We start from the raw sequence: 72,089 nt of genomic DNA on the forward strand, positions 1-72,089 counted from the left end.
TTTACATTTGTTTGTACTTTAGTTAAATCATTCTACACTCTTTCTGTGGCATTGAATTTTTTGATTGATTTTTAGCTGGACCCAGAATCACATCCAGTCACTCAACCAGCAGAAGATTCTGTAATACCCTCACCAACAGACACACAGGTAATAAGATTTTTTATAACCATTTAGTTTCAGAGCCGCACAGTATACATTATATTATAGTAATTATTTCCCAGCAACAATGTTGATCAGAATGTGTTTGACAGAACGATGTGAAGATGGCATTATTACAGGCTTTGTCCCAACCCTGTTAGGGCATACTGGATTTTTTGCACATTTACGATACGTAGTTACATTTGTGAGTTATGACAAATTGTAATATAATTATATCTGTTTCTACATTTTAAACGACTTAACACAAACGATGGATACAAACACCCTCTAAACAAACCTGAAAGTTTGGTTGCCACTTTAACCTCATATAGGTAGTAATGGGTATTTATGATACCTTTTGGGGACATTGACCTGTATTTTAACTGTCTTTATGGGGACACCTTTGTTGCTAATATAATTTGTGTAGAATTCTCAATACCTTTTATATTTGTCATGTTTGACTGATTACAGGTTGCTTTCCAAAACATGACACAGATTCCAGCTCTGCAGAAGATGGGAATGTGTCCCACTCCAGTCCCAAGGTTAAGAAAGTATAGATGATGGCCACAGTTCATAAAAGTTTGGAGAATTCATTAATTTATATTGACTGAAAGAGTTGCCTTTTAAACCCGTTACGAAAATCAATGTTTGTTTGATACTTTAAACCCATTCATACTTGATAACTTGCATTTATTTTTGCATTTATTAATGCAATTAGATATTAAACTAGAGTAACTGCGTGCATGTAACAAAAATGCTTGCTTTTACTTTTTTTTTTTTTTTTTTTTTTTGTGGATGTTAGAAGGAAATACTTTTATTCTACAGACATTGGGAGATATTGTAGTTCTGTTTCAGTGACACAGACATTGTATTAGGAAATTAAATTTGCTGAATTCTGATTAATTTCAGTTTAAAAAACAAATGCTTGGATATGATTCTGAAGACTCACTAAGCAGCATGGAAATAACAGAGGATGAATATGTGCCAGGGTCTGATTGTGAAAGTGATACCAGCTCAGAGGGAGGCAGTATATTAAAGAAAAATTCTGCCCACCATGGCCAGTCCTGCTGTTAAAAATGAAACAAGAAAAACATACAAGGGACATAGAAACCGGAACTCTAAATCTGACACATCTGGGGAAAGCTCCATTACTTCACTTACAGTCATGCACAGTCAAAAGACTGACGATGGATCTAGAAGATACACCAAAAACATTACTGTCTCTTTTGTGAGAAACCACAATCCAAAATCGCCAGGCATCTGGAACTTGTTCATGGAGATCAATCTGAAGTCGCTAAGGCCATTTCATCTCCAAAGAACTCCAAGGAAAGAAAGCTCCAACTGACTATACTAAGGAAACAGGGGGACAGAGCACACAATGTAGATGTCATTAGAAAGGGAAAAGGTGTCATTGTTCCATGTAAACAAACAAGTTCTCCAAACTGTCAATCCAAATAAATTCTTACATTGTGCAAATTGCCAAGGACTTTTTCAAAAAAAGATTTCTTTGGAAACATATGAAAAGGTGCCCACTTCGAGGTGTTCTTCCAAAACCGGGTAGAACTCGAGCCCAATCGATTTGCGCCTTTGCGCAACCTGTGCAGGAAGGAGTTAGCAAGGACTGTGGAAACTTCTCAGTGACATGAAACAAGGTGAAGTGGTAGATGTCATAAAGAGTGACCATTGTATCCTCAAGTATGGCGAACAGAAATACAACCTCATGGGACACCGGCGTTCTGATCATGAACTGATCCGTCAGAAAATGCGTGAGTTAGGGAGACTGGTTTTAAAAGGAAGGCAGGTGTCCCCTCTCAAATCACTTGAGGAGTACATTGATCCAGCCAACTTCCAACACACAGTTAATGCAGTTAAAGCTGTTACAGGCTTTCAGTGTGAAACAAATAAGATAGCAGTGCCAACGCTAGCCAACAAACTTGGTCAGAGCCTCATGAAGGTTGCCGACATTGTAAGTTGTGATGCAAGGATCTCCGGTGACACAACAAAAGTTCAAAAAGCAGAGGACTTCAAACACATCTATCAGACACGCTGGAGGGAGATGATCTCATGTCATGCTCACAATACCCTGGAAGAAAAAAGGTACAACGCTCCACTGATCTTGCCATTTGCAGATGATGTCAAGAAACTCCATATATATTTAAAGGAGAAACAGCAAGAATACTACAGCACACTTTTTTAATGCACCGAACACCAAGACCTGGGCAAAACTGGCTAAAGTCACTCTTGCACAAATGATCATCTTCAACAGAAAAAGGCAAGGAGAAGCCTGTCTGATGCCAGTACAATCATTCGAGTCTCGAGACAAATCTACTTTAAATAGTGATATTGCTGACTCTCTCTCAGAAGTTGAACAAGCACTATGCAAGTACTTTAGTCGTGTAGAAATCCGTGGAAAACGCGGAAGGAAAATTGCAGTACTTTTGGCACCGGAAATGATCAAATCCATGGAGTTGCTGGTTAAAACACGTGAAGTTTGCGGTGTTCCGAAGGAGAACATCTACATGTTTGCAATCCCAGGCTGCGAGACATCATTTCGTGGATCAGACTGCCTGCGCTGCTTTGCCATGGAGTGTGGTGCTAAATGTCCAAAAGCCCTATCGTCCACCAAGTTGCGCAAACACATCTCTACAATGTCCAGAGTTCTTAACATGAACGACACAGAAATGGACCAACTTGCTGATTTCCTGGGACATGATATTCGTATCCACAGGAAATATTACAGATTACCCGAGGGAACACTCCAGCTGGCAAAAATCACCAAAGTATTGATGGCAATGGAGCAGGGAAGGCTTAACGAATTCAGAGGGAAAGGTCTTGACCAGATCAGCATCAATCCAACAGGTATGTAACCTGTTAATGAAAGTGAAAGTGAAAGTGAAGTGACATTCAGCCAAGTATGGTGACCCAGAATTTGAATTACTCAGAATTTGTGCTCTGCATTTAACCCATCCGAAGTGCACACACACAGAGCAGTGAATACACACACACACTGTGAACACACACCCGGAGCAGTGTTCATCATTTATGCTGCGGCGCCCGGGGAGTAGTTGGGGGTTCGATGCCTTGCTCAAGGACTCCTCAGTCGTGGTATTGAAGGTGGAGAGAGAACTGTTCATGCACTCCCCCACCTACAATTCCTGCCGGACAGAGACTAGAACTCACAACCCTTCGATTGGGAGTCCAACCCTCTAACCATTAGGCCACGACTTCCCCACGACTTAATCGACTTAATCAAGTTTAAACTAGCTGTCAAGCGTGTCCTAGTGACTTTGGAAGAATCTGTGCATATCTCTGAATACTAAGACTATATTTCAGAGTGCGTTGAGCCTGGTCCTGGGATAGAGAGTGAAACCGAACTGTCAGATCATTCTCATGATGTGACGTCAAGTGAGACAGGTAAAGATTTGTAAACACATTTTTTAAGATGTTTGTAATTTCCATTAGTTAAATAATTAAATCATGCCTTCAAGCAGGCACTTCAGGAGTGAATAGCAGCAGGCCAGTAAACACGAATGAAGGTAAGATGTATGAACAGGCAGTTAAATGTTTAATGCAATTAGAACAGCCTATCAGTAATTAGTTTGATTTAGAAATGTATATGATTGTGTTTCTAAAGGATCTCCGGAGAGGACACGGGAGGTCATGAAAGTAACATCAGGTAAGGAACCTGTCCTGCAATAGTTTTTATTTGCTTTATTTATAAAAGGTCAACAACATCATAAAGAATACAGTAGTATAAAAATAATCCAGTCTTGCACCTACAACACGTGCAGTGCAATTAATGTAATTTTCTTGTCATTAGTTCCTAGGAAGAGAAAGTGGAGTGAGGTGGAGATTGCGGCTGTAGAAGAGACAATGATGAAATTTATTCACTCGGGAGTTACTCCTGGAAAAGTCGACTGCGTTGCATGCATTACAGCAGCCCCCAAAGCCCTCGGTGAACGAGACTGGCAGGCGGTGAAGTATTATATAAAAAACAGAATCACAGCATACGAGAGAAAGACCTCAAAAAAGTAAGGTGGATTTTGAATGTTGATTCCGTTTTTGCGTTTTAGTTGATTTATATTGTTTTGTTTTGTTTTGGTCTCAATACCATTGTTGGAAACATTATATTGTAATTTAAGTTTTGAAAGAGTTAAGACGGCTCGATGTTGGTTGTAAATTTGGTGCTTGGACTTCTTTTTTTTAAGTCTGCTGGCAAAATGCTGTGTCAGGTGATAAGGAGTTGGTGTAAATGTTCAGTAGCCATACGACAGAGTGAGTGCCTATAGTTTTCAATGCCTTTATTCAGGCCCCTTTACTTTTCACATTTTAATTTTAAATTGATTAATTTATTTTCTGATGGCACATCATAAAAACTATATGTTGTAATATCTGGTGGCAAGCACGGAACCCATACTGTACTGATTAAATTTGGCTGTAGATTCAATTTGTATCAAGGTCGTTTTTATTTCTCTTGGATTTTTTTTTTTAATGACTTAAAGATTAAATTCTTAGAGCATTTCAAAACAAGACAAAAAAAACTCCATTCCACTGATAATGTTCATAATTTTAGACAATTTAAGAATTGTAGCTCTGATCTAACCTTTCCGAATGTGTTATTACTGGTTAACTACAGGATACTTAACTTTACCTCAAACATAATACATACTTTTAAAAGTAACCTTACCATGTATACGTTTAATGGGTTTTTTGTGTGTATCTTCTTGTTTGTGCTCTGTCAGTATAAGGGTCGGTGTTTGTAAAAGCACTCTGTGACAACTTGGTTTTAAAGGGCTTTATAATATATATTAGATTGACTTTGATAAGAGCAGCTAAATCACATTCAACGAATGTCTCTCATGGGTCATAATAATCAGTAAATGTAGCAACTGAATTGTGTAAGAATGAGTTAAATGCAGTATATGATTGTGGCAGTCTTAGTGGACTGAAATGACTTGCAGTTGAAGAAGTTAAAGTTCATTTTTGAAGTCAAGCTGAACTAACTTGTTAAACCACCCTATTTTTAACAAACCAATATAACTTCCAGAAATACCATTATGAATTGGCCAGCTGGCCATATTATGACCTTTCTTTGTCTGTAGATTACACTGGTTTGTCCCCAGATTGGACATTCCATGTGTACTTACTCATACACTAGTTGGTCAGGGTTTTGTCCCCAGATGGGACTTCCGTTAATGCCCATATAAGGAGTTGTCCCCGTGTCCCCACATGTGTTAACCTGACCTGTCCCCAGATTATCACCTACCCTTATTTTAATGAATTAATTACATTTTAAGTGAGATATTTATTAAACTTTTTTTTTTAGATTTTTTGATGCGTTTATCTAGTCTCTAGGATGTCAGGAAAGTGGTGTCCCCAAAATGTGGTAAATAACTGGTGCCCCCACGAGGCACCCCAAACAAGTATGTGTGTGTGTGTGTGTGTGCGTGTATCTGTTCACGGTGTGTGTGTGTTAAATGCAGAGTATGGGACACTATATACTGTTCCTCAGCGCTGCAGGTGTGTGTTTGTGTGTGTGTGTGTGAGAGAGAGAGAAAGAGTGTGTGTGTGTGTGTGTGTGTGTGCGTGTATCTGTTCACGGTGTGTGTGTGTGTGTGTTAAATGCAGAGTATGGGACACTATATACTGTTCCTCAGCGCTGCAGGTGTGTGTGTGTGTGTGTGTGTGTGTATGTGTTAAATGCACTAGACTTGGCCACACGTCACATCCTTTCCTTCTCTTTTCCTGAAAGTGAACAGTAATCTTTAATATGACTGTAACTGCTGTAGAGTATAATGATACTAACTGTAGTTTCTCCAGCTTGAATTGTGTGTTCATCAGTAGATCACTGAGGTGTTTCACTCCAGAGTCTCCTAGTAGTTTATTCCAGCTCAGGTTGAGTTCTCTCAGGTGTGATGGGTTTGATTTCAGAGCTGAAGTCAGGATGAGACACTGTTTCTCTGTAATACTGCATCCACTCAGACTGAAGACAGAAAGAGAAAACACAATGAATCAGACACGTTATGTTCATGAAGTCACAGCAGAACAACCTTCATCTATTAAATCACAGCATCTTAATCTACATTGAGAGAAAGAGAGAAGATAGAAGAAAACTATTTAATAAAGTCACAATGTCTTGATAAAACAAAAAACAGATGAAGAGAGTCTGAACATCTTTGGATAATTTTCCACAATGTGGTCTTCAAAACAGAAAAACAAATAAGTTGTTCATTTAATCAAATAATTGACACTTCTCATGATTTATGTACAATTTCTCCTGATTCTTGATAGAAATACAATGAAGTTTTAATTCCCCACAACTTTGTGTGAAAGGTGTTAAAATCTTTCCTATTTTTTATTTCTGTCATATAATACTTATTTCATCTTTTGTCTAAAACGGATCATATTGTCTAAAATAAAAGTCCTGACTGCTGTGTATTTGTGTTTAAACTGATTCTGGTTTGAACATCACTACAAGGTAAATGCATTCGCTCTGCTCTGTCCAGTGACTTGATCAGCTTTGCTCCACAGATTCAACTTTGCACATCTAAATAAAACTGTAGGTTTGTCTGTGTGTGTAGATGTGAAGTACAGTAATATTTCTCTGAAACAGGTCAGACTGAAGAAGCAATGCCTGCACAGAATAAAGCCCAGTCTGGACCGGTTCTGTTAAGTTGTGTTAGACATTCATTAATCTGGTGTTTGATGACAGAGAGATGATACAGTATTGTTCAAAATAATAGCAGTACAATGTGACTAACCAGAATAATCAAGGTTTTTAGTATATTTTTTATTTCTACGTGGCAAACAAGTTACCAGTAGGTTCAGTAGATTGTCAGAAAACAAACAAGACCCAGCATTCATGATATGCACGCTCTTAAGGCTGTGCAATTGGGCAATTAGTTGAAAGGGGTGTGTTCAAAAAAATAGCAGTGTCTACCTTTGACTGTACAAACTCAAAACAATTTGTACAAACATTTTTTTTTTTCTGGGATTTAGCAATCCTGTGAATCACTAAACTAATATTTAGTTGTATGACCACAGTTTTTTAAAACTGCTTGACATCTGTGTGGCATGGAGTCAACCAACTTGTGGCACCTCTCAGCTGTTATTCCACTCCATGATTCTTTAACAACATTCCACAATTCATTCACATTTCTTGGTTTTGCTTCAGAAACATCATTTTTGATATCACCCCACAAGTTCTCAATTGGATTAAGGTCTGGAGATTGGGCTGGCCACTCCATAACATTAATTTTGTTGGTTTGGAACCAAGACTTTGCCCGTTTACTAGTGTGTTTTGGGTCATTGTCTTGTTGAAACAACCATTTCAAGGGCATGTCCTCTTCAGCATAGGGCAACATGACCTCTTCAAGTATTTTAACATATGCAAACTGATCCATGATCCCTGGTATGCGATAAATAGGCCCAACACCATAGTAGGAGAAACATGCCCATATCATGATGCTTGCACCTCCATGCTTCACTGTCTTCACTGTGTACTGTGGCTTGAATTCAGAGTTTGGGGGTCGTCTCACAAACTGCCTGTGGCCCTTGGACCCAAAAAGAACAATTTTACTCTCATCAGTCCACAAAATGTTCCTCCATTTCTCTTTAGGCCAGTTGATGTGTTCTTTGGCAAATTGTAACCTCTTCTGCACATGCCTTTTTTTAACAGAGGGACTTTGCGGGGGATTCTTGAAAATAGATTAGCTTCACACAGACGACTTCTAACTGTCACAGTACTTACAGGTAACTCCAGACTGTCTTTGATCATCCTGGAGGTGATCATTGGCTGAGCCTTTGCCATTCTGGTTATTCTTCTATCCATTTTGATGGTTGTCTTCCGTTTTCTTCCACGTCTCTCTGGTTTTGCTCTCCATTTTAAGGCATTGGAGATCATTTTAGCTGAACAGCCTATCATTTTTTGCACCTCTTTATAGGTTTTCCCCTCTCTAATCAACTTTTTAATCAAAGTACGCTGTTCTTCTGAACAATGTCTTGAACGACCCATTTTCCTCAGCTTTCAAATGCATGTTCAACAAGTGTTGGCTTCATCCTTAAATAGGGGCCACCTGATTCACACCTGTTTCTTCACAAAATTGATGACCTCGGTGATTGAATGCCACACTGCTATTTTTTTGAACACACCCCTTTCAACTAATTCAACTAATTGCCCAATTGCACAGCCTTAAGAGCGTGCATATCATGAATGCTGGGTCTCATTTGTTTTCTGAGAATCTACTGAACCTACTGGTAACTTGTTTGCCACGTAGCAATAAAAAAATATACGAAAAACCTTGATTATTCTGGTTAGTCACATTGTACTGCTATTATTTTGAACAATACTATATTTCTGCCTTGTAAGGTGATCATAATCCACATCAGATCTCAAACAGAAGTTATTTCAAACACTCGCTGCTGTCTGAAAGTGAGATCTGAGCTATTATTATTAATATCTTTAACTTTATGAAATGATCCTCAGCACTGATGCTCTCCAGACGCAGAGAAACTCCAGCTTCATTCATAACCTCCTCTAACCTAAACTCAGAGACTCAGTTGACCAAAAAACCCTGGCCGTTGTCCCAGAGGAAGACCCAGAAGTGACAGTGGAAACCAGACTGACTAATTTTCAATTAGTCTTCTATCCTCAGTTTGTAGTCAGTAAACATGATCACATTCAGCAGTCACAGCAGAAGCTAGAGACTAAATTTAACTGAAGTCTATTCAAAAGTTGTATGAATCTATTCTAAGCTGTATTAAAGACAAACAATGTTAAACACATTAATAAAATACTGGCTATTTCTAATGTGTTCACATTATTTTCTCCACCCCTGTGCACTTAAAGGGATAGTTCACCCAAAAATGAAATTTACTCCATGATTTACTCACCTTCAAGACATCCTAGATGTATATGAATTTCTTCTTTCAGACAAATATAATGTAATGGCTATAAACACTATAGTATTTACGGTAGTCCTGTTTGGTAGGGTGAGTATGGTAGTCTCTAGCCTACATGTCCTTTATGAATGGGCTGGCATTAGCCTTTGAGTAATGGCAGGTGCATGCTGATTGCCAGATAGGTGGTGGTGGTTTCTTTCTTGGAGACTGCAATGATGGTTTGTGCCAGCTTTGGAAAACAGTTGTCGTAGCTGTTGTTAGGTATGTGACAATGTTGGATGTAATACTTTTTAACCGCGTGATATTGTGTATAATCATTGGCATTTAAATGTTTTGTGCAGATGACAATGATGGTTTGTGCCAGAGTTGGAAAACTTGTCTAGCTGGTACTAGGTATGTGATATTGTGATTGTATATGGTTGAAGTGTATGTGTGTTTTATATTGTGCTAAATTGGAACGTGTATTCATGTTATTTGTTTTATATTGTGCTGTAGTGGAATGTTTATTCATGTTATTTGATGTATGTTGTTTTTAAAAATGATTTTGAAATGTTTTAGCACAATAAGGAGGGTGTCTTTCTGGCTCTTTTTTAGGAGCTGGCCTGTGTCACTGTTTTGAATGACTGTTTTTGTCTGGTGTAAAGTATTGCACATTTGCACATGAGATATTGGGGGTTGTTGAACCCTGATGGTATTAACTTGCTACCAGCTAAGCCTATTTGTGTTTTAGAACTTTTGACGAGTTAATAAATATTGGTTACTTGAATGACTTGATTGGATGAATTTATTGCTTGACATTGATAGGCTTTACAATAATAAGAGTTACATTAAAACACGTCCTGGCTCTTCCAAGCTTTATAACATGAGGTCGGAGTCTCAAATGAGAATTAAAATAGAGGACTGTAACATTACTAGTCATGTAACATGTGAAATGATGTAAGATACTCACTTCAGTGTGTTGAGTGTACAGTGTTTATCCTGCAGTAGAGCAGAGATCTGACTCACTCCTGTGTCTCCTAGTTTACGTCTACTCAGATCCAGCTCTCTCAGGAGTAACGGGTTTTTACCCACAATTCCAGTCACATACTGACAGCCTTCATCTGCAGCAGGACCCAAAAACCTGCAGAAGAGAAGATGAAGCTGGAATCAATTCAGTGTCCATTACATCACAAAACATTTAAAGATTATCAAACACTGTTTGTAATGAAAAGCTGTAGTTCAAGTTTAAACAGTTGAACATTTAAATATATATTTTTTTTTTTAGAAAGACAAAAGTCAAAAGTAAATTTAAAAGAAACTCGGGCAAAAGCTCACTAGATCATGATTCTCAAGCATCTGAAGATATTTCTGGCTTTTAAGCAGGAGATGAGGAAAGTTAGCAAAAGGATAACTAGCTTGTGACAGGTTAGCATTCATAGTGATACATTTAATTGATCTTTTGATGCTGGCTCTTCCTATTATCAGGGCCGGCGCTAGCCATTTGGGTGCCCTAAGCACAAATGCTTGGTGGTGCCCCCCTCCCCAACCAACCAACCAACCACCACCAACCAAAGAAATAACTACCATTCAGAATTTCTTAGATAGGTTCTCTTTACTTCCAAAATAACTGCTGCAAATGAATAATTGGAACTGAACAATGTGAACACAGAAAGTTAAAAGTGCAAAAAAGTTTAGTACAAATAACAGTATAAGTGTATGAATTTTATGAAGTATGAATTTTAAAGTGCACATTTTAAACTGCAAATAACCATGCATAACTGCACAGTAGAAATTACTCAACAGAGGGACTACATCTCTATAAAGAGACCGTTCTGCTATTCTATAGAACTATATTAAAGATTTTCACTACCATCAGTTGTCAGAGGCTCTACAGAGGCACACGCCTACATTTCCTAGCTGCAAAATCAGCTTTCAGCAGTGTTGGGAACGTTACTTTAAAAAAGGAATTAGTTATAGTTACTCACTACTTGTTCCAAAAAGTAACTGAGTTTAACTGAGTAACTGTATTACTCTATAATAAAAGTAACTCGTTACCAGGGAAAGTAACTATTTGCGTTACTGCAAAAAAAAAAAAAAAAAAAGTTGCTACATGTCAGATAATTTGTACTTTTTTTTTTTTTTTTTTTTTTTTTTGCAGTTTTTACAAGTCAGTTGAAATGAGTAGAACAGACAGGTACATAACTTTCAATATTTATTGCACGTCAACAGACAGCAAGAGTTTTATCCTGCACTTCAAGTATTATCTTAAGAAAGGGTGTACATATTACATGCATGTTCTTGCCTTTGACCACAATGATTTTGAAGTAGTGCTTATATCTTCACCTTGAAAATGCCAACTTTTCATCGGATTGCTCCTGACTCACCATCTCGCCATCTCTGCTGCAATTCTCTGTGTAGCTGTTGTGTGTGTGTGTGTGTGTGTGTGTGTGTGTTTGGCGCCGCTGGCCGGCATGTGTGTAAAAACACTGGCTCTGATTGGCTCACTCGCTGTGTGAGCCAGGGGTGCGTTCGGATTACAAAGTTTATTAAATCAATGCATAGTAACGCACCGCATTTAACGTTCAAATAACGTTAACAGTGTTGTAACAACGGGAAAAGTAATTAGTTAGATTACTGCGTTACTGAAAAAAATAACGTTGTTACCTAAAGCCGTTCTCTTTTTTTCTCATATCACAATATAATATCGATATCTCCTGGACAGTGTAAAATATTGTGATATTAATTTTAGCTCATATCGCCCACCACTACTCTGGATAGTTTTATTTAACTGATGTCTGTCTATGCACAATTATCACGGATCCTCTCCTGACACACATCACATGTTTGTGGTCTGTGATTAATCTGCTGTAGTAGATCTACAGTGTTGTCAATCTGAGCTTGATGGAAATTAATGTACAGAGCATTCAGTAATATTTAAACAATCAGGATAATAAATCACACTGAATATGTTTTTCATGAGAAATGTCCACAATAACACAATCATAAATGTTAACTATCGAGGCACCAAACTACTAAACACCAGCACATCTACTGACCCAAAATGTCAGATTAAGCTGTAACTTTTAACACAACTAAACTGTGCTGACATTTATCATCAAAACAACAGCAGCTGCAGCATCTCATCTTTCATGTTTGATCATTTTCAACAACAAATTGTGTACCTACTGAATAAGTGTAATAATATAATTTATACTACAGGGCCACTGAATGCTTGAATCTAATTGGCTGACGAACATTATTTTTCTGGGAAACGCACGGTGAACGTAGTTCCAGGCAGCTCTCTTGACCTCATTACAGTTCATATCACTTCACATATAGTAAAGCTGTTATAACAGTAGTTACAGGACTGCGCTAACACCACCCCAGTCCAGTGGATAAGACACACGTCTGTGGTGTGGGAGACCCGGGTTCGAATCCACTGTGAGACACCAATGTGTCCCTGAGCAAGACACTTAACCCTTAGTTGCTCCAGAGGCGTGCGACCTCTGACATATATAGCAATTGTAAGTCGCTTTGGAGAAAAAGCGTCAGCTAAATGAATGAATGTAAATGTAAAAACAACATCATGACAGATGATTTTCTGGAAGTAAACACACATGACATTTCTCATTAGCGAGGTAATAACAGCTGTTTAGAGACACTGCTGCAGAACACTGTTGAGGGAAGCACAGAGGAAGCCTAATTCACACAAGCTCTCTCTCTCTCTCTCTCTCTCTCCCTCTCTTTTTAATAACTTCATTAATAACTGCATTAGAATGCTATCAAAGGCTCAAGCCTCCATTACCAGCTTTAAAATCATGTTTTAGATTCAGCAAAAGAGGCATTGGATGAGATGCGGAACAAATTATCCTACTCACAACAGTGATTCAAGTACAAAACCCAGATGAATCCCTTTAAATCTATCATCTGATTGATGTCTTTAGGTGTGGCAACCGCAGTATAAGCTAAATAATTGACTCAAGGCCATTAAATTATTAGAAAAATATAATATAAATAACTCAAATGTGTATCATTTATTCAGCATTATTTCATCAGGTCTCACCTCAGAGTCTTGAGTTGACAGTTTGGATCCTGTAGTAAATCACTGAACAGCTTCACTCCTGATTCTCCAGGATCATTTCCTGTGAGATCCAGCTCTATCAGGTGTGAAGGATTTGATCTCAGAGCTGAAGACAGAGCTTTATAACCTTCTTCACTGATACTGCAGTCTGAAAGTCTATTAGAAAAATATGTTATTCTTCATTATAACACAGATTGTCATAGGAGTACATGTTCTAGAATGAAGAAAAAAAAAAAAAGCACTACAGACATTTTTGCCTGAATTGACTCTTTTCACAGTAAAGCTGGGTAAAGTTATATATTGGTGAACGTAATCTGCAATTTTCTTGCATTTTAATTTCCCACAATTATAACCTTCAGTTGCAATCAAAATTACTCAGTCCCTCAGAGACTGCAGTACTTTACCAATATAAGCTTTTCTGAAGATCCAGGATTAAAAAAAAAAAATTGCTGATGCATATTAAAAAAAGAGCTATTGTCAATATAATGTAACATTTGAGTTATAAGATTTTTTAATAACAAAATTATGTAACTTTATTATAACCTTCAGTAATACTGCAATCTGAAAGTCTTCAGAAAGACTAAATAAAACACATTAAAACATTTATTACACCATTAGGATATTAACATTTCCCATCATCCCCAAAAATCAATCTGTTTGTCAATATTTTATAAATGCATCTACTCCAGCACAAAAATTTCACATTACTGACCCATTCCTTGTGACACAGCGTCAGTTTATATACCAGCTAGAGCTTTACATTGATTTATGTTTAAATTAACCAAATTCAGACCTGAGTATCTGTAGTGTCTGTGAATTTCTCAGCAGACTGGAGATTTCTGTCACTCCAGAGTCTCCTATTTGATTCCTGCTCAGATCCAGCTCTCTGAGGTTTGAATTAAACGCTGATGCAAGAGCAGCACAACCTTCATCTGTAATACTGATGCAGTTTAACCTGTAGAAGAGAGAACATTGATTGACTGAGATGAGACCCTCGAACAAGAACTGAACCCCAACTGTTCCTCAGCGCCGCAGGTGTGTGTGTGTGTGTGAGAGAGAGTGTGTGTGTGTGAGTGTGTGTGTTAAATGCAGATGTTCAGAGTATGGGACACTATATTTGGCCACACGTCACATCCTTTCCTTTTCTTTTCCTGAAAGTAAACCGTAATCTTTAATCTGACTGTAACTGCTGTAGAGTATAATGATACTAACTCTAGTTTCTCCAGCTTGAATTGTGTGTTCATCAGTAGATCACTGAGGTGTTTCACTCCAGAGTCTCCTAGTAGTTTATTCCTGCTCAGGTTCAGTTCTCTCAGGTGTGATGGGTTTGATTTCAGAGCTGAAGTCAGGATGAGACACTGTTTCTCTGTAATACAGCAATCACGCAGACTGAAGACAGAAAGAGAAAACACAATGAATCAGACACGTTATGTTCATGAAGTCACAGCAGAACAACCTTCATCTATTAAATAACAGTATCTTAATCTACATTGAGAGAAAGAGAGAAGATAGAAGAAAACTATTTAATAAAGTCACAATGTCTTGATAAAACAAAAAACAGAGGAAGAGTGTCTGAACATCTTTGGATAATTTTCCACAATTTGGTCTTCAAAACAGAAAAACAAACAAGTTGTTCATTTAATCAAATAATTGACACTTCTCATGATTTATGTACAATTTCTCCTGATTTTTGATAGAAATACAACAAAGTTTTAATTCCCCACAACTTTGTGTGAAAGGTGTTAAAATCTTTCATATCTTTTTATTTCTGTCATATAATTCTTATTTCATCTTTTGTCTAAAACTGATCATATTGTCTAAAATAAAAGTCCTGACTGCTGTGTATTTGTGTTTAAACTGATTCTGGTCTGCACATCACTACAACGTAAATGCATTCGCTCTGCTCTGTCCAGTGACTTGATCAGCTTTGCTACACAGATTCAACTTTGCACATCTAAATAAAACTGTAGGTTTGTCTGTGTGTGTAGATGTGAAGTACAGTAATATTTCTCTGAAACAGGTCAGACTGAAGAAGCAATGCCTGCACAGAATAAAGCCCAGTCTGGACCGGTTCTGTTCAGTTGTGTTACACATTCATTAATCTGGTGTTTGATGACAGAGAGATGATATGAAGCATCAATAAACACTATGAATATGTTCTGATACAGCAGCACAGAACTATTCTGTTGTGTCCCATTAATAAACACAATGAAAACAGTTCTGTCCCACTGGATAAAAGAGAAATGTGTGTGTATTTTTGGTATTATTAACTGAAATGATTGGATATTGGGTTGTGTATTTGACCTGCTGTATGAGCAACAAGAAACACTCATTACAACTTTCAAATGTTTAGATCACACAACAACTAACTTTACAAGTAAAATATACAGTACAGAATATAGACAGATTAACTATACAAAAAAATTATATATGAATATGTATTTATATACAAAAATATTTTTAATGATATCCGGGTCGCAGTCGATCGGGTCGTTTGATATAAATATGCACTGATGCTCTCCAGACTCAGAGAAACACCTCCTTCATTCATAACCTCCTCTAACCTAAACTCCTGTTGCCCCAGCAGTGACAGTGGAAACCAGACTGACCCTGCCTTTATGAAATTACATTGAAATATAGAAACATGCATACACATACACACATATACTTTTTTTTTTTAATTAGACTTCAATCCTCAGTTTGTAGTCAGTAAACATGATCACATTCAGCAGTCACAGCAGAAGTTAGAGACACTTTTAACTGAAGTCTATTCAAAAATTGTATGAATCTACTCTAAGAAGGTTGGAAGCTGTATTAAAGACAAACAATGTTAAACACATTAATAAAATACTGGCTATTTCTAATGTGTTCATAGTATTTTCTCCAACCCCTGTGCACTTAAAGGGATAGTTCACCCAAAAATGAAAATTACTCCATGATTTACTCACCTTCAAGACATCCTAGATGTATATGAATTTCTTCTTTCAGACAAATATAATCAGAGTTATATTAAACATGTCCTGGCTCTTTTAAGCTTTATAACGTGGGGTTGGACTCAAATGAGAATTAAAATAGACGACTGTAACATTACTAGTCATGTAACATGTGAAATGATGTAAGATACTCACATCAGTGTGTTGAGTGTACAGTGTTTATCCAGCAAGAGAGCAGAGATCTGATTCACTCCTGTGTCTCCTAGTTCATGTTCACTCAGATTCAGCTCTCTCAGGAGTAACGGGTTTTTACCCACAATTCCAGTCACATACTGACAGCCTTCATCTGCAGCAGGACCCAAAAACCTGCAGAAGAGAAGATGAAGCTGGAATCAATTCAGTGTGTATCGCATCACAAAACATTTAAAGATTATCAAACATTGTTTGTAATGAAAAGCTCTAGTTCAAGTTTAAACAGTTGAACATTTAAATATACAAATATTTCAAAAAAGTCAAAAGTAAATTATTTAAAAAGAAACTCGAGGGACAAAAGCTCACTAGATCATGATTCTCAAAAATCTGAAGATCTTTCTGGCTTTTAAGCAGGAGATGAGGAAAGTTAGCAAAGAGATAACTAGCTTGTGACAGCTAAGCATTCATAGTGATATATTTAGTTGATCTTTTGATGCCGGCTCTTCCTATTATTATGTAGCAGAATTCAACAAACACTGGATTACTGATCCACTAACAGAGAACATGATCAGGGTTCAGACCATCTCTGGATAGTTTTATTTAACTGATGTCTGTAATGATGCAACAGTAATTCTGCTCATTATGCAGGTTCAGACGTGTGTGTGTGTGTGTGTGTTATCACTGATCCTCTCCTGACAAACATCACATGTTTGTGGTCTGTGATCGATCTGCTGTAGTAGATCTACAGTGTTGTGAATCTGAGCTTGATGGAAATATATGTACAGTGCATTCAGTAGGGCTGTGTATTGCCAAGAATCTAGTTACGATACAGATCACGATACAGGTCGTGATATATTTACAGATGTATCTAAATGCCTACATGCCATAATGGATAGTCATCGCATGTATCAGAATAAGGCTATCTATTTGCTCGCACACGAACAGGTCCGTTTCATCTCAGAGACGCATTCGGTCTTTGCGCTTGGCAAATTCCGCCAAGTAAATAGCAAATCCGTCATGGCACGAACACAACTGGCTCTTAAAGGGAATGGAAGATGACACTCTGATTGGTTTATTGCATGTTACGCCCAAAAAACACCCATTACTCATTAAGAGAATAGAGACAACCAGTTTAGACCATGCGCCCGGGTGCGCAAACCGTTTTTCCGTCTGTAAAATAGCAAAAGTGGATTTGGACACTCCCTGAGTGCACCTGTGCTGTGCACTTTACACTTTGCGTTTAGATCGTCAAAATAGGGCTCATACTCTGCCTTGGGCCTTGGGATTATAAAGAATAAGATCCTGAATATATTACAGTTGGTTTAATACCTTTATCTCAAATGGTGTCAGAGTTTAATTAATTTAAGTGGGTACAGTATATAAAATATTTGAAAAATATGGATTCAGTACTGTATATAAAACAATAAAGGCATAATCTGAAAAACTAAGCCTTGTGCATTATACTGAATAATATTCTGTATATTTTACAGTTGGTTTAATCGAGTGCAGCATTAGTTCGGTCAGGCCACGGAGGCATAGGCTGTGACCAGTTGATGCGGTCAGCTGTCAAATCACTCCAAATCACTACCACTCTCCTATTAGACTCGGGACATATATATGTGGCACCACTGCTTGCTTATTATGCTCAATGGCTCATAAACCCTACCTCCCTCCCCATTATAAGCATGAGCATATTACTGTGCACCTTCTGGTTGTCGTCTTCTTTGTTTCAGATCACTAAGGCTTTCAAAATCTTAGCTGGCATGCACCTCACTGCTGAGAGACACTCATCCTCATAACCAGACTACAGGATATACGTCCCACTGCCACATCCACGTGATTATCACTGTTAGCTTTAAAGACATTACTACAAGTCTTAATTATCATGTTTTTCTAAACTCGTGGTTCTGGGGGGTTAATGTTAAAGCTCTTGTAGTTCAATTATTCTCGGAGCAAGAACCCCCATAAGGAACCATACCGCCAAAGATAAATTGTGTTCAATAAACTCAAGTAAACATGCCAAAGTGGTTCCTGTCTAAAAATACATTTATCAAATGCTGTTGTCATTTAATGGATTTATATTATTGCATACTTTAAACGTTGTAAAGTTATTAGAAAACACACAAAATGGTAATTAAAAAAAAACAGAACTAATAATGGGGATTTTTTTCTGAACATTTAATTGTTAGTTTCTGCATTATAATGTCACGTAGTTAAATGGTGAAATTAATTTAAATGTTTTTTTTTTTTAAGTTCCCTAGAAATTAAGTAAATGTTAACTATTGAGGCACCAAACTACTGAACACCAGTACATCCAGTGACTCAAAATGTCTGATTAACCTGTAACTTTTAACACAACTAAACTGTGCTGACATTTATCATCAAAACAACAGCAGCTGCAGCATTTCATCTTTCATGTTTGATCATTTTAAACAACAAATTGTGTACCTTGCTGAATTAGTGAAATAATATGTTATTCTATAATACACTATAATACACATACCATATTTTCCGGACTATAACACTTTTTTTCATAGTTTGGCTGGTCCTGCGACTTATAGTCAGGTGTGACTTATTTATCAAAATTAATTTGACATGAACCGAAAGAAATGAACCAAGAGAAATGAACAAATAGAAAACATTACCGTCTCCAGCCGCGAGAGGGCGCTCTATGCTGCTCAGTTCTCCTGTAGACTATACTGAGCAGCATAGAGCGCCCTCTCGCGGCTGGAGATGGTAATGTTTTCTCTTGTTTCTAAATAAATGCGACTTATAGTCCAGTGTGACTTTTATATGTTTTTTCCTCATCATGACGTATTTTTGGACTGATGCGACTTATACTCAGGTGCAACTTATAGTCCAAAAAATACGGTACACACACACACAGAGAAATTTTAAATATGTATTATTGATTGTGTATTATTTCATCATGTCTCACCTCAGTGTGTTGAGTTGACAGTTTGGATCCTGTAGTAAATCACTGAGCTGCTTCACTCCTGATTCTCCAGGATCATTTCCTGTGAGATCCAGCTCTATCAGGTGTGAAGGGTTTGATCTCAGAGCTGAGGACAGAGCTTTATAACCTTCTTCAGTGATACTGCAGTCTGAAAGTCTATGAGAAAATCACAGATTGTCACACAAGTACATGTTATAGAATGAAGAAAATAAAATGATGTACTACAGGGATTTTGGCCTCAATGGACTCTTTTCACGGTAAAGCTGGGTAAAGCTATATACTGGTAAACTCAAACTACATCAAATGCTATTTTTATTTTTTGCAGTTTTATTTTTCCACAATTATAACCTACAGTTGCAATCAAAATACTGCAGTACTTTAGAAATACAAGCTTTTCTGAAGATCCAGGATAAAATCTAAATTGCATCTATAACAGTTCAGTTTTAAAAGCCATATATTAAAAGTCATAATGTCAATATATAACCTTATATAATGTATTATTTTTGAGTTATAAGATTTGAATAACAGAGCTATGTCACAATTATTCAACCCTTATTATGTTGGCTTGGCAACTTTTTGTTTAGCTCTTGACTCACCGAAGTATACTATATATAGTGTCCCTTCTTTAATTTTTCAGTAGTGTGATAACTTAAAATATGTTGTCAGTACTATTAAAATAACATTAAATTGAATGGTATTTAGGAGATTATGGTTTTTGCATGACTTATTTCGCATTCAGCTAGACAACCCTGTCGTAGCTGTTATCATAGCCTAGGCTTTTTATTAAAAAAGAAAACAACAAGGGACCATGGAAAAAGACTGTTGCAGGTGTATTTTTTATGGTATTATTATTTTTTATTTTTTGCAGCGGGGCAACTCCAGAATGTTGGGCACACAAGTACTGTGGCTCTTTTGCCCCATGGCCAAGATGGCCAAGCCAACATCAAAGTTAGTTCACTAACTTTTAATTCTAGTTTAACATTGCTGTTTTACTTGGCAGTCTAAAGCCTCCAGGTTTTCATCCAAAATATCTTAAATTGTGTTCCAAAGACGAACAAAGCTTCTACGGGTTTGGAACGACATTCATTTTGGAGTGGAGTATCTCTTATTTGCATGGTGGGGAATAAAAACACAATTATGTCTTAAGAAACTATTAAAACAGAATTAGCTTGAGCTGTTACACAGAGTCAACCCATGCATGTGCTGAAGTCAACAGAGATCTCACAACGTTATGGAGAAGCTGTAGAGAATATACAACTGTATTACTTTAGAAGTCTTTAAAGGCTGTAAGAAGATTTCCAAGACATTAACCCTTTCGAGTAGATTAACGCATATATGCGTTTTGAGTCATTTTCTCCTGATAACCCCGAAAATAAATTAAATTACACTCTCAGTTTTAATCGTACAGATAAGAGCAATACATCAATCGAATCTGTAAAGGGTCTAGTTTTTTTTTGGATACAGACATAATAACAAAAAACCTTTGTGCACTTATAAAATAAAGATAACAAACAAGGTGCACTGTCTACAGTCTTTGTCTCCGCTGATCGTCATGTACAAACATTTCATTAAAATGAACTGTAACTCTGTGAATACTCAACGAAGAGACATGAGAGAGATATCTATAGAAAGCCTGACATGTCTACTTTTAAACTAAACAAGTGCTGCCGAAAACAAATATTCTGAGATAAAGTAATCCATATGAAAACAACGCGATGTCTGTTTTTCATATCTCCCTTCATTATATTTAATGTGACCACGCCCCCGTGCTGAACGTGCTATTCAGATTCAAACTGAAGCGCGCGGATTGAATACGCCCACACAGAAGAAAAAGCAGCGAGACTGTTCTTTAAGTTTTTATTTTATTTTACTGTTTGCTTCGCGATGAGAGGACTAAGACATAATTCACCCCAAAAAGATGTGATGTGGTTGAGGATTTGAGAAATGGATTTCCTCAGAAAAAAGAATGAAGCACTTTATTCAGCAGAGATCATAAACATGAGTAAGTCTCTTTTTATATATTTGTACTAGTTTTCACATAAAGTGTAAACATTTTACTAGTTAGACTTTTTCCAAATACTTTTTCCAAACTATAATTCCTGACTAAATGTATAATCAAGTGAAACATGAAGTTTCAATAACAGTATACAATACTATACCATTCAAAAGCTTGATGTAAATAATATAAATGTGACAAATAGAGATAACCCTAACAAATGTAAAAACAATGCAGTTCTTTCGATTTATTCCCCCTAAAAAAAACTGAAAAATATTATCAGCTCTTTTCAACATTAATAATAATAATAATAATGATGATGATAATAAATGGGGTTTATTTGGTAGAAAATAAGATTGTTAAAAGGATTTCTGAAGGATTGTGTGACTGAAGGATGCCAAAAAATTTGTTTGAAAGTCAGCTTTGATTGTCCCTAATAAACTGTTTAACTGCTCCCCCAAGTGGATATTAAATTATGTTGTGGTATAATTAAATATATTCTTAATAAACTACAAACATAAAATTATATACTTTTATTTTGTTCTCACATTCTTTCTTGCAAGTCCTCCCTCAGAGTGGCACAGTTGAATGAGAGGCTCATTATGCAGCTCATTATGTAGGCCTTTGTCTTCTCAGGTGTAAATCACAATGATATTCATGGTAGTTGACGCCTACTCGCATATGACTTTTACCAACAAAAAGTGTTTTAGAAAATTTAAATCAATATATTGTTTTCTGTGAGTGAGTAAACAAGATGATTTTCACATCATTCAGAAAGAAAAATTCTAGGCTACAAGCTCCAGTTCTCAACTTTTCCGGCAACCAATGTTATGTATGTGTTTTATGGCCTTATTCAAGTGATTTAACATTTTTAGTTTTTCACTAACCATGCATAACATTTTTTTTCTCAAAAATACAATCATGTAAATGAATGCATTTCACATATTATTATAGCCCAGTTTGTGCTGATTACAGTGATATTAGACTTTACCCATTTAGATATTTATAAGAAACTGAAAAAAGCACAAATGTCAGGGCATGACAAAACTTCTCAAGGCCCCAAAAATACCCTTAGACTCCAGAGGGTTAAAAACTCTAAGCCTTATTCCTTATCTTAAATTATGTCGTACCAGAAAACCTTTTTAGGGTGTTGAAGAAAAAACAATAAACCATATATGGTGACAACACCTCCCTTTATAAATCATGTGAATGTATTATGTCCTCACCGAAATCATGGAAAAAGAAAGCAGTACTGACTGAGAAGCCATTCTGTGGTCTCACTAAACAGATCAGCACTTTTTTTTTTTTTTTTAAACGCTCTCGGTACAGCGCATGGTTTGCCTAATCTTCCAGCATAGCCAGATCAGTCATGACACTATAGCCACATTTCAAATGACTTCCTGGCTGCATGCAAAAAATGGCTTCTTATTATTTTTGTCTTGTTTTTTGATAAAACAATCAAGATGAATTTACTATATAAGCAAAATATATATTTAGTCTTGTTTCCTGGGGGGATAAAAAAAGACTAAATATCTTATCTAACTTGAACTATTAATTTATACATTTAGTATTTGCAATTAAAGGACACGGGAAAGACGCAGCAGCACTTTCTTTTTGTAGTATTGCCATTCTAGCACTAGATTCTCTGCTTAAGCATGCTCAGAGTTGTGCTTATATTTACACACATTCCTATGTTAAAGTATAAGATCATCTGTGTGTATGTACTGTTGATAAATGAGGGCCCTGTAATGTAGAGTTTATGCTGGAATTAAAGCCTGCAAATTTCCAAAATTTAAATGAAAAAAACACTATTGTCACAAAACTTACCTCAGTATCTCTAATTTGCAGTTTATATTCTTCAGTCCAGTGCAGAGTAGCTTCACTCCATAATCCTGCAGATTATTATTGTTCATGTTCAGCTCTTTCAGATTGGTATCTGATCCAAGAACTGAAGCCAGAGCTGGACAGCTTTTGTCAGTTAAGCCACAATCATTTAGCCTAAAAGAGAAATAAATCAAATCACAAGGTTTCGATACATGAAATACATTTGTTAAATACAAAAAAAATCTATTTATACTTATTATTTTTAGATTAACAGTAAATATACTGCATATATATTAGAATTGTATTGATTCAAATTTCCTACATAAAACAAACTAGCATGCTTGAATACAACTTTTTTAATAACAGGTAGCAAATTAATAACAGGCTTATATCATTTATGGCAATGAGTTATATATTTAAAAGTGCTGCTCTATCTTGATGAGTTTCTTTGTTGTTTGTAGTTAGAATATTCTTATTTTCGTTACTTTTGTTTGAAAGTATAATTTTTCCATAAGCATAGCACATACCGAACTGTACCGTAACCGTGACCATAAAACTGTGATACAAACCGAACCATGAAAAAGTTGAACCGTTTCACCCCTAGTATCAATGTAGATTGATGCAATTTTAAGATGAGAACAAAACATGACAACATATATTAAATAACTTACAGAGCTCTTTTGCAGGTTTTGATGACTGCTGATAATCTAATGAGACACTCGTCTGATTTCTTGAATTTCTGAAGCTCAAACTCCTCCAACTCCTCGTCTGATGTCAACAACACAAAGACCAAAGCAGACCACTGGGCAGGTGAAAGATCAGCAGATGAGAGACTTCCTTTGCTAAGGTGGGTCTGAATGTCTTTCATCAGAGTTTGGTCGTTCAGTTCATTCAGACAGTAGAACAGATTGATGGATCTCTCTGGAGACAGATTAGACTCTAATTTCTGCTTGATGTACTGAACTATTTCCTTTTTGCTTTGCTCATTTCTATCTTGCTGGGTCAACAGACCCTGTAAGAGTCTCTGATTGGACTGGAGTGACAAACCAAGGAGGAAACGAAGAAAAAGATCCAGGTGTCCATTATCACTCTCTAGTGCCTTGTCCACTGCAGTCTTGAGCAAATCAATCATGGTTTCACTTTTGTTTTCCTGTTCTGTAGAGTCTTGATCAAACACACACTTCTTCTTTATGTCTAGAAACAGATGTGCATAAAGGGCTGCAATAAACTCTTGAATGCTCAAGTGAACGAAGCAGTACATGGTACCAAGAGTGATCCCTGTTTCCTCCTTAAAGATCTGGGTACACATGCCTGAGTACACTGATGCCTTATAGACGTCAATACCACAGGCTTCCAGATCTGTGTCATAGAAGATCACATTGTTTCTTTCCAGCTGATCAAATGCCAGTTTCCCCAGTGAAAAGAGGGCATCTTTATCCCAGGAAACATCTGGTGTATGTTCTCCATCATACTTTCGTCTGCTCTGCTGGATCTGAAATCTGAGGAAGTGTGTGTACATTTGTGTCAGAGTCTTAGGAGTGTCTTCAGTATTTGACTCCTGCAGTGTTTTGGAGACATCATCAGTCTGATTGTTTTTCACAACATTGTTTCTTTTCTCCTCTAAAATGTTCTGGAGAACAGTGGCTGAAATCCAGCAGAAGACTGGGATGTGGCACATGATAAAGAGACTCTTTGATTGTTTAACATGATCAATGATTTCTTTGGCCTGATTCTCATCCGTGATTCTTTTTCTGAAGTACTCCTCCTTTTGTGCATCATTGAATCCTCGTATCTCTGTCAGCCGGTCGATGCAGTCAGGAGGAATCTTACTGGCAGCTGCTGGTCTGCTGGTGATCCAGATGAGAGCAGAAGGAAGCAGATTTCCCTTGATGAGGTTCGTCAGGAGAACATCCAGAGAGGCTGGTGAGGAAACATCAGACCACGTCTCATTATCCTTAAAGTTTACAGGAAGTCGACATTCATCCAATCCATCAAGTATAAACAAGACTTTGAATTGATTTATTCTTGTAAGCTTCAGTCCTTTTGTTTCTGGGAAAAACTGAGTTATAAGGTCCATCAAACTTAGTTTTTCTTGCTTCTTTAAGTTCATCTCTCTAAATGGAAGAGGAAATATGAAGCTGATATCTTGATTTTCTTTTCCTTCGGCCCAATCCAGAACAAACTTCTGCACAGAGACTGATTTTCCGATGCCAGCAACTCCTTTTGTCAGTACAGTTCTGATCTGCTTGTCTTGTTCAGGTGCTTCAAACAAATGTTTGCACTCAACCTGTATCTCCTGTGATTCATGACGTCTGGAAGCAACTTCAATCTGTCTTACCTCATGTTCAGTATTGACCTGTTCACTACAACCCTGAGTGATATAGAGATCTGTGTAGATGTTCTTCAGAAGTGTAGAGTCTCCTTGCTTTGCAATTCCTTCAAACACACATTGATACTTCTTCTTTAGGCTACACTTTAGCTGATGAATGAAGATCAGCTCATCTAAACAGAAACAAAAACACAGATATTGTTTAATCTTATTTTCTCTCTACATTTATAAGTGACAATCTGACAGATGATTACGAGTCTCTTACCTTCTAGAGTATCAGCAGCTTCATCTTGCTTCATCTCTCTCAGGAAGTAGAGCGTGAGATCAAGAGCTGCTTCTTTCATACTGCATCTGTTCTCATTAAAGTCCTTCACAAAGTATTGCAAGTCCTCTTTTTGTAATATTTTCTTAAACTTTTCCAGTTCTTTCTTTAGAAATGTCATTATTTTGCTCTCAAGATCCTACAAAGAAAGACAAAAATGAACGAGAGAAACAAATCCTTAATTTTTATCAAAATTATTTATTCAGTAATTAAAAATATTCATAAAAAATCAAGTTGAGACAAACATTACTTTGTTGTAAATACAAAATAAAAAAATAGGCTTTCATTCTTATTTTATGGGTTCTTAAAAAGAAACTTTTGAAATAAAAGTTCTGTCACTCTTATTCAATAACATCTTTGTTTATTATAATTATTAAATATTCTTGAAAATGTGTTTTATTACCTGGAAGATCTGCAGGAGACTGTCTGTAAAATGCTTGTGGTTCCTGTGAGACTGTAAATCTGGATCCAATGTTTCACACTGAAGCCTGATAGTAAATAAAATAAATCAAAATACTGCTTTTTTAGGGGAAAACATATATATGTGACCAAAGTATATTTTAAAGACTTTAGCAAAGATAAAAACAATAAATAAGTCATAAATTTATGGACTTCAAATATTTTTATGATAATTATGATAATTATTCACTTTTTGAAATTTTTTAGGAAAAATATGACCAAAATATCTGGTAAACATTTTAGCAAAGAGATATACAATAAGTGATATATTTATGGACTATATGTTTTATGATAATTATTCACTGACACACTTTCTGACACAGTCTATGTTTAAAGAAAAATAAGAAACAGATCAAATACCGTTTGGTTCTTGATGTTGTTTCTTCACTGAAGTCCGGTGGATTATCCTTTGACCAGTCACTCTTCACAGACACAGAGCCGGACACATGTGAGTCTGATCTTACACTAATGACACAAAGAACAAAACACTTTACTACAGAAGCTCCTTCAGTCTCATTTAAAGAGCTTCACTGTTGAGGATGGTAATGAAGCACAGTATAGACATGCATTTGTCCATCTATGACTATGGATAGATGGAAAGACATATTCATGTTTGACTGCATGATCTATTTCCATGGTTAATTTATACCTCCTTGTGTCTGCTTGTGTGATTGTGTTACTGGAAAGAAGCTCCAGACTGAGCTCAATAAAGAGGAAATCAGTGAGTTATTGTTTAATTTCATTTATTTCTATCACAAACCTCCTATTGGAGAAATAAGCCAACACAATATTATAATGTCAAAGATAATAAATACCTTTCGATAGATGTCTTTTTCTCACTGAAGTTCGGCTTGTCATCATCCTTTGACCGGTCACTCTTCACAGACACATGTGAGCCTGATCTTACACTAATGACACAAAGAGAGAAGAGAAGCCTTTCTACAGGAATAAAAAGCATCATATGAACCTTTAAATTAAGAGTCATTTTTAATGTTTGAAAAATAATTTAAGACCTAAAAACCAAAATCACTAATGTGAAGTAATTTACAAAGTACATATCCAGTGCTGAAGAGTGATTGTAAAATTACAATTTTGATTTCCAGTCCTCAGATATTTATCATCTATTGGCTACTTTTTAAATATTTTTATGTATTTATTTATTTTTTAATTAAGAAGTTCTGAAGCTCTGCAAATCATTTGTAAATATAAAACACAGTTTGTTAAGGTTTAGTTTTCTCCAGCAATCCTCTGAAAGTGCAGCAGTGTTTAAAATGCTTCTCTGAAAACAGACTCAGTCTTACCTCTGTTTCTGTGAGAGACTCATCTTTCCTCTCTTCTCTGACAGACTGCAGCTAAACTGTCATTGATCAGCACTGGCTTGAGACAACAATCTGCTGTTCAGTGTGACCTGGAGATGAAGAGGTTAATGAGATCAAGAAATATGTTCAGTTAGCAGCAACAGCAACAAAAAACACTATATAAAATAAAGTGAGTTACAATCAAATGCACTGGTCTTATTCGGTTGTTAAGTGGTCAACTCACTTCACTTGAGAATACTACCTCAGCAGCCATTTATAAGCACTGTTTATTCATATTTAACATTTAAGATAACCCTTTTCAGACTCAAGGTGTACACTACAGTCTCCGTGCTCACATAGTCCCAAAACACAAATCATTTTATATTTATTTATTTATATTTTCATTGTCTGGTTATCTGTGATTTCGGTATGTTGTTAAAAGTTATGATTATCAATTTTTGGTAGTATTATAATCACATTGTGAGTGTATATTATTAGCACCTTTTGATTGGACGCGGAAGCGGTGACGTCACTCGGACTGAGAAATGTCTGGTTAAAAAATACTTTCGATTTCGCATCACAGAAACAACAGCATAACACAGAAGCAGAAACACGACAAACACTTTCAGAAACAGATGCGTGTTCAATTACCTCTCTTTAAAAACACACTCGAGGTCTTGTCCACTATAAAAGAGAATTTATAAGTATTTAAAACGCTCATTTTTTTCTGTGCTTTGGGCCTGTCGCTTTTCAGCTATTATTTCGCACATCTCTGAGACGGATTGGATTAAATATACAAAAACAATGTTCGCGATTGTTACAATTAGTAGAGTCTGTGCTAAAGTTATAGCCTACCTGTACAAATGTTGTTTAGGACATAAAGTGGATGAAATCCAGCGAGCTACGCTTTCTCTCTTGCTATCTGCGCAGTGTCCTCGCTGCTAGCCAGGGCTGGGAAATCTGGGAATGTGGAGGCGCTGGGAATCAGAGTCGAATCCAAAGGAATCGATTCCATCAAGGGGAATAATCGACTCCTGATTCAGTGCCTTTTTTCAGTTCAAATCAAATCAAAAGACTGCACACATTAAAATTCACGAAAATAAACGGAAAGAAAACGAGTCTGTACTGATCGATCATCTGAATTTTAGGATGCATCTTTCTGTTTGAGAAGCACCATTCACCTCCTCAGGCTCGACAAAAGACGTTATTACTCAGCAAATACAACAACGGTGTAAAAACGTTTTTTTTTTTGTTATTTTTTTTATGTATTTTTTTCACGTTGTGAAAATAACATGATAACGTTTTTTTTTTTTTTACTACTATTCTACAGTTAAGATAAAGCTGGCAAAGTCTTGTTTTGCAGTTGCTTTGACTTGAATTTGAAAATCAAATGTTTACTAAATTAATTTATAACACACACACACACACACACACACACACACACACACACAAACAGATTAATTACACAACTTCATTGGATGTGTCTTGAACACATGCTATAGAAAATTAAACCACTACATAATTTAGTTAGAAAAATATAAATCCTATACCTCAGCTTCAAAATTCCGTGTTTTTTTTTTTTTTTTTTTTTTGACGTTATAAATTCGTTTTTTCAAAACGTTGGGGTAGAGTGGGGGAAAACGTATATATATATATAAATACATAAATAAACATGAATTAATTAGCCATTCACGGGCATTTTAACATTTATATTTATACACCCCCTTGGTAAATATAAACAAATATGGCTGTAAAAAATAAATCTGCATTTGTAATCCTTTTTATTTAAAAATGTGCAAAAATCTAACCTTTCATTGAAGTAAACTTATTGAAAGTGGTGGGAAAATCACATTACAAAATAAATGTTTTTCTCCAAAACACGCTGGGAACAACTGTTTGCTCGGTCCTGGAAGGCCGGTGTCCTGCAGAGTTTTGCTTCAATCTCAATCTGACACACCTAAACAAACTAGTCAAGCTCTTACTAGTCACACTAGAAACGCCGTGGCAGTAAATAATGTTTTAAAATATTGGCACACCTCATTTTGAAAAATATCTGTATATTAGTAGTTTCTTCAGTGCTATGATTGCAGGTTACATTATCTTATTACCTCATTCATTCAGTTATTGAATCTGTGACCCAGCAGATTTAATGACTCTAGTACTGCTTAGCTCTTAGCTTAGAGCTTAAAACTTAGCTCAATGCAGTGTCTACAAGGTCACAGAATTCAGTGCAACACCAAAAAGAAACAAGGTTGTAAAGAAGTAAACTGTTTAAAGCAGGGGTTCTCAACTCTGGCCCGAGAGATACACTTTCCTGCAGAGGTCAGATCCAACCTTCATCAAACACACCTGACTCTATCTTTCTATTAGGACAGGGATGCCCAAACTCAGTCCTGGAGGGCCAGTGTCCTGCAGAGATCAGATCCAATTTGGCTCATCACACCTGAAGCAAAGTTTCTAGTGTGACTAGTAAAAGCTTGACTAGTTTGTTCAGGTGTGTCAGATTGAGATTGCAGCAAAACTCTGCAGGACACCAGACTTCCAGGACCGAGTTTTTGCACCCCTATATTAGGACATAAACACAATGATTACTTTGTTCAGGTTATTTTGAGAAGGGTTGAAATTAACTGGTGCAGGAAAGTAGAACACGCAGACCAGAGATGAGAACCCCTGTTCTAAACTCTGATCAAAACCAACAAACAATGCTGTGTCTAACCTACACTTCGTTTTATAGAGATCAATGCATTGACCAGCGCTGCCACCTGTCATGTGAAATCCCCTAAACCACTGGAAGAATACTTTGATAAAATACATCGGTTAATGGATATACAGCAAATGTAGGGGTGTTGTTCACTTAATCAGATGTATTATAGCAAACAAGTATTAACTAATCTCACACCTAACATACAATATTATGGTCAATTCACACTGGTTGGGTCAGTGTGTTCACCCTGTTGGAGTACAGCAGTGTGAACTGGCTTGTATGTGCTTTGGAGGGAAAAACTGTACAAATAAATGTTTGATGATTAAATGCAAATTAACATTCATATCCTGAATAAGGCACATTCCCTATTCTTGCAATATTTGTCTTCATGCTTCTGAGTAATATCTGCATGCACCTGATTCTGAAGAGAACAAATAATGTGCTATTAGACAGCAATCAATATGAGAAGTCTGGTTTGGAGCCTGGATCTGAAACTGACTTCTGTCCAGGTTGTCACAACATTTCTTATTTATCCGTCTTCACAAACTGCCCTGAAATACAATTCAAACATCAAACCATGATTGTTATAAATATAACATGAGTCTCTAACATTCACAGTGCTCAGTGTTTTTTATCATCTGTGTCTGGTTTTCTCATTATGTTGGAGCCCTTTGTAGGTTGCTGTATACCAAGTGTCCTCCACGCAGAGTTAAACGAGATGCAGCTGAGGCTCTCTGTCAGAGGAGAAACTGTGCACACCTGTGTTGGAGGAGCTATCGCTGGTCCTGAACATCACCTGCTTACTTACGATCACCACAATAATTAATATACAAAGTCGGGTTTATTAGAAATAAACAAATTATAACAGAGGTGAAATGCAGAATAGAGAGAATAATATACCAATTTTATTAACTTCATGGCTCATAGTTACATCATATGGTGGCATTACAGTATGTTCTGAAGTCAAAGCCTTCTTAAAAAAACTGATAAATATTACATACATAACACACACTGATGTGTCATTTGAGTTGATACACTGAAATAAATGAACTTTGAATGAAAAAGTTTATCATATTTTAAACATATATTGCCCAAAAAGTCTGTAAAATCTCTTACTTGGCTTGTTGAATTTTGGAAGACGATAGACCACAGCACAGAGTATTGAGGAGTTTAATGTGCAGTGTGCAGAGTCTGACAATTCAAGCTCATTTTAAAAATAGTTGAAAAACCAACTCTGCCACCAGAGACCCGTGGGGAATTTAAAAAAAACACAGACGGTAGCAACTCAGAAATTGAACTTAGATCACTAGTATGTATATTTTATATTTGTTATATATATATATATATATATATATATATATATATATATATATATATATATATATATATATATATATATAAAGACCCCTAACATTAGCTTGCTCTATTCTTTTACTATTATCTATTTTCTTTTTATTTATTATATTATTTAAAAGCCCTTGCTATGTGTTCTGAGCTGAGACTTGTTACAGCACTTATATATCATTTGTCTTTCGGTTGTTTTTGATTACTTCCATTGTCCTCATTTGTAAGTCACTTTGGATAAAAGCGTCTGCTAAATGAATACATGTAATGTGAATGTAATGTAATGTGTGTAACCAGGTCCTTTTTAAAATATAAAATGTCCTAATTCTTAGAATCAAATAAATCCTTTAAGGTAAAAGTTTTGCTGGTAGGTGACCACACATTGGTCAGAGCAAATTTAAACTCTGCGGGAACTTAAACTCACCTGATTCGCGACGCAGGAAACGAAGATTTGCAAGTACATTTCCTATAAAGAATAAGTTTATTACAAACTTATTGAAATTAAAAAAAAAAGTAAAAAAAAAAAAAGTGATAATATAAATACATTTTTTTTTTTTTGAAAAAGTTGTAGAAATATGATGCAAAAGTTGATGATGGCTACCCAACAATATTATAATAATTTTCACTTTTACATAAAAAATGTTATGTAAAAAAAAAAAAAAAATGAACATAATGTTTCATTGATCTACATCCAAGAAAAAAAAAGAAAAAAAAACATACATATCCAGTGTTTCTGTAGTGCTAACTATTTGATGTTTGATCAACTACACAAATATAATATTATATTATAAATACAATATTAACACTAATATACTATACTAAAAACGTATTAGATAATTAATAACTGTTTTAATCTAATTAACTGACCAATATTTTTCACTTAACAACACTCAGGGTATAAGCTGAACATTTGTGTTTCAGTCCCTATTTTGTACCCTGAGTTAGAAAGTATATTTATTGCTTTAATTTTTAACTTTTTTTATTTTACAACTCTTGAGGTATTTCATCTACAAACACTAAATCTGCTGAACTGCTGACAACTTTAGATGTTCTTTAGTCTCATTACTGAAGGATGCAGAATAAACTCAACCTGTTTGTTCTCCAGTGTGTTTGGTTCTGCAGGGTTCTGGATCTTCATGTTCTCTGTTCTTCAATAAACTCTGTCTCTGCAGATTTATCTTTTTCATGATTTAGAAACACCCAGCAGTTTGAAAACACCCACAAGGCCCTAAATGCCCACTTTTGCTCTGCAGAGACCAAAGGCCCTGTCCCAAATGGCACACTCTTGACTTGTGGACTTCCTCAGAGTCCACACTTTGGTGACCTCATGTAGCTATAGGGCCCTTGACGCGAGTCCACGAGGGCAAATTGAGAGGTATTTTTGGGACCGACTCGATCGTAATGCCGGAAATAACGGTCTGGTTGTTTTTTGACAGGAGCTATATACAGTAAATATAAATACTAGGTTTGCATATGACTCAGTAAAGTCCTGACATTCGGTTCTATTTATTTAATTAATCACAATGTGATCATATTATTCAACGCGCTATTATTATGTTTGAGATATCAATCACTGGTCGATGACCATAATGTTTGAATAAACTGTAGGTAACATCTGGTAAAATGCACACCTACTGTAGGTCATAACTCCAGTTGATATCTTTGTGGGAAATCCTGGGTCTGTGCATGATGCCAGGGTGCTGAGGAACAGCCCTGTGTATACTGCCAGCCTGTATTTCAGGATGATGAAGACACGCTGGTGCGGTATTTTCTTCAAGGCCTTAGAGATCAGCCCTGCCTTCATTCCTGAGGTTGTTGCATGCTGCACTGTGCTTCACAATCTCGCTCTTCTTAATGGAGACATTGTTGAGGCAGAGAATGAGGAAGACTATGATGACTGCCCCCTGAACCCCACAAGCCTCAGACAAGAGTGTGTCTGAGCGGTGTCTGCTCCAAACATTTGTGTGGCTGCTCTCCAAAGTTAACACTCTTCAGTGGAAATATCCCTCATTGGATCAGATTAAGATTAAGACCAGATATCTCAGAAAAAAAAAATCAGCCAATTGATTTTTATTTTTTTCAATTATGGTGATCGCTTGAGAGAAACTAATATTTCAATAAGAAGTACCCTGTGTGAGAGCAGATAAGGAGCGGAGAGACTGAAGTCTTGTCTAAAGTCATCAACTCCATGAATTGATGATTTCAGCGGAGCTACACTTTGTGCTCAGGGCTGGGACTGTCTCTAAATACTCCCTCCACATTCACATACTTCACACACACTTCAACGCTTCAAATCTGAATATTATACCATTTAAATTGTATTTTATTATTAAAAATACATTTCTCTCATTTTTTGTACTCAAGTCACAGTCTGATGAAAAACAACCTTTTCTTCAAATAGTGAATAAAGTGAGACAAACAGCGAGTAAAAGGTGCAGCATTTCTAAACACTGAAGCTGTCAGTCAGTTCAGCACAAACTCACTGTGTGTGAAAACGGTTTTAATCAATTCATCTGTCAAAACTGCACAATCCAGCTTTTATTGACACTGTGTTTCTGCTTTGTTTGTTGTAATGAGAGGATTTGTGATTGTTAGCAACAGATAGACACATAGCTTACTTACTATAGAATTAAATAGAATAACAATGAGTAGAAACTGTAAGAGATCATGGAAAGTTTTAAGTAACATGGACATTTCACACATTGTAGATTTGCTTTCTATCTTTTGACACATTTAAGTGCTGCACTTGACAATCACATTGAAACATCTGAATCATTATAAATGAGTTTAATAGAAATATTATTAAACTGAAGAGCCAGACAGACTCATCTATAATTCATCATCCTCTGAAGTATGAGGAAATCTTGAATCTTCATCAACACTGTAAGGAGAGAAAAAAATTTAGTTAAAAAGTGCATAGATATTTCTAAAACAGTATTTGTGTTTTAAATACATTTATAGCTTTAATACATTAATTCCATTCATATGTTTGTCTGTTTGTGTCTCTATTGAGTCAATATAAAGAGAAACACACACTAACGAGTGTACACCAAATATAATAAATGACAAGGAACAAACACAAATGGTATTTAGTCTTAAAACACAAATCTTTCAGTTAAATGTGTCACTAGTTAAAGCTGTTTGTCTCTAGTTTAAACATGTTTGTATTGGTCTCAGTAAATAAGTGTAATGATTGCACAGCTCGCTGGAATACTGGATTCTGATTGGTCAGTCCTGACATTCGGAGGTGTGTTATTCATTAGGTGACCGTCACAGAGGTCAGTTAATTCTCAGCACATAGAGACTCTTTCACCTAGATATCACACTATAGAGACTGTGTCTGTTCCCCGAACTATAAAATACAAAAAACGTCCAAACCAAGTTAAGGTTAACAATTTAATTGAGGTTCAACAAATAAAAAACAAATGCAATATGGATAAACAAATGATAAAGATTGGCTTATTGAATATCAGATCCATTTCTACGAAAACACTTTTTGTAAATAATACGATAACTGATCATAATATAGATGTGCACTGTTTGACAGAAACTTGGCTAAAACCTGATGATTACATTATTTTAAATGAGTCCACCCCCCAAGATTACTGTTATAAACATGAGCCGCGTTTAAAAGGCAAAGGGGGAGGAGTTGCTTCAATTTATAACAACGTTTTCAGGATTTCTCAGAGGGAAGGCTTCAAGTATAACTCGTTTGAAGTAATGGTGCTTCATATAACATTATCCAGAGAAACCAATGTTAATGATAAATCCCCTGTTATGTTTGTACTGGCTACTGTATACAGGCCACCAGGGCACCATACAGACTTTATTAAAGAGTTTGGTGATTTTACATCCGAGTTAGTTCTGGCTGCAGATAAAGTTTTAATAGTTGGTGATTTTAATATCCATGTCGATAATGAAAAAGATGCATTGGGATCAGCATTTATAGACATTCTGAACTCTATTGGTGTTAGACAACATGTTTCAGGACCTACTCATTGTCGAAATCATACTCTAGATTTAATACTGTCACATGGAATTGATGTTGATAGTGTTGAAATTATTCAGCCAAGTGATGATATCTCAGATCATTATTTAGTTCTGTGTAAACTTCATATAGCCAAAATTGTAAATTCTACTTCTTGTTACAAGTATCGAAGAACCATCACTTCCACCACAAAAGACTGCTTTTTAAGTTATCTTCCTGATGTATCCAAATTCCTTAGCATATCCAAAACCTCAGAACAACTTGATGATGTAACAGAAACTATGGACTCTCTCTTTTCTAGCACGTTAAATACAGTTGCTCCTTTACGCTTAAGGAAGGTTAAGGAAAACAGTTTGACACCATGGTATAATAAGCATACTCGCACCCTAAAGAGAGCAGCCCGAAAAATGGAGCGCAGCTGGAGGAAAACAAAACTAGAGGTATTTCGTATTGCTTGGCGGGAAAGTAGCATATCCTATAGAAAAGCATTAAAAACTGCTAGATCTGATTACTTGTCTTCTCTTTTAGAAGAAAACAAACATAACCCCAGGTATTTATTCAATACAGTGGCTAAATTAACGAAAAATAAAGCCTCAACAAGTGTTGACATTTCCCAACACCACAACAGTAATGACTTTATGAACTACTTTACTTCTAAAATCGATACTATTAGAGATAAAATTGCAACCATTCAGCCGTCAGCTACAGTATCACATCAGACAGTGCACTATAGACCCCCTGAGGAACAGTTCCACTCATTCTCTTCTATAGGAGAGGAAGAATTGTATAAACTTGTTAAATCATCTAAACCAACAACATGTATGTTAGACCCTATACCATCTAAGCTCCTAAAACAGGTGCTTCCAGAACTCATAGATCCTCTTCTGACTATTATTAATTCCTCATTGTCATTAGGATATGTCCCCAAAACCTTCAAACTGGCTGTTATTAAGCCTCTCATAAAAAAACCACAACTTGACCCCAGAGAACTTGTTAATTATAGACCAATCTCGAATCTCCCTTTTCTGTCCAAGATACTAGAAAAGGTGGTATCCTCACAATTATATTCCTTCTTCGAGAAAAATGGTATATGTGAGGATTTCCAGTCAGGATTTAGACCGTATCATAGTACTGAGACTGCTCTCCTTAGAGTTACAAATGATCTGCTCTTATCATCTGATCGTGGGTGTATCTCTCTATTAGTTTTATTGGATCTTAGTGCTGCGTTTGACACAATTGACCACAACATTCTTTTGCATAGACTTGAACACTTTGTTGGCATCAGTGGAAGTGCATTAGCATGGTTTAAATCGTACTTATATGACCGCCATCAGTTCGTAGCAGTGAATGAAGATGTATCATATCGATCACAGGTGCAGTATGGAGTACCTCAAGGCTCAGTACTAGGGCCGCTACTCTTCACGCTTTATATGTTACCTTTGGGAGATATCATCAGGAAACATGGTGTTAGCTTTCACTGTTATGCTGATGATACTCAGCTCTATATTTCCTCGCAGCCCGGTGAAACACACCAATTTGAAAAACTAATGGAATGCATAGTCGATATAAAAAATTGGATGACGAGTAATTTCTTACTGCTAAATTCAGAAAAAACAGAGGCGTTAATCATATGGCCTAAAAACTCTGCTTGTAATAATCTAGAACACTGTCTAAGACTTGATGGTTGCTCTGTCAATTCTTTGTCATCAGTTAGGAACCTTGGTGTGCTACTTGATCGCAATCTTTCCTTAGAAAGCCACGTTTCTAGCATTTGTAAAACTGCATTTTTCCATCTCAAAATATATCTAAATTACGGCCTATGCTCTCAATGTCAAATGCAGAAATGTTAATCCATGCATTTATGACTTCAAGGTTAGACTATTGTAATGCTTTATTGGGTGGTTGTTCTGCACGCTTGGTAAACAAACTACAGCTAGTCCAAAATGCAGCAGCAAGAGTTCTTACTAGAACCAGGAAGTATGACCATATTAGCCCGGTCCTGTCCACACTGCACTGGCTCCCTATCAAACATCGTATAGATTTTAAAATATTGCTTATTACTTATAAAGCCCTGAATGGTTTAGCACCTCAGTATTTGAATGAGCTCCTTTTACATTATACTCCTCTACGTCCGCTACGTTCTCAAAACTCAGGCAATTTGATAATACCTAGAATATCAAAATCAACTGCGGGCGGCAGGTCCTTTTCCTATTTGGCGCCTAAACTCTGGAATAACCTACCTAACATTGTTCGGGAGGCAGAAACACTCTTGCAGTTTAAATCTAGATTAAAGACCCATCTCTTTAACCTGGCATACACATAACATACTAATATGCTTTTAATATACAAATCCGTTAAAGGATTTTTAGGCTGCATTAATTAGGTAAACTGGAACCGGAAACACTTCACATAACACCGTACTTTCTACATCATTAGAAGAATGGCATCTACGCTAATATTTGTCTGTTTCTGTCTTATTCCGAGGTCACCGTAGCCACCAGATCCAGTCCGTATCCAGATCAGAGGGTCACTGCAGTCGCCTGGATCCAGTACGTATCCAGACCAGATGGTGGATCAGCACATAGAAAGGACCTCTACTGCCCTGAAAGACAGCGGAGACCAGGACAACTAGAGCCCCAGATACAGATCCCCTGCAAAGACCTTGTCTCAGAGGAGCACCAGGACAAGACCACAGAAAACAGATGATTCTTCTGCACAATCTGACTTTGCTGCAGCCTGGAATTGAACTACTGGTTTCGTCTGGTCAGAGGAGAACTGGCCCCCCAACTGAGCCTGGTTTCTCCCAAGGTTTTTTTCTCCATTCTGTCACCGATGGAGTTTCGGTTCCTTGCCGCTGTCGCCTCTGGCTTGCTTAGTTGGGGTGACTTCATCTACAGCGATATCGTTGACTTGATTGCAAATAAATGCACAGACACTATTTAACTGAACAGAGATGACATAGCTGAATTCAGTGATGAACTACCTTTAACTATCATTTTGCATTATTGAGACACTGTTTTCCTAATGAATGTTGTTCAGTGCTTTGACGCAATGTATTTTGTTTAAAGCACTATATAAATAAAGGTGATTGATTGATTGATTGATTGATTGATTGATTGATTGTGTCATTAGCAGCAGAATAACACACAGTCATACGGTATTTGAGTCGGGCGTTTCTTTGACTTCTCTCATATCACAGCACCGCGCTCTCACTCGTTTCATTCAAGCACAACTGCTATTAGCTTGTGCCTCAGTTACTGACTGGATTTACCCTCAAACCAAACCGCAGGAGATTCCTGTTAATAGTAGACTTGAGGAGACATTGTTCAAAGTGTGTCTTGTTGTTCAAGTTGTTGCTAACTGAGCAGAAGTGTTTAGCTGAATCTAAATTGTGTCTAATTCTTCACTTGTGTGTCAAGAAAGCATATAATAAGTGTGATAATGCAGATGCAGCCGGATGTTATCACAGAATAAGTCTCTTCAGGAGGACACAAGTCCTGATCACCCTGTCGGGTTTATTCTGTGATAACAAGCGGCTGGAGGGACATTATCTCTTACACAAAGTAAGTGTAAAGTAATGTGACGTGTTGCTTGTCAAAGTATAAACACACAAGAGACAGAGACATTGATCATGTGATGCTGGACGACTGTGAGCTGAAGCTGAATCTTCTCTGATTTTACCAGCGTTTTCCTACAATCTGAACAAATCTATTTCAAACTCTAATGATTCACTATTACTGATCTCATTAATAAAGCAGCTGTTGCTGTAGAAAGCTGTGACAGTCTGCTTTTCTTCTCTTTCCTCCTTTGTGTTCAACATTTTTATCAACTTTACATGTCATTCAGACACAAACCCTTTCAAATAAAGCTTCATTTGATAAACTCTTTTCACTAATATCTGAAAGTATATATTTGTTCACATATCAGAGGTAAATGAATCTCTTTAATATCACAAAGTGAAGTTTACTCACCTCAGTTCACAGTTTGAGTCTCGTAGCACATCAATGAGCTTCTGCTTTGAGTCTCCAATCATATTGTTACTCAGATTAATCTCTTTTAGAAACTGCAGAGCTTTTGTGTTTGTCAAAGACTGAGTTAAAGAAGAAACATCTGTAATGTCACAGTAACAAAGACTAGAAAGAGACAAACAGAGGAAGAGAGATCATCTTACAAACAAATCATTAAGATGAAGAATCTTTACAAATATAATGTGAACACATTCATCATGAGATATTGAGTATAAAGTGTTTTGTTGAACTCTTATGTGCTGTTCGTTTGGGGACGACACTCGGCTGTTTGGGCTCTCCAGAGAACACAGCCAACAAAATGACTTTTTGTTACAAAATGTGTCATTTATTAATGTTTTTACTAGTGGGCCGTTATCGCCGTTAACGTGCTGCGTTAACGCGAGACTCTTATCGGGCGATAAAAAAAATATCGCTGTTAATTTATTCTCAAAGTTGGGTTGGAAGCTGGGTCTATACTAAGCAAGCTATGATGACTTTCACCTTGATATTTTATATAACTGACTCGCTGAGGACAGTCTAAAAAGATGCCCAGGACAGTTGACGGGCCACTGCTGCGCATTGTCACGAAAGCTTATCTTTTTCACATGTTTTTAAGCCGTACCGTCTGTCGATTTAAACATTAAAGCATCCAAACACGAGCAGAGGTGTCAAGTAACGAAGTACAAATACTTCGTTACTGTACTTAAGTAGAAATTTGGGGTATCTATACTTTACTTGAGTTATTATTTTTCAGCCGACTTTTTACTTCTACTCCTTACATTTTCAGGCAAGTATCTGTACTTTCTACTCCTTACATTTTAAAAATAGCTTCGTTACTGCTATTTCATTTTGGCCTGTTTTCATTCCGGGTGTCATCATTCAAAAAAAAAAAAAAAAAAAAAACTATAGTTTCCAGATAAATCACACCATCTGGAAGCAGTGAATTTGATTGTGGTTGGATGAGAAGTATAAACATATACCATTCTGACACCCTATTGGTTTGTACGTGATCCATCGCACCTGCACATGACACAAATCACATCACACTCCAGCAAGGACATAGCCAGTTTTGGGCTCGTTTATCAAAAAATATATATTTCTTAAAAGTAGGGTTGGGTTTGGAACCGGTATCCGATCGCCTCAGAGTCAGTCCCCTTAAATTTCACATGAAACCAGCGTCAGACCGGTCTCCTCCCGTCTTTCAGCGCGCTCTTCAATCCACAGAGGCGCAGACCGCGAATGGAGCAGCGCATGCGCACTTAAATAAACAGAGGACACAAGGTATGTGTTTAATAAACAATCACTCGGTTTCTCATCTGTAAAGTTTTCGCTCATCACACCACAGCCATTTCCTCCAGCGAAAATCTAGCCCTTAACACATATGAACGAACACATACTTTAATTACACTTATTTAAATATACGTACTTTATACATACACTACTGTGCAAAAGTCTTAGACACTTTAGTATTTTCACTTAAAAGAATGGTGTTCGGCCACTAATTTATATATATTGCTGTAGTGTGTCAGTATAAAATATCAGTTTACATTTCCAAACATTCATTTTGCTGTTGTCAAGCTGCTTGTGCATTCAAAATCGCACTAGATTATTATTAAAATTAAGGGCAAACTGATATTTCCTACTGACACACTGCAGCAAAAGATATAAATAACTGGCTTAAAACCCTTTTTGGGGTGAAAATACTATTTTTCCATAAGACTTTTGCACAGTACTGTACTTTAAAAACGACATTTTTGCTACTTTATAAAGAATGAGCATACAGTAATTCACAGAACTGATAAAAGACAGTGACAGACAGCACTCATCTTAACTAAATATCAGAGTGATTGACAGAGATACAGTAGAAATATTATGTGTGGTTTTGTATTAAATAATGACCCAGATTGTGAAATACGTTTATTAGCCTTAGATTAAGGGAAGCACAACTTGGGAAATGAGAGCATCCAAGCTGAAAGCTATGGATTTATTTTAAATATTTGTAATGTTCTTTAAAGTTATCCATAGTTTTTTTTTGTGGTTCTTTTTTTTAAAGGGGGGGTGAAATGCTATTTCATGCGTACTGAGTTTTTTACACTGTTAAAGAGTTGGATTCCCATGCTAAACATGGACAAAGTTTCAAAAATTAAGTTGTACGTTTGAAGGAGTATTTTTGTTCACAAGTTTCGGAAAGTTTTTTTTCCGAGTATGGCTCTGTGTGACGTTAGATGGAGCGGAATTTCCTTATATGGGTCCTAAGGGGACCTCTGCCGGAAGAGCGCGCGCTCCCGTATAGCAGAGCGCACTAAGAGGCTGAGAACAGACACTGATCACTTATCAGAGTGAGAGCGTCGCGAAAAGTCACAAAAGAAGTGTGCTTTTGGTTGCCAGGGCAAGACAACCCTGCACAGATTACCAAAGAAAAAACAGCATTAAGGGACCAGTGGATGGAGTTTATTTTTACAGAGCATCAACGGAATTGTGCAAGTGTTTTTGTTTGTTCCCTGCATTTCGAAGATGCTTGTTTTACAAACAAGGCCCAGTTTGACGCCGGATTTGCGTATCGTTTATTTCTTAAGGATGATGCAATCCCAACGAAAAAGGGTCACGATCGTGTGTTGGAACCGCATGCGGTGAGTAAAACTGCTTCAAATATCTCTGCCTCCTTGTTAGTGCATCCGCCTCCCATGCCGGAGACCGGGTTTGAGCCCCGCTCGGAGCGAGTCGTTGCTGCTGCTGCTCTCGTTCAGTTTCAGCCTCGGGATCTGATTCTGGATCATAAATAAACGGCTGAATCTGACTGTAAGCCATAGATTGTTTTGGATGATGTTTTTTTCCTCAAGGTAATGTCACAGCTATCAATCAAAGAAGGTATCAGAATTATGACTTATTTTTCAGTTTTAGTTTTTGATTAATCACTTGGAATAATCATTAATTTTGACAGCACTATAATGTTTATTGTAAATAGACAGCCATACAAGTGTAATTGTTACTAAGCCTGCACCAATGTTCTTGTCCATTGCCCTCGCAGATTCCTGCAGCTAAGTTTGGATGTACATTTACATTCCATTAAGGGTTATTGATGACATACCTCTAAAGTTTGACTTTTTGCACCATAACAATACTTATTGGCAACTAGTCATCATATCTCTAGTCCTTTAATGTATTTGCATTGTACTAAAGTGCGTTCATTTTAAATGGGCATATATGCGGCTGATGAAGACCTGAAGGTCGAAACGTTGCTTGATTAAATTCCTCTGGAGCAGTAGTTTTCAGTGTTCAGACTTCACTTCTTTATTTGTCTATATCATTCAGTTGTCTTGCACCTGCGTCCTAATTGGATGTTTGGGATGTGCACACCATTTTTGTATTTTCATATATGCGGCTGAAACAGGAAGCCTAGTGCATCCCAAATTTTTCAACATGAACATTTTAATATAACATTATAGTCATTATGGCCTATGGCCTTTAGAAAAATGTTTTTTTGAGGAGGTGGGGTAGTGTACAATAGGCCCCTGTGGTGCGGCCTAAGCTTTTGTTCTTAATGGCATTTTTTCCCCCTTACATTACTTTTACTTTTATACTTTAAGTAGTTTTTTAAACCAGTACTTTTACACTCTTACTTGAGTAAAAAGCTTGAGTTGATACTTCAACTTCTACAAAAGTCTTTTTAAACCCTAGTATCTATACTTCTACTTGAGTCATGAATGTCAGTACTTTTGACACCACTGAACACGAGACGCGCAAGAAAAGCTGAACAGAGTAGCGTTAGGTGCGCACGAGAGAGAGAGAGAGAGAGTCGCGTATCACAGACAGCGACACTGAACCGAGCTCTCTTCTGCGAAGTTCACCTCGAAGTTCCTCCTGCATCCGAACGAACAAATATAAAATCGCAGTTTGAACAAACAAAAAGATGTGAAAGAGCCCAATTCAACACCACGGTATTCTGGTGTTCAGGGCTCAAGCAGAGAAAGGCGTCTCAAAACACTAGAACATCGAATTTGCTTATTTTTGCTCTTGTGCTGACAAATACATACAAAATATGTCAAAACATCCACCTTGGAAATTATGCTCAAAAACTGTCAGTTATTTCTTAAGTGAAAGTAAACAGTTGAGGGAAAAAATGGGATGTGTATTATATTGGATGCGTTCATCGTCTCTTAAAGGGACCGCGCCTAATTTAGCTACTAGCTGCTGTAATGTTAATCCAAGAAAATGAAAATCACTCACTGCTCTTGACTGAATTAGTTTGTAGTTCTAACAGTCAAACCAAAAAATATTCAGAAACCAGATATAATTTTTGATATATATAGCAAAACTGTAATAATGTGAGAAACGTTGAAGCTGTCTGAATAAATGTAGGTTTGATTGTATATTTCATTTTTACATTGAAGACTATCCAGTGTTATTATTTGGTTTCTGTACCTTAACACCTACAAACTTGAAAAAAAAAAAAACCTAAACATTGGTGTGAAACAGGAGTAAGGTTGTTTGCACCTTGTGCAATGTGGAATTAGTTTAAAGCTTTTTCAAGCACTTTGTGATGCATTTTGTAAACAGGAGATGAGCCCCTTTTCTAATGCACCACCTAGCTTGATAAACCCCTTCTCAAAGACTTACTGTTTATTTGGGTAACACATATTCTGAATGCCTTCGGCAGAATTCGAATGAGCCATTTTAATCTAGATTAATTTCAAGATCACAGTGAGATTAATGTAGATTAAAAAAATTAATCTATGCCCACTTCTAGTTTTTACTCTACATTTATGTGTTTTTTTTTTTGAAGGATTTATGATATTTTGTAAATGTATAAAATGTATTAATTTAAAAAAATATTTTAAAATAGTTTTTTATATAAAAAGAATATAATTTTATATATAAAGAATAGCACCAAGTGTTGTCAACCGTACAAAGTCTCATGTCATTTAGATAAAGGGAACATTTGTTTTTATTTCAGCAAACATCATTTGGGGTCTCAAAAGACCTTGAACAGCACATAAGAGTTAAACAAAGTGATTTTCATCATTTTGATTCTTGTCTGTGAATGTTACTGACCTCAATCTCTCCAGTTTACAGCGTGAATTCTTCAGTACGTCACATAAGTGATTCACTCCTGTGTTTTTTATTTGATTCAAACTCAGGTTCAGTTCTCTCAGGTGTGATGGGTTTGATTTCAGAGCTGAAGTCAGGATGAGACACTGTTTCTCTGTAATACTGCATCCACACAGACTGAAGACAGAAAGAGAAAACACAATGAATCAGACACATTATGTTCATGTGTGAGTAATTCATCATGTGTTAACACCATACAGTGTGATAAATAAAACATTGCCAAAAACCTTATTATATGACCATGAACAAAAACAGAAGAAAAAAGGTGAAAGTAGATTTCTTTACTGTACAGTTCACGGTGTGTGTGTGTTTTCACGGTGTGTGTGTGTTCATGGTATGTGTGTGTGTGTGTGTGTGTGTGTGTTAAATGCACGTTCAGTGTATGGGACACTATATTTGGCCACACGTCACATCCTTTCCTTCTCTTTTCCTGAAAGTAAACAGTAATCTTTAATCTGACTGTAACTGCTGTAGAGTATAATGATACTAACTGTAGTTTCTCCAGCTTGAATTGTGTGTTCATCAGTAGATCACTGAGGTGTTTCACTCCAGAGTCTCCTAGTAGTTTATTCCCGCTCAGGTTCAGTTCTCTCAGGTGTGATGGGTTTGATTTCAGAGCTGAAGTCAGGATGAGACACTGTTTCTCTGTAATACTGCAATTACACAGACTGAAGACAGAAAGAGAAAACACAATGAATCAGACATGTTATGCTCATGAAGTCACAGCAGAACAACCTTCATCTGTCAAATAACAGCATCTTAATCTACATTGAGAGAAAGAGAGGAGATAAAAGAAAACTATAAAGTCACAATGTCTTGATAAAACCAAAAACAGAGGAAGAGTGTCTGAACACCTTTGGATAATTTTCCACAATTTGGTCTTAAAAACAGAAAAACAAATAAGTTGTTCATTTAATCAAATAATTGACACTTCTCATGATTTATGTACAATTTCTGCTGATTCTTGATAGAAATACAATGAAGTTTTAATTCCTAACAACCTTGTGTGAAAGGTGTTAAAATCTTTCATATCTTTTTATGTCTATCATATAATTCTTATTTCATCTCAATGAATCAGACACGTTATGTTCATGTGTGAGTTAAATTAATTTTGAGTAAACATCATACAGTGCAAAAAATAAAATGTTGCTACACCTTGAATACAAAATAAATAATTACACAGCCATAAACTAAAACAAAACTAGGATTTGAGGATATTAGTTTCATTTCAAGTCTGAAGAATCTTTAGTTAGACCAAAAAAAAAAAAAGGTTTGTGATTTGTGATGTAATTAAGACACATGGTTAACTACAGAACACTTTACAATAAAATATATATAGTTTAAATGCAACAAACCAAGAAAATTTAAACATACTTCAAGACATGTTGAGATTGTAGTTTACAGTCAACAGTTCTTTTGTGAAATATTCAGTTCTCCTGTTTTTTTTTTTTTACTGCAGGTCAGGAATTAATTTTAGATGAAAAGCTAATAATTGTTTGTTATTGCTGTGATCTCATGTGACTGACAGGTTTTCCCTCCTTCACATCATCAGACGAGAGAAGAGATGTGTTTATGAGGGAAAGTTAGAGTTATTTTCATTAAAGATCACAAGGGTACATTCATTTTTGGAAATAAGTTGTGTATCCTGATAAATCAATCTGACTGTAACTGCTGTAGAGTATAATGATACTAACTGTAGTTTCTCCAGCTTGAATTGTGTGTTCATCAGTAGATCACTGAGGTGTTTCACTCCAGAGTCTCCTAGTAGTTTATTCCCGCTCAGGTCCAGTTCTCTCAGGTGTGATGGGTTTGATTTCAGAGCTGAAGTCAGGATGAGACACTGTTTCTCTGTAATACTGCATACACACAGACTGAAGACAGAAAGAGAAAACACAATGAATCAGACACGTTAGGTTCATGAAGTCACAGCAGAACAACCTTCATCTGTCAGTTCAGTTCAGTTTATTTATATAGCACATTTAAAAACAACCATGGTTGACCAAAGTGCTTAATGTCTAGAAAAGAAAACTAGAGAGTCACATACAAATAAAACAAATACAGTAAAAACATACCAATGTCACAGCTCAGCTTGATATAAAAGGAATACAAGTGTGTCTTAAGAAATGACTTAAAAATTCCAACAGTCTGAGCAGTTCTTATGTGTACAGGTAAACTATTCCACAAATTAGGTGCCACCACTGAAAAAGCCCGGTCACCTTTATTTTTTAACTTAGTTCTTGGAACACTGAGGAGCACCTGACTGGATGACCTCAATGCTTTAACGCTTTTAATCTGTCAAATCACAGCATCTTAATCTTCATTGAGAGAAAGAGAGAAGATAGAAGAAAACTATTTAATAAAATCACAATGTCTTGATAAAACAAAAAACAGAGGAAGAGTGTCTGAACACCTTTGGATATTTTTCCACAATTTGATCTTCAAAACAGAAAAACAAATAAGTTGTTCATTTAATCAAATAATTGACACTTCTCATGATTTATGTAAAATTTCTGCTGATTCTTGATAGAAATACAATGAAGTTTTAATTCCTAACAACCTTGTGTGAAATGTGTTAAAATCTTTCATATCTTTTTATTTCTGTCATATAATTCTTATTTCATCTTTTGTCTAAAACTGATCATATTTTCTAAAATAAAAGTCCTGACTGCTGTGTATTTGTGTTTAAACTGATTCTGGTCTGCACATCACTACAACGTAAATGCATTCGCTCTGCTCTGTCCAGTGACTTGATCAGCTTTGCTACACAGATTCAACTTTGCACATCTAAATAAAACTGTAGGTTTGTCTGTGTGTGTAGATGTGAAGTACAGTAATATTTCTCTGAAACAGGTCAGACTGAAGAAGCAATGCCTGCACAGAATAAAGCCCAGTCTGGACCGGTTCTGTTCAGTTGTGTTACACATTCATTAATCTGGTGTTTGATGACAGAGAGATGATATGAAGCATCAATAAACACTATGAATATGTTCAGATACAGCAGCACACAACTATTCTGTTGTGTCCCATTAATAAACACAATGAAAACAGTTCTGTCCCACTGGATAAAAGAGAAATGTTTGTGTATTTTGGTATTAACTGAAATGATTGGATATTGGGTTGTGTATTTGACCTGCTATATGAGCAGAACTTCCAAATGTTTAGACCACACAACAACTTACTTTACAAGTCTCTCTTACACAAACATATACAGTATAAAATATAGACAGATGAACTATACAAATATATATAGTGCTTCAAACAAGGTAACAGTCAGTGAGGGTGATGGGAAGATAGTTTTAAAAGGGTCATAAAACTCCAGACTACTTTTTCTGAGATTGTATCAGAGGTGTGTGTGTGTTGTACTTCATAGAAGAATGTTAGCATCCGTTAAATTTAATTGTTGAACAAATCTGGTTAATTCTGAGATTTTTGCAATATTTTTGTCTTCCAGGTTTATAATCTACATTGTGTTGATGAGTTTGTGTCGTGGTAAAGGACTATAATACTTTGGTGACGTGTCAGTGTCTCATAATTATTCAGTCCTGTAGCACCGAGCCCAGAATCACGCTGTGTTTCCACCGTCGGGTCAGAAACTCCTCAGCGCTTCATTAAAACACCCTTTACACACCTCTCTGGAACAACGTCACACAACTCCATCATTTCACTGACAAAGAAGTTATCAGAAAACTAATAATAGATAAGTCACTGGAACCAGCACGATCACAAAACAAACATGATAAAAGCAGATGTTTGTTTGCATGCTTTGTTAAAGATTTACATGGAGCGTAGAAGGACCAATAAAACATGTTACTATACACTACACTAAATAATACACTATTGTGATCGTCTGAATGAGAAGCTGAAGCTGATTTCTTCAAGCGGTCTTACCATGTTTACTATGGTAATGTTAATGGCTAGTGTGCATAGTCTTTATCTCTTAATAATATTTCTGCCTTGTAAGGTGATCAAAATCCACATCAGATCTCAAACAGAAGTTATTTCAAACACTCGCTGCTGTCTGAAAGTGAGTTCTGAGCTATTACTATTAATGTCTTTAACTTTATGAAATGATCCTCTGCACTGATGTTCTCCAGACGCAGAGAAACACCTCCTTCATTCATAACCTCCTCTAACCTAAACTCAGAGACCCAGTTGACCAAAAAACCCTGGCTGTTGTCCCAGAGGAAGACCCAGAAGTGACAGTGGAAACCAGACTGCCTTTATGAAATTTCATTTAAACATAGAAACATGCATACACATATACTTTTTTTTTTTTCAATTAGTCTTCAATCCTCAGTTTGTAGTCAGTAAACATGAACACATTCAGCAGTCACAGCAGAAGTTAGAGACAGAAATTAACTGAAGTCTATTCAAAAGTTGTATGAATCTATTCTAAGAAGGTTGGAAGCTGAATTAAAGGCAAACGACAGTAAACACATTAATAAAATACTGGCTATTTCTAATGTGTTCACATTATTTTCTCCAACCCCTCTGCACTTAAAGGGATAGTTCACCCAAAAACGATTTACTCACCCTCAAGACATCCTAGATTTATATTAATTTCTTCTTTCAGACATATAATCAGAGTTATATTAAAAATGTCCAGGCTCTTCCAAGCTTTATAACGTGAGGTCTGACTCAAATGAGAATTAAAATAGAGGACTGTAACATTACTAGTCATGTAACGTGTGAAATGATGTAAGATACTCACTTCAGTGTGTTTAGTCTACAGTGTTTATCCTGCAGTAGAGCAGAGATCTGATTCACTCGTGTGTCTCCTAGTTCACGTCCAATCAGATTCAGATCTCTCAGGAGTAACAGGTTTTTACCCACAATTCCAGTCACATACTGACAGCCTTCATCTGCAGCAGGACCCAAAACCTGCAGAAGAGAAGATAAAGCTGGAATCAATTCAATGTGCAAGATAAAAGTAAATTTAAAATAAACTCAGAGGCAAAAGCTCATTAGATCATGACTCTGATGATTCTCTGATCTCTGGCTAAATTGTCTGTTTTAGGTGTAACCTTTCCTCTCTCTTTGGTTCAATGTAAACCTTTAATAAATATCCCCTTTTTCAACGAAGCTTTGCCTGCCTCCACGTAGATCGCTGACAAGCTACGCAATATTGTGTTCATTATCGCAGATGAATCGCCTTCGATAATGAGCGCGATATTGCGTAGCTTGTCAGCGATCTACGGCTCTGTCTATTAAATGCCACTCCAATTATAAGCAGGTGATGGCGATTTTAGCAGTGATCACGGAAGCAGCTTTACTGATCAGATGCCCATGATCATATCGTTAGATATATCGCCCAGCCCTAACGCACGGTAATAATGCTTGCAGACTTGACACACTCATATTTAATATATTTCAAATCAGCAACTATATCTGAGGTGAACTGTCACATGAATGTTTTCTATGCATGTTTTAGGTTGATTCAGCCAGCACGCATGTGCTGTCTCAAGTGCTTGTCATGTTTCTATGGCAACCAGTGAGGGACACAATGACTTCGACAGCCAAACTGTGCTTTACATTTTCTCCCTTTTTAATAACAATATAAATGAACCGTTTAATCAAAGTTTTAGTGGTCAGATTCAGACTCGAAGCAGAGCAGAGAGCACAGAGATGATAGACAGAGCGGCCATGGCACTGAACGAGCGATCGTTATTATAGTTCAAAAGGGCAAACAGTCGAAGTTATTATGCGAGTTAACTCGAGTCAGATTGTACATGTGCACAGTTGCATTTGTCATCCGTCACTGTGACATCAAGTGGACTTCTGAAGCTGAAATAATGAGTGGATTGAGCTTGGACTTGGAATAACTAGAGGAATAACATGGATAACTGTCTTATCGGAGGATTGGATGCATCACAGGCAGTCAGGTAGAAAGAAGAGAGATTATGGCTCCTTAAATTAGGTAAGACAAAAAGTTGTATTTTTCGCAACAGGTTTATTGGCTTGCAATAGCAATTTAAGGTGGAATATGTTACAATCGGGTCCAGTCGGGGCTTTGTCTTCCAGATGGGCTTGGGTCCAGCTTTTGAAATAATAGACTGGTCCGGGTCGGTTCAGTGTAGTACATTACGGATATCTTTCGGATTCTGGCACAAATTTTTGGACCCCTGAAGACCTATTTCAGACTCTCCACAATCGCGCAAATATGTTTACTAGCATCAGCTACTGTTTCCATGTAAAATATTGTATGCTACATTAATAATAATTTAACCACCATTTAAGTCATTACCTGCTTCAAAATGAATGATGTTAACGAAATTCTTGTTGAAACATTTACAGTTAGCACCTACTGTACGAATAAAAACACTATAACAGAATTATATAAACAATAAATAACTGTTCAATGCGAATAAAGATGTGTTTACGAAGCATAAATCTTTTTACAGATTTCAGAACGAGCACTTTGTCATTTGTTATATGATGAGGTCGTGTCTGTCTGATGTTTATCGTGTTCATAATGTTCTCTACTGTAATGAACGTAGCTTTTTAATAAGTAGGGAAATTCCCTTGAGTGTTTGCATTGTAAGAATGTAAAGGGATACTTCAGATTTAAAAAAACTGACTTATGTGATGTCTCATTAAAATCATACAATTTCTTATTATTTCAATAGAACATTTACACACACACACACACACACACACACAAGGGTTTACCAATATGGCGGCTTCACTTTCATGACGTCATGATCAATCCAGTTCTCTATTCTAGATCAGTGATCTACAGTGTTGTGAATCTGAGCTTGATGGAAATTAATGTACAGTGCATTCAATAACTTTTAAACAGTCAGGATAACTCCTCACACTGAATATTTGTCATGGGAATTGTCCAAAATAACACAATCATAAGTTAACTATCGAGGCACTGAAATACTGAATACCAGCACATCTAGTGACCCAAAATGTCTGATTAACCTGTAACTTTTAACACAACTAAACTGTTCTGACATTTATCATCAAAACAACAGAAGCTGCAGAATATCATCTTTCATGTTTGATCATTTTGAAAATTTTTGATGCAATAAATTGTATACCTTACTAAATTAAGAGAAATAATATACCAATATTTATAATGTAAATAATTTACACGTGTATAACTTATTCAGTATTATTTCATCAGGTCTCACCTCAGAGTCTTGAGTTGACAGTTTGGATCCTGTAGTAAATCACTGAGGAGCTTCACTCCTGATTCTCCAGGATCATTTCCTGTGAGATCCAGCTCTATCAGGTGTGAAGGGTTTGATCTCAGAGATGAAGACAGAGCTTTATAACCTTCTTCAGTGATACTGCAGTCTGAAAGTCTATCAAAGATAAATATGTTATTCTTCATTATAACACAGATTGTCATACAAGTACATGTTCTAGAATGAAGAAAATAAAAAGATGCACTACAGAAATTTTTGTAGTTATATATTGGTGAACGTAATCTGCAATTCTTACATTTTAATTTCCCACAATTATAACCTTCAGTTGCAATCAAATTCACTCAGTCACTCAGAGACTTCAGTACATTACAAATACAAGCTTTTCTGAAGATCCAGGATAAAATAAAAAAATGCTGATGCATATTAAAAAAAGAGATATTGTCAATATAATGTAACATTTGAGTTATAAGATTTTAAAATAACAAAATTATGTAACTATTATAACCTTCTTCAGTAATGTTGCAATCTGAAAGTCTTCAGAAAGACTAAATACAACACATTAAAAACATTTATTACACCATTAGGATATTAACATTTCCAATCATCTCCAAAAATCAATTTGTTTGTCAATATTTTATAAATGCATCTACACCAGCACAAAAATGTCACATTACTGACCCATTCCTTGTGACACAGCACCAGTTTACAGAACAGGTGGAGCTTTACATTGATTCATGTTTAGATTGATCAAATTCAGACCTGAGTATCTGTAGTGTCTGTGAATTTCTCAGCAGACTGGAGATTTCGGTCAATCCAGAGTCTCCTATTTGATTCCTGCTCAGATCCAGCTCTCTGAGGTTTGAATTAAACGCTGATGCCAGAGGAGCACAACCTTCATCTGTAATACTGATGCAGTTTAACCTGTAGAAGAGAGAACACAACAAATTAAGATATACAATTACACAAATAGCTGCTTTAGCTACTAATTTTAGCTACTAATCCCATTTCTGACACATACTTTGTGGGGAAGTCGTGGCCTAGTGGTTAGAGAGTTTGTTTCCTAACCCTAGGGTTGTGGCTTTGAGTCTCAAGCCGGCAATGCCATGACCGAGGAGCCTTTGAGCAAGGCACTGAACCCCCAACTGCTCCCCAGGCACCACAGCATAAATGATGCCCACTGCTCCGGGTGTATGTTTACAGTGTGTGTGTGTGTGTGTGTGTGTGTCTGCACTTTGGATGGGTTAAATGCAGAACATGGATTCTGAGTATGGGTCACCATACTAGGGTGTATGTCACGTCACTTTTATCCACCAATAAGACATTTGCATGATAATCACACTGTGAAATTATTATTTTAATTTGCTATTACAATATTTTGCATTAGCCTAAACCATACTTACAATGCTGTCCTAATTTCTTTACATTCAAATGTAAGGCTTTTATTTTAGTGGAAAACTGAACAGTGAACTTATGTTTGTGTTTATTTCACAACAGGTTTATAAACACTTTGTTGTACAAATCTGATTAAATCTGTTAACATCATCTGCCAAAATATATGGAAATTACAGGAGCATACAATTTAGCGAACCTAATTCACGTTATGACCGAAAAATAACTTGCTCACCAGCATTTCTTTTAAATTAACTGCAATTCAGAACTACTAGCCACAACAAAAATCAGAAATAAATCAAGAGATTTACACATCCACATCTTAGAATAAACCACATTTCATATTAAATATTATTCTGAATTATTGAATGCTTTCAGTTTTACGACTTTTTGTTTGGAGATACAAATAAACAGAATAAAAACAATTCTTAATTACTTTCTTATGAAACAGCATTTATTTAGTTTTTATTTCCAAATATAGCTCATTCCAAAATTAATGTTTAGTGGTAAACATGTTAAAGATTAATGGAGAGGCTGTCAATTGATAAAGTGATCAGCTGTTTCATCTCAAACATCTGTGTACTGAACTCCACTGTAATCCTTTAAAAAAGCCAAATCAAGGCCTTGTCTCCAGGAGCTCCAGAGACAAGCGCTGCAACTCAGACATCTCACAGACGTTACACACCGATGTGTCATCAGAACATAAAGGCTGACTTCTTCAGTGATCTTCAGAACATTATGAAAATAGCATTGTGACTGAAGGACAGAATCTGAAGCCAATGATAAGATATGCACGTTTTTTTCTTCTATATTTTGTCAGTGATGCCACGTCAGACAATTAGGTACATTTATTTATACACACCGTATTTCTGATTCTACTATAAATATTTAAATACCCTAAAACCTTTGATTTGTTTAAAACTATAGACTGCTTTGGCCCATGGAAAAGAGATCCACTCGATTCTAAAAAGATTCTCTGAGAAGAATTGTATAGAATTTAGTTTTTACATTAATTTTGATACATTTATTTGAAAACAAGACCAAGACAGTGAATGATTTTTAGCAATGTGAAGTACTATACAAATAGCACTTTCAGTAAGCATGTCATATTTTCCTATAAAGTGTTGTACCTTTGACGGTGTTAAATATGGTCATACGCATGGTTTTATAAATCTGAAAACTTTTGTGTGTATGCCAAATATAGCTTTTGTGCGCAAGTACATTTTTAGGATGAAATCTAAAGAAAGTTTTATACATGAGGCCCCTGGATTTTTTTCTTTCTTTCTTAGAATTACCAAACTCACAGTTGTTTAGGTAAACCAAGTTATAAAGTCTGAACTTAGGAGATATAAGAAGAACTTTGAGATAAAATAGGTAGGCTAAATGTAATGTAAAGTGTTATTGGTTTAAATGGTATTTCATTCTTTAACTGTAAGTCTAATACAATGTCCCCTATGTGAATATTATATAGACCTATTGTTAAAAATGCAACTTATGCTTTAAAAGTAGGATAATCATAGCAGGTTTCATCCATAGTTAGTCCATTTAAACATCTGCATGTAGCTTCAAATGGCATCTTTGATTATTACATTATTATTATACACAGGGCTGCATTAATACTATAAGGGGCCCCTGGGCTTTACCTCTTGAGTGGCCCTTCCAGGGCTCAACAATAAGGACTGCCCGATTGCCCGAGGCTAGTGTGAATGATGCTCCAGACACTAGACGGAACAGTCACTTGTCCGATCGGGCCAGTGCTGTAGGGTGTGCGTTAGAGTCCTGCACGGGTTCGGTTACGATGGGTGACCCGCAAATTTGGCTGAAACGAGTGAAAAATATCCAACTGTGCCGGATACTGGAGCGGGTCGGGTCGGACACAGGGGAAACACAGGTCCAAAACAGTCACGTGCAAACGTAAAAATAGGCCTACGTTCCACTTTTAAAAAAATCACAACCACGCAAACGGCTGCATGAGTCATTAGTTAACAGACGTAAAAGATCAGCCAGCTGTTTTTTTTTCGTTGTTTTTGTTTTCCATATATATATATATATATATATATACAGAATCTGGATTAAAATGTGTTTGATTTAAGCCTATTTCAAAATTTGTATCATAAAATGTCGCGCATACTGCTCAACTAACGCGATCATTATAAACAACAATAGACTTCCACTTGCATGTGTTTGACAAACGGAGTATCATATATTTCATTCCATAGCTAACACATTTGTGAATATGGGTCTAATCTAGGCTATCCAGGATTGTTTTTTTTTAAAATTGCATCTGAAAATTACTTTGTGCAGCTCATTCACATGTGCGTTCTGGCACAGATCCGCCTCTCGCGGATTTAAAATGGGTGCGTTCGACTTGAAGCACAACCTCAGTCGGCGGTATGATTCGCTCTTTTGTTGTTCTGTTTTCTTTCAGGATCAAAAATACAACAAATTAAAGCATTTATCTGTTTTTCCGACTGATGAGAACTATGCATATACATTCATAAATCAGTCCATTTTGTATTTTATTATGAGATATTTTATTCTAATGTGATCATTGACCCAAGCACTGATGGACCAAAGAGAACGTATTTCAAGATTTGCAGTAAAAACTTGAAATATAAATTCTCAGAAAATGCATTTAATACCAATATATTGAAACATCTGTTTACATACTAGACCAGGGTTGAGCCCTGCCTTCATCCATTGAAACTTCATAATTAATCGTTAAAGGTTATGGTTCCACCCCTTTAACTGTTAGGCCGTTTGTATCTATTAGACGTTACCCCACCAGGTGGCAACAAGTGACTTGTTAAAATGCATTTGTCATGGAATCATTTTCAATTTAACTCACTCTTCTTAATCACAAACCCTTTTATTTTACGTGAATAAATGCCATTAAAAACATCCATATCTATAGTTTACACTTCCATAATGTACTTTAAAGACAGCATGAATAGGAACTAAAATGTGCTTTTAATAAACTTTTTTTTTTTTTTTTAAATACAGAGACAGTATATTAAAAGCTAATTTTAGTTCATATTCCAGGTGTCTCAAAATAGCAGTTGAGTATACTTAGATGTTCTTAAGAGTATCGTAGGAAGTACTAGAGAAGAATTTTTAGTATATAAAGTAAATAAAGTAAAGAGTATAAAGTGCACAAAAAAATAGAACTTTAAGTACATTATGGAAGTGTACTTTTTCACTTGGGTATCACTATCAAGGAGTTAATTATTTTGATAGACTATCATATCTAGCTACTGCTGCCAGCCTGCTAGTATATCACAACCAGCCTGTAAATGGCGTTAAAATATGATGTTAGTTTCAGGAATTTTTTTAACTAGCTGTTCTGATGTTCTACTTTATCTTGTGCTGTTTTTCTTTTTTGCGAACCACTTTCGTATTTATGGCACGTCACATTAGAATAGTTATTAGTTATTGTCATCATTAGAATAGGCGGCAATTATCTTATAAAGAATTCAACGCAAGTATGTCACGTAAGTTTGATACAGGCCAATAACTGAATGCTTTCAGACTGATGAATTTTATTGGATTTCAGACAATTAAATAATTTCCACTGTGACTGATGATTGCAGGGTTCATTAAGTGAGAGGGTTTGACTGACTCTTCTCAAGCAGGACTTGCAATGCACAAGTACATTCAAAGCAAAGCGATAAAGCGTGATTTTAAAGGGACAGCCAACGAATTATAAAATCCGATTACAATATTTTCCGGCATCCGAAAGCCATAATTACTGATGTTAACACACAGGGAAAATGTGTAACAGATGCCTCACAGACACAAATGGGGTAAATAATGTTTTTATGTTTCGATTGAACGATAGTTAACACTAAACGTCAGCGAAACCCTAGTGTTCTGCATTTCTGTTTAGAGCTGCGTGCTGAAGATGACCAGTAGAGTGAGCATTTGATAGCAAGTTTTTAATCAATGGGATTAAACTCATAATTTCATGTAGAATACACTTCGTTACTTATACAACATAACATTAATATTAGGACTTAAAGGCTATCTGCAAAAAGAGCCCGGGTGCAAATGAACATGTCTGCGTGGCTCTTAATGAACTCTTTGTGGACGCGTTCTTCACGCAACAATGTGCAGAAACACAGCAGCTAAACTCTAAAATTCTCACCGTTTATTATAATGGTCTTCTCATTATAATGGTATGGGTGTGACAGTCCAGTCATAGTTAATAATATTCTGCATTGTAGTTTGACCTGCTCGCACTGTGTGCTGAGGAGATATCACCATAGTACTAGGCTACAATGAAGTGCTTGAATCAAAAACCACATGCATCTTATATCAGGTAAATAATATATCCACAATATAATATATATATATATATATATATATATATATATATATATATATACATACATACATACACTGGCTGAAATGTTTTGAAAAATAACTTTAAACCCCTACCTGTTTTGGGGTCAACCCTATAGCAAACTAATCGGAAAAATACATTGGCATCATCTGTATTAAAGAGAATTCAATTTACTTCATATGATGTTTAAGTGAATAAAATAGAACTTGACAGTCGATTTTCCACAACTGTGGACTTTATTCTCTCTCACTGGTGTGTGTGTGTGTGTGTGGGGGGGGGGGGGGTAATGCAGGATTGCTGGGTTTTCGCAAACAAAACCCACCCAATTGCTACTCAATACTAGCACAATTAGGTTTCAAGGGGGGTTCCCCAGTAGAAATTTCATTCTGGTGGTAAAATACACATTTAGCTGTGGGGTTTCTCCGGTAAATTACATTTACTGGGTTCCGAATTAATTCATGTTATTGAGGTGGCTTCAACACACAGAAACAGTGATAGGTAGTCCAGTTCCTCATGAAAACCACAAACTCGGCAACACTGAGGTGATGTAAAAGAGGAAAGCAGGCATTTGGATCAAAGCACTGTGAGGCAAAGGTGGGGGGGGGACTCGAAACATTTATAAACTTAAAACACATTCATGTCCAGTTTGCATTGTTTTACTACTTACAAGGTTAAAGTATAAAACTGTTATTTACAATACACATCATGCTGTTTAATCATATTTTTAGAGGGGACAATCAGGGATTGGGCAGCATATGCAGCGGTGCCCAGGGAGCAGTTGGGGGTTCAGATCTTGTTCAGGTGTCTCATCTCAGTCGTGGTATTGAGGGTGGAAGAGAGCGCTGGTTATTCACTCACCCTACAGACAATTCCTGCCATATCTGAGACTCGAACCCGCAACCTTTGGGTTACAAGTCCAACTCTCTAACCGTTAGGCCATGACTGCCCCCCAGTACATTTTTTTTAATGGGAAACTTTGCGAGTTGTGTTGTAGTTAATAGCCACTGACAGATTTTGAGTGATGCCACCAGTGTTTGAACACACACAGAAAACAATAGATATGAATTTTAAAGACAGTGCTTCTTCTCCAGTGTGCTGATGCTTAATGTAGGTTACTGGTTGAAGAACCAGATTGAATAAAACTAACTCATGATCTGCTCACATGTAAATGCACTTAGCTCTTAAGCATGTGTTTTAATCAAAATGCAGCCTTTTGTGACCACAATAACTTGTATCACAATATCAAGCTTATTTAGATTAATTGTGCAGTCCTGATAAGTGTAAAATACTTTCACATTTATTAAACTGTGGTGGGTCACTAGAGTCTGGGTAATTAATGGGATACACTTTTAAAATACTTACCTCAGCTTTTCCAGTCTACACTGTTCATTTTCAAACAGAGTCAAGATGATCTTCATCCCTGGGTTTCCTAGTTTATTCTCACTCAGATCCAGCTCTGTCAGACGTGAAGGGTTTGAATTTAGAGCTGTAGCCAGAACATGACAACCTCCTTCTGTGATACAGTTGTTCTTCAGACTGCAGAAAGAGAAAACACTTCAGCTTTATCTGAATATTTACCAGTATGTTTTAGCTGACAAATACTGGTGATGATGATGATAGTCATATATAAAAGTCACTTATGGTTTTTCAGTGAGCAATCTCTTATACAAGACACATAAAGCAAGAATTAAAAAGTGTCCTTGTAACAATGGGAAAAAAAACATAGTCAGTGTGTTGAGTTTACGGTGTTACTTCATTTCAGAAATAAATAACATCTGATTCTGAAACACTGTGAAAGGGATGGACATACAAACTGTTTTAATTAAATATTCTTTATTCTATGTTAGTAAGATGTTATTCTTCCTTATAACACAGATTGTCACACAAGTACATGTTCTAGAATGAAGAAAATAAAAAGATGCACTACAGGAATTTGACCTGAGTGGACTCTTTTCACAGTAAAGCTGGGTAAAGTTATATATTGGTGAACGCAAACTACATCAAATGCAATTTTTAATTTTTGCAGTTTTAATTTTCCACAATTATAACCTACAGCTGCAATCAAAATTACTCAACCCCTCAGAGACTGTAGCACTTTACAAATACAAGTTTTTCTGAAGATCCAGGATCAACTAAAAATCTATAAAATCTATAAAAGTTCATTGTCATACTTAAAGTGAGTCAATATATAATGCAATATATTTGAGTTATAAGATTTTAATAACAGAGCTTTATCATAATTATTCAACCCCTATTCAACATTGCGGTTTTACTTGGCAGTCTTTGGGACAGTCACAATACTCCCGGTTTTCATCCAAAATATTTTCAATTGTGTTCCAAAGATGAACAAAGCTTTTACGGGTTTGGAACGACATGGGGGTAAGTGATTAATGACAAAAAATTCATCACAATTTATCACTTATTTGCATGGTGGCAGATAAAATAGTCTCAAAGCAAATTGCAAAGTCAACAGAGATCTCACAAATGCTATAGAGATGCTCAGTGGTGTCAAAAGTATTCACATTCATTACTCAAGTAGAAGTATAGATACTAGGGTTTAAAAAGACTTTTGTAGAAGTTGAAGTATCAACTCAAGCTTTTGACTCAAGTAAAAGTGTAAAAGTACTGGTTTAAAAAACTACTTAAAGTATAAAAGTAAAAGTAATGTAAGGGGAAAAAATGCCATTAAGAACAAAAGCTTGGGCCGTGCCACAGGGGGCTATTGTGCACTACCCCTCCTCCTAAAAAGAACATTTTTCTAAAGGCCATAGGCCATAATGACTATAATGTTATATTAAAATGTTCATGTTTAAAAATTTGGGATGCACTAGGCAACCTGTTTCAGCCGCATAAATGCCCATTGAAAATGAACGCATTTTAGTACAATGCAAATACATTAAAGAGCTAGAGATATGACGACTAGTTGTACGGCCTATAAGTATTGTTATGGTGCAAAAAGTCAAACTTCAGAGGCATGTCATCAATAACTTTTAATGGAATGTAAATGTACATCCACGCTTAGCTGCAGGAATCTGCGAGGGCAATGGAAAAGACCATTAGTGCAGGCTTAGTAACAATTACATTATAGTGCTGTCAAAATTAATGATTAATCCAAGTGATTAATCAAAAACTAAAAATGAAAAATAACTCCTAATCCTGATACCTTCTTGATTGATAGCTTCCTGTATATGCTACATACGTCTGCTATGTTCAGTGTTCAGGGGGGAACGAGTTACAGAGTTGGTAAAGCCTAGTTATCACAACATTGTCAATCGCATCATTAATCGCAAACGATAATTTATTAAAACGTCTCGCTACCGAACTACCTACAGTAGCTTAATTTGTGGAGGACGAAGAGAAAGCACCCATTTGGTAAATGAGCCAGTGAGAAATAATAACTTTAAAGTAGGGTCCAGTGCCCTTTCGATACTTTTAAAATGGTACCGGCCCCTAAACGGTGCCTGAACCGATACTTAAAAAAAAAAAAAAAGAACCTCAAAAAAAAAAAAAAAACTATGGATAACTTTAAAGAACATTACAAATATTTAAAATAAATCCATAGCTTTCACCTTGGATGCTCTCATTTCCCAAGTTGTGCTTCCCTTAATCTAAGGCTAATAAATGTATTTCACAATCTGGGTCAATATTTAATACAAAACCACACATAATGTTTCTACTGTATCTCTGTCACTCACTCTGATATTTAGTTAAGATGAGTGTGGTCTGTCACTGTCTTTTATCAGTTCTGTTAATTACTGTATGCTCATTCTTTATAAAGTAGCAACAATGTCGTTTTTAAAAATACAGTACTGTGCAAAAGTCTTATGGGAAAAAAAAATAGTATTTTTTTTGAAAAAAAAAAGGGTTTTAAGCCAGTTAATTATATCTTTTGCTGTAGTGTGTTAGTGGGAAATATCAGTTTGCCATTAGTTTTGAATGCACAAGCAGTTTGACAACGTCGAAATGAATGTTTGGAAAGGTAAACTGATATTTTATACTGAAACACTACAGCAAAATATATAAATAGCCGAACACCATTCTTTTAAGTGAAAATACTAACGTGCCTAAGACTTTTGCACAGTAGGCTATATGTATAAAGTAAGTTTGATTAAATTAAGTATATTTAAATGTGTAATTGTGTGTAAGTGTAATTAAAGTATGTGTTCGTTCATATGTGTTAAGGGCTAGGTTGTCGCTGGAGGAAACGGCTGTGGTGTGATGAGCGGTGACAAGCGAAAACTTTACAGTAGATGAGAAACCGACTGCTTCTTCATGACCTTTTGTAAACTGTATTTATGACAAAGAACTGCAAAGATACGGATTCTAACAATCTATCGATAAACACACACCTTGTGTCCTCTGTCTCTGTTTGAGCTCACGCTGCTCCGCCGCGGTCTGCGGATTGATGAGCGCGCTGAAAGACGGGAGGAGACCGGTCTGACGCCGGTTTCATTTGAAATTTAAGCGGACTGACTCCGAGGCGATCGGATACCGGTTCTATACCCAACCCTACTTTTAAGAAATATATTTTTTGATAAACGAACCCAACACTGGCTTTGTCCTTGCTGTAGTGTGATGTGATTTGTGTCATGTGCAGGTGCGATGGATCGCGTACAAACCAATAGGGTGTCGGCATGGTATATGTTTATACTTCTCATCCAACCACAATCAAGTTCACTCCATCCGGATGGCGCGATTTATCTGGATAGGTTTTTTTTTTCTTTTTTTGAATGATGACAAGCCGGAATGAAAACAAGCCGAAATGAAAAAGCACTAACGAAGCTATTTTTAAAATGTAAGGAGTAGAAGTAAAAAGTCGGCTGAAAAATAATTAGTCAAGTATAGATATCCCAAATTTCTACTTAAGTACAGTAACAAAGTATTTGTACTTCGTTACTTGACACCTCTGGAGATGCTACAGATAATAAATAATTAGACAGTCTAAAGGCCCGTTCACACAAAGCACGATAACTATAAAGATAACGATAAAAGCACAGAGGAACGATATCGTTGGAATCTCTTTCAGAACAATTTTTTTTTCTTTTAAACGATAAAAACATTGCCAACCAATCAGAATCAATCCTGCTGCAATGAGCTCGAGAATTTAAAGCAGCAGACGCGCATCCACTTAGAATACACAAACAATATCGTTCACATGTGTGGACGCTAATTTTGTTATCTTTAAAGTTACCTTTATAGTTATCGTTCTTGGTGTGAATGGGCCTTAAGGCTATATGAAGATTTCCAAGACATTAAAAGTTCCCAGAGACACAGCCCTCAGCCATATTCCTATGCTTAAAGTGTGTTGTACCAGAAAACCTTTGAAGGTGTTGAACAAAAAGCACAATATCATAAAATGTTTAATCAGAGCAACTGAGAAAAACCTGCTATGTACAGCCAAAGACTTGCAAGATGACCCGATGAAAGAAGGAAAACCATTTTAATGCAGTGTGTAAGAAGAACACTAGACAAGTACAGCCTTCATGTTGAGACATCTTGATAAATACCACTCTTGATCAAAACCAACTTGAACTTGCTAAAATTCATTTGTGTAGACTTGTGGAGCTCTGGAAGAATGTTTTATGGAGTGATGTGACCAAACTTGTACTTTTTGGACCCATGGATCAGCAGGATGTCTTCTGCAAAAAAATGCAAAGCTCATAAGCAGAACAACACCAACACTGGATCAGTCCTGTTTTGGGGTTGGTTTACTGTAGCAGGAAGTGGAAATCATGACTGTATGAAGGGCACCATGGATTCTTTGAAGTATCAGGCCATTTTGACAAGAATTGTGATGCCTTTGGTGCAAAGACTGAAGCTGATGATCAATGGACTTTCCTGCAGGCCAGTCATACCAAAGTACATCATCCAAATCTACTTCTGCTTGGTTCAGGGATCAGCCATAGAATGTACTTGAGTGGGCTGTTCAGTCTCCAGATTAAGTTTTCAATGAAAATATCTGGTTGAATGTAAAAGAAAGCTGTGGCAATGTAAAAACCAAAGACTATCAGTGATCTGGAAGCTTTTTCAGGCGAGGAATGGGCCGAGACTGTAGTAGAGATATGACAGAAGCTTATAATAATCAAAAATAATCAATTTGTCAATATTTTATTAATAAATCAAGGCCTTGTCTCCAGCAGCTCCAGAGACAAGCGCTGTGACTCAGATATCTCACAGACGTTACACACCGGATGTGTCATCTGTACTCGATTCTGATGTTCAAGCTTCAACAGTGAATCTGATCACTAGTGCACAGGCAAAAGTTCACTTAAAAGAATGAACGAAGTGGCATCAGTTTAGCTTGTATAAAGTTGATGGAAAAATTAAGCAGTCAATCTTCCAGCTGAGAGTGAAATCAGTACACACTAGCATTTGTCCCAAATGACTGCTAATGTAATATAATGGGAAACTATGTGAGTTGTGTTGTAGTTAATAGCCACTGACCCATATCACAATTTCAAGTTTATTTTGATTAATTTTGCAGTCCCAATGAGAAGTGTAAAATACTTTCACATTTATTAAACTGTGGTGGGTCACTAGAGTCTGGGTAATTAATGGGATACACTTTTAAAATACTTACCTCAGCTTTTCCAGTCTACACTGTCCATTTTCAAACAGAGTCAAGATGATCTTCATTCCTGGGTTTCCTAGTTTATTCTCACTCAGATCCAGCTCTGTCAGATTTGAAGGGTTTGAATTTAGAGCTGTAGCCAGAACATGACAACCTCCTTCTGTGATACAGTTGTTCTTCAGACTGCATAAAGAGAAAACACTTCAGTTTTCATCTGAATATTTACCATTATGTTTTAGCTGACAGATGGCAAACACTGGTGATGATGACGAAGACACATAAAAATCACCCAGCAGCAAGAATTTAAAAGTCAGCAATCTCTTATACAAGACACATAAAGCAATAATTTAAAAGTGTCCTTGTAACAATGAAATACTCACTTCAGTGTGTTGAGTCTACAGTGTTTATCCTGCAGTAGAGCAGAGATCTGATTCACTCCTGTGTCTCTTAGTTCATGTCCACTCAGATCCAGCTCTCTCAGGAGTAACGGGTTTTTACCCACAATTCCAGTCACATACTGACAGCCTTCATCAGCAGCAGGACCCAAAAACCTGCAGAAGAGAAGATGAATCTGGAATCAACTCAATGTGCAAGATAAAAGTAAATTATTTCAAGACACTGTGTTACTTGTTCATGAAGTTTATTTCGTTTAAGTAATGGCTTGTACTAATTATGGCTGCCCCCTAGTGGCCAAGAGTTTTTTGTTACTCTCTTTTGTTATTAGGTGCCAATTTCTTACACCTGTTCCTAATGAGCTGTGTGGTATGAATGCTGTTGTGACGATGGAAGCAAGCACAGGACTTTTGCTGGCAAACAAAAGGGAAAAACTGGACCAGGGGCTAAATCAACGGTTTTAAGTGTAACCTTTCCTCTCTCTTTGGTTCAGAGTAAACCTTTAAGAAATATCCCCCTTTTTAAATGAGCCTTTGCCTGCCTCCGCCTCTATGTTATGTTTACACACAACACGTTGGACTGCTGATCCACTAACAGGAACATGATCTGGGTTCAGACCATCTCTGGATAGTTTTATTTAACTGATGTCTGTGTTGATGTGACAGTAATTCTGCAGGTTCAGACAGGTGTGTGTGTGTGTGTTATCATTGATCCTCTCCTTACACACATCACATGTTTGTGGCCTGTAATATATCTACTGTAGTAGATCTACAGCACTGATCTATATATGACTGGATCACTCATCACATTCTAAACTGCCAAAAGGCAGTGAAGCCAACAGAAGTGTTTGATCAGCCGTCTTACTTACCCTACCAGCAGAGAGCACCATTGAGTCAAATGCAAACCACTGACCTAAAATCACCCGATTTGAAGCAAATCAGTCAAACAGTAGTATTTTTTGTGTTGTATGTAAATCCATATTTACTTCATGTTATCTGCAATGTTTATGGTCTTTTTGGGCAGGATAAGGATATATTGAATCCATTTAGGTGTGTGTGTCTGTTGCGCACTGATGACACGGGTAACTGATCCAACACAAACTATAGCCTACTTCTTTATGTATGTAATTATTCAGGAATTATTAAATATGAACCTATTATAATCAGAAATTGATTTGAATATACAATGAATATTACAATAGCTTCTGTTAAAATTGCTCTATACTGAAATTAAAAACTTAATTGACCATCTTGAAATAAAGCTTCATGTCCGTACTGTCTGTATTCAGCTATTTCTCTGAATAAATTTTGATGTGTATATTTTTAATGTCCTGATTGAGCAACATCTATTTCAGCCTCTCCAAGATCACGCATATGTTTAATAGCATTAGCTACTGTTTCCATGTAAAATGTTGTATGCTAAATTAATAATAATTTAACCACTATTTAAATCATTACCTGCTTCAAAATGAATGCTGTTAATGAAATCATTGTTGAAACATTCGCAATTAGCAGCTACTGTATGAATAAAAACACTATAACAATTATATAAATAATGAATAACTGTTCAAGGCGAATAAAGGTAAACGTGTATACAAAGCATAAATCTTTTTTGGATTTCAGAATGAGCACTTTGTCATGTTTTATATGTTGAGGTCGTGTCCAGTGCCGGCCCGTCCAACAGGCAATACAGGCAGTCGCCTTGGGCCCCTCTTTAATTTGAGGGCCCCGCGAATGATGTCACGCATTTTTAGTTGTTTGATTTTTTCAAATGTCCACACATATAGTATGAGTGGTCATGTGTCAATTATAATACTTTTATAATGCAAAGACCCCATTAAACATGATAAATTTAACAATGACGGTGAGCAAAATACAAAACATTTTATTAAAAGAAAATCTCTGAATAATTCATACATGACAAATAGCTGAAAACGATAATAATAATAATAATAATAATAAATAATAAAACGGTCTAAATAAAAGCGGAAAATATTAGAAACATACACAGCAACACCACACTCCATTTAGCAGAACACCTCCCGCGATAGGCTATTGGGTGAACTAGAATGTCGTAATGTATTCCTAGTACAGATTCCACACTTTTCCACTTAGCCACATATCTCTGTAAATTCCTTTCCATATATACGAGAAAGTGTCTTAAATAAGTCTAAAGTTATATAACGTCATAAGTCTGGTTGCTATTTTTGATCGACGTATTTCTAATTTATGCAATGCACATTGATGCTATTTTAATTTGAAATTAAATGGCATCCAAACAATATCTTCCCGGAGCCGAAAAAAGAAAGAAGAGAAAAGCAGATGAAGAAAAGCAGGCTCAAAGTAAAGGTATGTTTCGCTAAACATAATACATTATTTATTAGTGTAGTATTAATACTTGATTTAATAAATTTGATGATGCCCATGATTACAGACATACTTGAGTGATATGTGAGAGAAAATTAGGCCACATTCAGCATGTTTCATTAAATAATCAATTAATTATCCATCCCACTTATTCATGCAAAAAAAGGTCTCCTCCTCTTTCCAAATTCAAATTTAACCCACTGTCCAATATCTAATGCAAAGTTTTGTTGATTAAAAAAAAAAAAAAAAACTATGTATTTCTAGTTATGTATGCATATTTGTATGTTATGCATTTACAATAAATGCTTTTGATTCATGCTTTATTTGTATATGTCATATTTATATACTTTATTTTTTAAATTAGTGTTTTCTGGCTTAATTTATGTACCAGGGTATATGCTGAAATTTCTCAGTGTACCTACAGCTGCAGAGACATTTGATGCTGCTACATCTGGAATTATTCATAGCACTCCTGGTAAAGAATATATATTTTTTTTAGTTGGCACTCTGATATAACACACTGGTTGTATTCATTTTATATTATACAATATTGTAGAAACATTACTGCATTGAAATCAATCATTACGTTATCCATTATTTTTTTATTTGTATATTTAAGGGCCATCCGCTGATCCTACCCCAATCTCTTCAAATTGCTTTGACCTTGCCTGTTACTGTAGTCAGTGCAGAAAGAAGCTTTTCAAAGCTCAAATTAATCAAAACATTTCTGAGATCCACAATGGCCCAGGAGCGCTTATCAGGACTTGCTGTTCTGAGTATCAACCATGAAATATGTGAGACTGTGTCATATGATGAGGTGATTGATGATTTTGCAGCCAAGAAGTCACACAAAGTAAAGATCCAAGCAATCTGTACCCTTAAACCTTTGAACAGCCAAAGCAGCATTTCTCAGTTCTAAAGTGCTAAAAGTTTTATTTACCAGAATGGAAGCACAATTAACATGTTTGCTTACATACAAAAAAATAGTTCACATAACTTGAGATTCTGTGTCATGTCCAATCTGTTCCCTTATATATATTTTTTTTAAATATAGAATTTATTTGTATTTTGTTTATTTTATTTTGTTTATGTATCCTTTATTTTTATAATATTTCAATTATTTGTGTTTCTCAAACACACTTGCACTTTCATTTACAATATTTTACAATACTTTGCAGTACTTGCAAACTTATTTAAGTTTGATTAAATATTTTTACACATGTATTACATGTTGAGTTTGTTACAGGTAATAAAAATGTATACACTTAAATATTGAAATTGTATTTTTTGTGCTCTCTTCTCACTGTTTTTACACCAGTGGGCTCAATTTTTTTATCTCGCCTAGGGCCCTACAAGCGTTCGGGCTGGCACTGGTTGTGTCTGTCTGATGTTTATCATGTTCATGATGTTTGCTACTGTAATGAACGTAGCTTTTTAATAAGCAATGAGTGTTTACATTGTAAGAATGTACAGAGATACTTCAGATTTAAAAACGCTGACTTATCTGATGATTCTCTTTAAAATCATACAATTTCTTATTAATTTAATAGAACGTTTACACACACTAGGGATTACCAATATGGCAGCTTCACTTTCATGATGTCATGATCAATCCAGTTCTCTATTCTAGATCAGTGATCTACAGTGTTGTGAATCTGAGCTTGATGGATATTAATGTGCAGTGCATTCAGTGACAGTTAAACAATCAGCATAATAAAACACACTGAATATTTTTCATGAGAAAGGTCCACACACAATCATAAATGTTAACTATCAAAGCTCCAAACTACTGAACACCAGCAGTGACCCAAAATGTCTGATTAACCTGTAACTTATAACACAACTAAACTGTGCTGACATTTATCATCAAAACAACAGCAGCTGCGGCATTTGATCTTTCATGTTTGATCATATTCAACATTTTTGATGCAACAAATTGTACACCTGACTAAATTAGTGAAATAACTAATATATAATATAAATAATTCACGTTTATAACTTACGTGACATTATTTCATCAGGTCTCACCTCAGTGTCTTAAGTTGACAGTTTGGATCCTGTAGTAAATCACTGAGCTGCTTCACTCCTGATTCTCCAGGATCATTGCCTGTGAGATCCAGCTCTATCAGGTGTGAAGGGTTTGATCTCAGAGCTGAAGACAGAGCTTTATAACCTTCTTCAGTGATACTGCAGTCTGAAAGTCTTTTAGAAAAAGATGTTATTCTTCATTATAACACAGATTGCCACACAAGTACATGGTCTAGAATGAAGGAAATAAAAAGATGCACTACAGGATTTTGACCTGAATGGACTCTTTTCACAGTAAAGCTGGGTAAAGTTATATATTGGTAAACAAACTACAACAAAATTACTCAACCCCTCAGAGATTGTAGCAAAAATGGCAAAGTCAACAGAGATCTCGCAACAGATATAGAGAAGCTATAGAGTATAAATAACTGTATTACTTTAGAAAGTCTAAGGCTATATGAATATTTCCAATACATTAAAAGTTCCTAGAGACACAGATGATCAATGGACTTCCTGCAGGACAGTCATCCCAAATAACACATCCAAATATACTTCTGCTTGGTTCAGGGATCAGTCATAGAATGTTCTTGAACAAGCAGCTTGAAGGAGTATTTCAATTTTGAAGGATTGAATGATAGATTATTGTAATTATTACATCTTAATTTCTTTACTTTCAAATGTTAGGCCCTCAGGCTTTTATTTTGGTGGAAATCTGAACAATGACCTTTAAATTTCTGTGTTTAGTTCATAACAGGTATATATTATAAACACTTTGTTGTATAAATCTGGTGAAATCTATTGGAAATTAGATGAACACAAAACTAGGTGAACTTTATAAATTTATGTTATAAACTCAAAATAACTAGCTCAACTTCCTTTTTTTATTGTATTTAATAGCCATTCAGATCTTCTGCTCTTCTAACTTAAAATGCAGCCTTTTGTGATTTGATAACTGCATTACCCAATATCACAATTTAGAGTTTAATTTGATTAATTGTGCAGTCCTGGGCCAGGTTTCCATATAATGATTGATCTTAGAGCTTAAGAGCGTTTTCTATGAGAAATTTTATGATCGTTCTTTGTTTCACGTGCGTTTCCTAACAATGCACTTAACACAGTTGCACGAAGCTGTGATTTAAGTGATACTAAGGAGTCGCTGTCCGTTTGTTAAGTGCTGAAATGTCATCTTATAGAATGGATCTTAATTGTAGTAAACTATCGTTTATTGGCATTAACCTAATGCTGCGTTCCAGACAGACAACTTGGATATAATTACTATAACACAATACAAAATTGTATTATATTATAGTCTTTAATATTATACTTTACATAATAACATACTTTATATATAATGTTAGGTGTAAAAAAAAAAGTTAGCCTAAATGCACTAAGTCGCTTTGGATAAAAGTGTCTTCTACATGCATCAATTAATTTAAATATATTTATTTCTATACAGTAGAGAGAGAGAGAGAGAGAATGTAGAGTTGTAGAGAAATTAGAGAATGTGTAATGTAGAGTTCATGTTGCAAATTTCCCTGAGGTGAAGCGGTTCTGTCCTCAATTATGTGGCAAATAATCTAGGTCCTTGTTAAAAGATAGATCTTCTTACCAAACACTACAGATTGTCACAAAATTTACCTCAGTATCTGTAATTTGCAATTAATATTTTTCAATCCAGTGCATAGCATCTTAACTCCATAATCCTGCAGATTATTATTCTTCATGTTCAGCTCTTTCAGATTGGTATCTGATCCAAGAACTGAAGCCATAGCTGGACAGCTTTTGTATGTTAAGCCACAATCATTTAACCTACAAGAGAAAGAAATTAAATCAGAGTTAGACACATGTAATACGTTTGTTAAATTATATATATATATATATATATATATATATATATATATATATATATATATATATATATATATATATATATATATATATATACACACACACACACCAATTATTTTAGATGAACAGTAAATACACTGCATATATATTAAGATTGCATTGATTCAGATTTCTTAATAAAATATGTAAACGAATAACAGGTTTATATCATTAATGGCGATGAGTTAAACATTTATAAGTGCTGCTCTATTATCTGGAGAAGTGTTTTGATGTGGAGAATCTGGAGGTTAATCATTTATGCATTGAGGTTATGCAAGAGTACATCTCCTTAATAGCAGAAGTTGTAGAAGTTGAACTACATATTGGAGTAGAAATAACTATGGAACAATGTGTTTTATAATAACATGATGTGTTTCTTCTGTAGCTAACTAAACAGGGTCGCGTTTCCCAAAAGCTTTGTGAGCCTAAGAAGTTTAAAAAAAATATCATACGACTGATCTTATTACAGTTTGTTTCCCAAAAGCATCGTAACTTAAGTAGCACTTAAAAATCATTGTAGATCTACGGGTGCTCTGAATCGTTAAGCCCAAAGTGCATCCTAAGAAGACAGATTTATGCAGTCACCTGCAGGATAATCAGCAGATTACACCTTTAACTTGATTCAAGTGCAATGTGACTATAATATAAGGATTTTATTGTACACTTTATGACTAGTTTTCTTAATTTTTTTTATTAATTTATAAACGAAATAATTAAAAAGGGCAGAAAAATAGAAATACACATTTAAAGTAAATGCCTGAAAAAAAGAATAAAAGATGTAGGAAATGCTTCAAAGGCTGGGGGAAAAATTATGTCAATGACTTGCTGAAGTGCACGAAACCCAGCAGTGTATTGGACCCGGAAATAACGTTGCACTCTTTCTCTCCTGTATATAAATAAATAAATTTAAATAAATGTATGCATTTAGCAGATGCTTTTGTCATGATCTGATTACTGCACATCTGTTTATTCACCACACAGATTTTCACAAGACACAGTACACCCTGGACTACATTTCCCATAAACCCCTGCCTAGGAACTCATTATTGAACCACACCTGTTTCCTATCAGTGACACTATAAAGGTTGCAAACATCCACACTCACATTGCGAAGTCTTGTTTAGTTCTGTCTGGCATTTCCAAGCGTTCCTAGTGTTTGTTCCTTCCTTGTTTGACTTTGGATTGTGTATACTGACTTTGATTCTCTGCCACCTGAACAGACCTTCACCTGGTATTGTTACTGATTTCTGGATATCCCGTGACACTCTTGATGCCGTTTCTGCCTATCTGACCACTCTGTAAATGAATACTGCAATTGGATCCTAATGTGTCTTTCAAAGCAACCTACAGTGCATTCAGGCCATCTATCTATCTATCTATCTATCTATCTATCTAT

The 72,089-nt window shown here is 36.0% G+C and overlaps 3 protein-coding genes across 5 annotated transcripts in view; 1 reads left to right on the forward strand and 2 right to left on the reverse strand.

Annotated features, from left to right (window-relative positions):
- The first annotated feature begins 1,762 nt into the window (after window positions 1-1,762).
- LOC113040445 (uncharacterized) lies at window positions 1,763-14,179 on the forward strand. Of its 3 annotated transcripts, none has more exons than XM_026198791.1 (6): window positions 1,763-2,997; window positions 3,472-3,552; window positions 3,627-3,674; window positions 3,773-3,814; window positions 3,959-5,575; window positions 14,135-14,179. In XM_026198791.1, exons 1-5 carry the CDS (start codon window positions 2,388-2,390, stop codon window positions 4,171-4,173), a joined length of 996 nt encoding a protein of 331 aa, XP_026054576.1. In that variant the 5' UTR covers window positions 1,763-2,387; the 3' UTR covers window positions 4,174-5,575; window positions 14,135-14,179. The 3 variants fall into 3 exon arrangements, with proteins under 3 accessions (XP_026054576.1, XP_026054578.1, XP_026054577.1); XM_026198793.1 differs by having other exon boundaries at window positions 3,630-3,674; XM_026198792.1 differs by lacking the exon at window positions 14,135-14,179 and adding an exon at window positions 5,804-6,023 and having other exon boundaries at window positions 3,959-5,581.
- On the reverse strand, window positions 13,108-27,458 carry LOC113040438 (NLR family CARD domain-containing protein 3-like; the record flags this gene model as incomplete). Its single annotated transcript, XM_026198786.1, has 8 exons — window positions 27,412-27,458; window positions 26,471-26,575; window positions 26,055-26,139; window positions 25,595-25,790; window positions 23,672-25,502; window positions 23,004-23,174; window positions 19,163-19,336; window positions 13,108-13,255 (listed from the first exon to the last, which is right to left on the reverse strand). Coding segments are annotated over exons 1-8 (2,733 nt in total), but the record flags the coding sequence as incomplete, so codon positions are not given.
- A 24,069-nt stretch (window positions 27,459-51,527) lies between these two features.
- The window catches only part of LOC113040597 (NLR family CARD domain-containing protein 3-like), a 45,978-nt gene continuing 25,416 nt past the window's right edge, over window positions 51,528-72,089 (reverse strand). Inside the window, exons 10-11 of the mRNA XM_026198899.1 lie at window positions 70,445-70,615; window positions 51,528-51,873 (exon numbers count right to left, since the gene is read on the reverse strand). Of these exons, the coding sequence (XP_026054684.1) occupies window positions 51,696-51,873; window positions 70,445-70,615 (349 nt within the window). The 3' untranslated portion in view covers window positions 51,528-51,695. The remainder of the gene's footprint in view (window positions 51,874-70,444; window positions 70,616-72,089) is intronic.

Source organism: Carassius auratus, chromosome 22 (genome assembly GCF_003368295.1).
Source record: "Carassius auratus strain Wakin chromosome 22, ASM336829v1, whole genome shotgun sequence".
Lineage (NCBI taxonomy): Eukaryota > Metazoa > Chordata > Actinopteri > Cypriniformes > Cyprinidae > Carassius > Carassius auratus.

Bases quoted from the DNA above. Each gene is read 5' to 3' on its own strand.
- LOC113040445 (XM_026198791.1), top strand. From the start codon at position 2,388: ATGATCATCTTCAACAGAAAAAGGCAAGGAGAAGCCTGTCTGATGCCA. The intron at 2,998-3,471 runs GTATGTAACCTG...ACTATATTTCAG, and splicing joins GATCAGCATCAATCCAACAG to AGTGCGTTGAGCCTGGTCCT. The intron at 3,815-3,958 runs GTAAGGAACCTG...TCTTGTCATTAG, and splicing joins GGTCATGAAAGTAACATCAG to TTCCTAGGAAGAGAAAGTGG.